The following is a 60,948-nucleotide window of genomic DNA, read 5'->3' as shown; positions in this document are numbered from 1 at the left end:
TCACTGTTAAATAGGGAAATATGACTTATATTCAACTACATTATCACATTGCAGTTATGTATTAGAACCTCTTGACGGTAGGTTGAGCAATGTACTCCGCGTCTACAGAAAACCACAGTAAATAAAGTTCAACACAGCCACACCTGTGGTGTCCGCTGTAGCCTAGCCTTGCGCTGATATCACAGGAAAACTACAAGGACCACAATGCATTGCAGCGAAACGGTCATAATCATGACACATCTTCAACATAGGAAAAAGCTTCCCCTTGGAAGCGTTTTACTTGCTAACTTCGGGCAGACCCTGGCCCCTTCCCGCGGTTAGCGCTTGGAGAAGTATTTATAAAGCCGCTGGTCTCAGCCAGCAGATTGTCAGGCGGCGCGCGTGTGCCAAAAGAGACCTAACGTTTAGCTAGCGGTCTCGCTCAGGAGCTCGCTTAAAGAGAGCCTCGCAGGCTAGCGCGCGCTAACGCCAGCTAGCCGAGGAGACGTGACGTTTAGCGTTGGAGAGGTAACCTACATTCATCGAAGACACGGGCTTTGAGGGACATTACCAAGTAGATACACGGGGTAAGTAGCGCACCACTGTATTTAACATGGGATTGTGTTGCGGTGTTTGTGTCACTGATGAAACTGCAGTTGACGTTAGCCAAACTTGACAGCAAAGTTAGCCACAGGATTCGAACGACTTGAAAACGGGTAACGTTAGTTGGCTGTTGGCTAATGTGTCAAGTGTTTAAAATCATTGACACTTGACCACCTGTGTGTTTTTATCCGTACTGGTGTCACGGTGTTATCCAGACGTGGTGTCGTTTGGGCTCTTCGGTGTGTGCTGGCGTAGGAAACGTTTATCACGTGAGTCGCCACAGCACGGAGGACATAACGCGCGTCGCCCCCAGACGGAAACGAGCCCTACTCAACTGTGTATTGTTTGTCGTAGAAAACATTTCGACACCGTCGTCCTCTTGCTTAATAGACATTACGGTGATGTCACGTTTGAAATAATAAGTCATGTGCCTTGCCCCGAAACCGAAAGATTTCGCAGCTGAGACCGCAGTGTGCGAGTATGGCTTTGAGACGTAATGTGTGTTTTTAAAATGTTGGTCCCATTGTCAGGATACAGCACTTAACGTTAAGTCATGATTGGACCTATAACCGTATTGAGAAATCTCTTCCTGCGAAAATGTTTAGTGGACGAGCATTGTAAAACAAAGGTGTAAGGAGTAGACTGCTACTTGGTGCTGAATCACGTGGCTCCCTGGCACCTGCTCTGCACCCTTTTTATAAAGGCCGTTTAGTGTCTATTGGACAGACGGAGGTCTGTCAAAAGCCCAATCAAAACTTCTCAAATTGTAATCTAATTTAGCTATGGCACTCATACAATTGCTTCTTTTATATAGACATGACGTTATTTTCCAGTTGGGCAGTGGAGAGAAGCTGCTAGAACTTCTTGCCTTTTCAAGGTTTATACGACACAGGACTACAGCATCACCTTGCTTATTTCTTCTAGCTTCCTGAAAGGCCTCCCTACTATTTACCTGGCTGTTTTAAACCTGGTGGTTACTCCAATTCCTATACATGCTAATCCAGTTGAAACTGACCACATTAGAGAGGCAGTGAAGGAGCCCTTGATGATAACCAGCTGACACAAGTAGTACGAGTTTTACGGGTCATTCAGTCTTTAACAATGATCAAGTGACCGATGACGCCCATTTCCACTGTCTGTGTGCCGAATATGTTAAATGCTTATTTGCAGCGAGTTGTTTTACCATACTGCCAGCTTGTTTTCTTACAATGGTCCCATTGTGAGACAAATTCCATGCTGTTTTTGACTTTTCCAGAAAATCTTTCGGAACTCTTGATGCTCTGTATGCACACTATAATTCAATGGAAACAATTTGCAAACCATTTATTTCCTCCTCCCACATGCTGTCTGTTGAATCAATATCCATGTTTGTAAAATGTTCTAGGCTTGATGTGTACTGAACTAATACGTTCTGTTTTATGTCTCATCGTTGCCCTCTCTTCAGTACAGCAAGCCTGCAGAGACACTGAAGAGAATTTCCAGGATACAGACAAGGAACATGTCCTTCCTGTGGCTTCCCATGAATCTCACCTGGAGTGGAAGGGTGTTTTGAGAAGGGAGACTGCAAAAGGAACACAAGGAGACCCTTAAGAATCATGAATCTCCATCAGGTCCTCACAGGAGCTGTCAATCCTGGAGACAATTGTTTTTCTGTAGGGAGTGTCAACAATGTGCCATTCACGGTAAGATATTTCAGGCTCCCTGCAGTGCTGGTTAGCCAGGCGACTATTTCCTAATTCACAATGAGACTAAATAGATTAAACAATTATGTCACTGGAAAAGATTTTTCTGGATGGAAATGTCAATTCCCTGTTCTGACAGGTTATTCCCACGATTTAGATGTTGATTCTGGATTAAACCTACGCTAAGTAGATGACAACGTTTACAGTAGCCACACTTGGTAAACAAGACATTTGCTTTGTGAAATATAAGTTCTACTTTTTTCTCTCGGGTGAGGTAGCACACGTCCATTGTAAAGCCCTGCAGGAGGAAAATGCCATTAGTTTTGTCAACATCTCTCAGTTCTAAATTAACACAAAGGAGGGAAGGTACTAAACCAGTTGGGCTGGTGGCCTCATTTTTAAGTGTTGCATAGTCTAAACCCTCTTCTCACAAAAAACACCAAAAACTCTGAGCCTGTATATTATGCACAGTATGGAGACGGAAATTGGACAACACAAATTTGGTGAATTGATGCCAGTTTTTCTAAATTAAATACAGACACATTATTTTGTACAAATTGAAGATAACGGATAACCTGCCGTCGGGGGTTGTAGTGACCACTTAGGAAGCAGTCTGTGTGATCAAAGTACAAACATGAATATATAATTATAATGGGACCAATGTCATTGTTTATGTTTAGCTGCTGAATCATGTTTTAAGATCCTGCTCAAAAGTGCAAAAGCACTCTACTGCAGGACGTCCTGAAGGTCTTAGGACTGTGTGGCTGAAATACAAATGCATACCTGACAGATTTTGCCCTTTGTGGAATCAACGGCAACGCTGTGTGACACGACCGCGATTCTATTCAGAGAGTGGATCAATAGGAGAACTATTTATGTCTGCCTGTCCTCTCTTGAGGGAGATAGTCACGGTGAATCACGGCTCATGTGGCGATCTCCCTCAGAGAGAGCGACTGGAATGGAGCATTCAATTCTAATCTGATCTGCTTGTGCCCCAGAGCTGTCATACATTTGTGGTTTGATGCAATGACACTGGCTCCAGGACAAGTGAAGTTCACATGACCCCCCCCCCCCCCCCTCCTCCCCCTGTCGCCTCATGAGTGTAATCTTCAATCCCCCCGCTCTGTCTCTCGGTAGGCCTATGCATCGGGTTGTGACGTGGTGATTTTGGGCAGCGACTTTGAGCGACTGCAGATCATCCCCGGGGCCAAACATGGCAACATCCAGGTCTGCTGTGTCGACTGCTCGCTGCAGGGTGGAAAGGTAAGCGTAATGGACATGTACATGTACATTGCAGTTCAAAATGAATGTTTTAGTGGATTTATTCATGGCGTATCTGATATCAGTGGGAAGGTATATTCAAATGGAAACGGGATGGGGATTTTTATTTCTTGAGTTACATTTTGTTTTTTGATTGGAGGTCAATATTGTAGATCATTGGGTGGGTAAATAATTTGCTGCAAAAAGTGTTGCCATACACAAACTAGGAAGGACCTACAAATACTACAAAATAGTTCATACACAACTTTCAATGCCACCTAGTGATTTGAAAGAGCTCAAAAAGAGCCGTTTTTCACATCACAATGACCCTGAATGACCACACAGTCAGAGTTGAATGTGTAGTGGTCAGTGCAGTGTCTGCTGAATCATGTCTATCTGATGAATCCTGCCCAAACGTAGCTAAAAGACACCGTTACCCAATTTGGATTTAGACTGAATGCTTTTTTGCAGGGCACATCATTGTCAAGGTCTTTCATTTAGTGTTCACAGGTATTGACAACATCAATGTTTGTTTTAATTACCTTCTACTTCCTGTCATCCCATTGATGTGATGAAGAAATTCACAAAGTAGGGCACAGCAGGCACATTTGCTTATGTAATGACACTCGCCATTCATTTAATCACCCCAAAGTGGGTTGCTACAAACAAGATTTATGGTGATGTTTTTGTAATTTATATTAGATCTTGTACTTTTTCGGAGATGAGCTGCAGCGCAGGGAGACAGAATAGTTTGTGTATAGACTTGCTGCAAGATTAGTAAGATTACTACTAAATGTAGAACTGGTTCATTTTGGACTGGTTTTGGTGGGATTTTTCAGGTAGATCAAGTTGGAGGATGGGTAACTTTATATACTTCATTGTCGGGCTGCTAACATGCCTTTTTTTGATGTCCCTAGCAATGATTATGAGGACAAAGTAACCACTCTATCACATACTTGTTCAAGCTTTATATAGTGCAGTTTTCTACTTAAATGGTATTCAAAGTCTTTCTTTTTTTACTACGCTTAGTGTTTGCGATTCCTCTTGGTTAGGGAGGGAATTAGTGAGGACAAAGCTGTGAATCAGTAGACTAAAACCTTTTCTGATTGTATCCCGCCTGTGACATTCTGAAGCACAAATAAACACATCCACTAACTTACCTCGAAGGGGGCTGGATGATCAATGGCTGCGGCCAGAGGGAGTGTGCTGTGTCCTGCTTTGTCACTGCCGCAGGCCAATGCAGAGCCAAGCAGCAGAGACACGTAAACACAGAAGAGCACTCTGCGACGTAACCGCCCGCTCTCCTCGCACTGCGTGGTTCTACCTGGGAGTCGGAATGGGCTGCACCTCTGCTAATTAGCTGGGGGTTTGATCCCCACATTGGAAAATAAAGGCAGAAGGCGGGTTCTGTGCAGATCCAGACACCGCCACTCACTTCTAGTGGGTCGTCAAAATGATTATTCTTTCTTTTAAAGGCAGAAGACATAATTAACGGGCCATCAATGTAACTTGGGTTTCTGTTTTAGATTGGGGGTGCTGGTAGCCTTTTTGAAACAGCTGGGAGCAGCAACCTATTGAATTAAAAATGACACAGAAAATGTGCAGGCAAAATCCTTTGCCATCCTCCTCATGATGATTAATCCAATTCAGTCGGGTCAGAAGTAACCCTGCATAACCCCTGGAGCTGTGTGGATTGTGTTGTGAGCATGCTCTGTTGGAATGCTTGCCGGTTCCACCTCACTGCCCCTGTTCATGCAGTAATATTTACTAAGCTATTAGTTTGCTTGGCATTATGAGCACACTGCCCCTTTGCTCACGTTGTGTGTTAGCACATGGTACATTCTACCGCTCCCCCGTCCGTACACGCATCCCTGCCTCCCCATTTTTCTCTCCATTGGAATTTGTTTGAACGTCAACTGTGTCCTTAAAAAGCATATTATTTCCTTATGTGTCATTATGCCATGAGCCACTGTCTCAAAAGTGTATGTGCGCATGTGACTCAGTGTATTCATTCTTTGACAGTCTGCATATTATTTTCCCCAATGGAGGGAGAGCTTGTATTTAAGACCTTGACCTTGTTTATTTTATTAGTTGGGTTCACTGCCACGGAAATTCTATCCATTCAGTGTTTGACCTTTTGAATGTGCTCTTGTTTGCTTTTAGCTGTAAGCAGTGAAAGAAGCATACCTGTCTATGTCACTATGTCTTGATATTTAACATGTTGCCTTTTTACCTTCTGACAGATTGCAGCTTCCTATGGAAGCATTGTGTGCATCTTTGAGCCTGTTCACAATCCACACCAGAAAGACACTGCTCTGACTGTGAGTTTTCCGCATTTATCTTTAAGTCACATTCATGTTGATTCCCTTTCAACAAAGCTTGGTTGTTATTTGAATTGGACTCCTATTGTTGGAAAAGTTCATGAGTAGTCATAAGGGATCGAAAGTTTAAATAAACCCAGTACTTTCAATGCAGAAGTATTACCGCCGCTGAGCACATGTGGCTCACATGGTATCTACTGATACAAGGGACACAATGAACGGATTTATGTTTTGTCATTTTTTTTTTCTCTACAGAAGTTGAACTGCCAATGGCAAAAGACTGGTCAATTTCTTTTGAAGTCCATGGTACACAACCTGGCCTGGCACCCCACAGGTATTTTAAACGCATGTGCTCTCCCAAATGTAAAAAAATGTATATTTACTAATTCTAAGATGAAAGCCATCTCTGAATGGGTTTTTGTGTATCCAGGCAGTACGCTCTTAACAGGCTCTAGTAGCCTCCAGTTATGGTCTAATGTTGCTGGAGTGAAAGATGAAGCTGAAGTGGGAGCGCAGACAGAAATGACCATGGGGGAGTCTCATTCTGCCTGGAGGTGCATCTGGCAGAGCAAGTAAGTGCTGATTACTACAGAATCTGCAAAGGACGCTTCCTACAAACCTCTCTGAGATGGTCATCGTGTTTCCTTTTCTTTTTACTTGTATGTTTTACATATTTTTGTTTTGTGTGAAGGATCGCATCTCAAGTCAGTTTAATGAAGTTCTCTCCCGATGGGGAATTCTTTGCTACTGCTGGTCAAGTAAGTTGTGTGTGTGTTAGAGTGAAATTACGTGGATACAAGTCTGTATTTACAGTTCATGTTTTACGTGCTTACACTTCTCAGGATGACTGCCTAGTAAAGATCTGGTACAACACCAGTAAGTGGAAGTTGGGTGTTTCCAGACTCTTCACCCCTCTAGAACCATGTGACGAGGGAGAGCTGGCCTTTTCCTTCGTCTACCTGGCCCATCCCCGTTCGGTTACTGGCTTCTCATGGAGGAAGACCAGCAAGTACATGCCACGGTGCGGACACTATCATATACTTTCTCAATTGGTTCATTTTGAACCAAGCGGACACAAGTGAACAGCCTGTCAATAATAGGTTACAGCTATAAATCATTGTCTCTTAGTCCACCTCTGGCAACTTGTTTTTGTATGTATATTCTAAACGTTTTCTTTTTCACTACAGTTAACAAAATCAGTGACTTCATCATGAACCTTTTTGTCATCTCCTTTCCTTCCACTCTCATAACAGAGGCACGGTGTGTAACGTTCTGCTCACCTGCTGTAAGGACAGTGTGTGTCGACTTTGGGCAGAGACTCTTCTGCCGGGTGACGGCCTTCTGTCTGGTTACCATAACAACCACGCTTCTGCCCAACACGGTGACACTCCCGGATGTGCTGGCAACACCTGCAATGGGAAGCTTCACAGAACAGCACAAGAAGTTAGCTACTCTAATGTAAGCTTTTATTTGATTTATTTTGGTACACTTACCTTAAATGAATGTGCTCTCTCAAACATAATGTATTATTTCCACAACGCTTTGGAGCGCTTTAGCTGACAAAATGGCCACAAAATTGAATCAACAGCTGACGAACTAAACATTGTAGTCTTGGAAGAAATAAAGTGTAGTTCTGGACTGTAGTAATAAATGAGTTGGTGTGTATACCTGTAAACAAACTGATAAAGATAAGAACTAGATACATTCATCTAAAAAAGACGAAAAAGGTTGATCATAACATCCAAATGGCATCATAGAATTTATCATCAAAATATTTTTGTTTTCAATTTCACAAATATTAGTTTGTAGATTTACATGCACATTGTTAGGTTAAAACTAGCAACAATTTGGATCAAAGTCGTCGCAACCTTTTTTCTCTCAGAATTAAAAGCATTATTTTAAAAACTCATCTTTCAGTTAATTAAATGCAAAAAGCAATTGACCTCATTTTGCTAATAGTTGAAGAATAAATGAAACAAATGACGATGAGGTCTATGATTTGTCTTGTTTGGCCCTGAAGTCAAAGCCGGCATACTGTATTTTTACCACTGCTAACGAAGGACATCCGGATGCTTCAGAGATGAGGGAACAAGAGCCAAGGGAGACTGAGGAAAAAGTTAAAGGAGAAAATTAATTGGCTATCAGACATTTTTGAAGCTTATGAGGCTTAAGACAAGCATCAGTGAAGCTTATTGCCCTCCTTTCTTCAATCTGGAACACCACAAATGTATGACTTTTGAGCCTTGTCTTTTAATTTAGCTGCTGCAATTTAAATCTGTTATGATGGTCTCTTCTGCTTCAAGTGACTTGCACGCTCGATGACTGCATAGCTAAGGCTCAAACACAATACCAAATATTCATTTAAATATGGACATTTTAATTTTTCCGGGTCTCACTGGTACTTAAAGAACTCCGGGCTCATGTGATTACAGGAAATATTAGTTTGCTAATTTCACCAGTGGGGCTTGAGGGGAGTCTGTAACCATATGCATATGGAATTTTTGCTTAACATAGCACAGTCTGTGCTGGCTCTCCCCCCAAAACTGGATGGGTGGGCAAAACTGAAAGCGCCCCATTTTAAACTCTTCTGCCTCAGGGTGGAATGAACAGTGGAAGTTCTCTCATAAAATCAAGAAGATGAATGTAAATACTGGGTTCAATCTGTAATGAGAAATTGTTAGCATTAGCATCCAAGATGTTGTGCCAGTAGTTATTTTTATTTTTTGTGGAGTAGTTATTAAATAGCTAAAATGGGATTGTTCCAATACTTTCTCACATCCTTGCAGCATTTTGCGGTTTCTTGTTAATTAAATCTGCTTCTTTTTTTTTGTGCGTCAACACTTTCTGCTCTGCAGGGCAGATATTTTTTATCTCTGGTGAATGGATTGCACTTCTGTACATTTGTCAGTGGTTTGAGAGTTAAAATACTTATGTAATACATATTTGATGATGGACATCTTTGCTGTAATGAGCACATGAACCTCAATGATTGGAGAAGGACGCTATAATGTTTCTCATTCTACTCCAAAGAAGCTACATAAAAGCTGTGCAAATAAAAACTGTCGTTATGTTAAATGACTTCCATGTTAAATGATTTCCACGAACATTTAAGATACTTTGTCTTGACAGCTGATACAGTTAAAAGCCTTGTCGTTGGTGTTAACTAGTGTAGAAATATACAGTTGAATTATTACAGAAAATTAGTACCAAATAGTTTAATTTTGATTTCACTCAGTTTGCTCCCTCTCTTCTCTACATAAAAAAGCCCCAAACCCTATCCAGCGTGAATTACTTATCTAATTGCTCATTCATCTTTGTTTTTTTGACAATCTAATGTGGATGAATGTTTTCCCTTCCAGTTGAACGTTCAAGAAGCATTGCATGGCTCCTTTTACCGGGACATCCTTCAGCCCTCTATGACTGGTTGTCTGCCTCACAATCAGAGCGGGCACTACAGCCACAAGAGGAGCCGCAACAACGCACCCCATGCCAACGCTCTCTGCCACTTCCACATTGCTGCCAGCATCAACCCCGCCACAGGTAAAATCAAGCTCAGTACTGGTGAAAAATACTTCTTGAAGAGAAAGAACATCAGCAACATACAGTACTGCAATATGTTAGTTATTCCTAAAACATAAAGAATGTATATAGTTAAATAATGCTGAGAAGTCTTGTAGAATGGTATGTGAATGCTTGAATTATACTTTAGCATACTTCAAATCATTCAAATATTGATGAGGGTTAGGTGTAATGCAACTTAAATGTATTTATGTTCTTTATCACAGACATTCCACTGCTGCCCTCCATCTCCTCTCTGAGTTCTGTGGATGACGAAGAACCTGGAGGTCCGTTTACTGTCCACTGGCTCAACAACAAGGAGCTTCACTTCACCTTAGCTATGGATGTCTTCATGCAGCAGCTCAGAGGCAGCCTGGAGCAACAGGACGAATGCTCCCATGAAGGTACAGGAAAGTCTTTGGACCGGTTCTTTCTCAAAGGGCTCTGTATGCTAATCTGGACACCAATCTAAGAGCTAGACTGTTCACATTTGTCTTCAATACTGCTTTTAATAATTGACACGTGGGCACTATAATTTGTGTTCTCTTACAGTGCCCGATGATGAGGACAACTTTGAAGAAGATAACAATTGCAGGCCAAGTGACTCACAGGCACCTGAGGCTGCGGAGCTTCCCCTGGCAGCAGTGAAGCACCAGGTGGACGTGCTGTTAGAAGAGTGGAATAAAGGGGCAGACATGTTGTTCAGTATCCATCCCATGGACGGCTCTCTTTTGGTCTGGCACGTCGACTGGTTGGATGAGTACCAGCCAGGCATGTTCAGACAAGCTCAGGTATGTTTACATTTTTTTTTACAATTCATTTCGCTGGCGCTTTTATCCAAAGCAACTTACCATTAAAGCTGCGAGTAGCGTTGGACGGGTCCTTGCACGTCGGGGCACTTGCCGAACGGGAACCCTGCGGCCGTCGGACGAAGCGTTCGCAAGTCAGTGGTCGTTAACCATGGGAAGCAACACCAGGAATGCCGCTTTGCAAACATTATCTTTAACATTATCATGGCCTTAGACCTTTTCTATCAACATATAACCAGGACATTCTGATCTACCATTCCAAAATTAAAGCCTCTCAAAATACCATTCATGAGCTGTATGGTTTCCTTCAAAATCTTTCACGAGACTACTTTTGGTCATTTTCAGGTTATAAATAGAAGGGAACTAAAAATAATTACACAGTAATTCCACTTCAGGCAGAGAGTACACATCACCATGTGGTAACCAGGACATTCTGTTCAACCAGTCCAAAATAAAAGCCTCTCAAAATACCATACATGAGCCAATTTCCTTCCAAATATCACATTTGGTAATTTTTAGATTAGGTTTAGAAGGAAACAATCAATACTTTCATGACCATTCCACTTCAGGTTGATAGTACACATCCCCAAGGTGTCACTTGGGGATAACCAGGGCATTCTGATCTGATATACCATCCCAAAATAAAAGCCTCTCAAAATCCCATACATGACCCAACTTCCTTCGAAATCATTCAAAAGGTGTTCTTTGTAAATTGCTCCCTACGCACATAGTATTTCTTCCGGCAAAATGCAACTTTTAGAGCCTAAGGTCTCGAGCACACTGCGTCGATTTGAAAATAATCTGGTTTAATCGGGTTAATGTGGGTCGTGTCCCCTTTAGTAGCACTTTCTGAGAGATCAGTAACTGCACTGCTGCTGCTTATTGGTCAAACCCCCACATTGCTTAAACTATATACTTACACTGCTTCATTTAATAAAAAAGAGAGTACAAACATTCCAGACTCCTTTTAAAATACTGGCCAAGGTGAAACTGAGGGAGTAGAAATAACCGCTCCAGGAATGAGAAAACGATGGATAAACAATTTATTTTGGCGCCCAAGTGTCTATATCTCCTTTGGGGGGGCCCCCCCCTTTTTTCCTTTTTCATACTTGAGCATATTTGCCTGAATGTGCACACATCTTGTCCCTCTTAAATGTATGTGGGTGTGAACAGACTTAATCCCTCAAGATTGATTATAAAATATTGTTCTACTCTATAATTGAAATAACTTTGTAAAGTAAGCAACCTCTTGTTGGCTTTCACAATTTCGAGAGGCAAAAAAAATGAATTTATCTTCCAAGGTTGTGAATCAGTTTGGCTGCTGTGACGGTCTGGCTGTTTTAATGAATTCTCATCCATGCATTTACACAATTATATTCCAGTTATGCATGACTTCATATCAAATTCAAAAGTCTCTTGATGCAGTTTGTTAGCGGTGAAATAATGAGAGCCTTGTGACATGGCAGTTGGTCACTGAGCCAAGGCTGCTAAAGAATCCAGTTTAATTTACATTCAGGTGGACCTCTTTTATAAGATTAAGGACAGGATTCCGGTATTTATATTTGCAGAATTATTTTTGCAATTTCTTAGACAATTTCAGAGTTTTCTGTTTTGCTCTTAACCCTTTTGTAGAATGAGTTTTTGATCTTGACTGCCATCTGTGTCCTTACCATTTTCACATAGAACTCAAACTGTTCCGTAATGTGTGTGGTGTTTAATGCTAAGTTGTATCACTTGATTGACAAAGTCTTAAATCAGAGCTGCTCTAGATTTCTTTGCTTTGATGTGTTCCTTTTGCTTTCTCAGGTGTCGTTTGTGTCCCGTATACCGGTAGCGTTCCCTACAGGCGATGCCATCTCCTTGAGCCACAGTGTGGTTATGTATGCCTGCAACAAGAACGTTGATCTGGCCATCCAGCACGGCCGACAGCGGCCACCCGGGAGCGCATTGCCTCAAACCAAATCTGCTCTTATAAGCTACAGCGGTCATGGGAAAGCCGCACCCAGCAGTAGTCTTCGACTAAGCATTTTCACCCCAAACGTCCTCATGATTTCCAAACACGCCGATGGCTCCCTCAACCAGTGGGCGGTTGGCTTTGCAGAGGACTCCGCTTTCTCCACTGTGCTCAGCGTCTCCCACAAGTCACGGTACTGTGGCCACCGCTTCCACCTGAATGACCTGGCCTGTCACTCATTGCTGCCTCTGCTCCTGACCACCTCGCACCACAACGCCTTGAGGACGCCGGAGGCAGACAGCATCCTGGCTCCTCCGGACGCTTACTCCTGTGGTTTCGCCCATCCAGCATTTCTTCCCCGGGGGTCTCGACCCGGCCGGGGGACCCTGGGTGCGGTGTCCCAGGATCCCAATGCAATCTACAGTGAACTGATTTTATGGAGAGTGGACCCTGTCGGCCCTCTGTCTCTGTCTGGCGGGGTCTCCGAGTTAGCTCGCATCAATTCCCTCCATGCATCAGCATTTGCTCAAGTAGCCTGGCTGCCCACATTCATTCCCAGCAGCTGTTTAGGTGAGAAACTGTAGATTTTTTTTTGTTGAGGTAAATGGGGATAAAGTACTCTGAAATGAATCTATTTAAGTTTTTCTTTTTTTGTTTGTTTGCCAAACAGCTATTTTCAGTACTACGAAGGCAATTCTCTTTTACTGAATGAATGCAATCAAATGAGACTAGCTTTGGGACATTAGACCAAATCCCCAGAGATATTTATATTTGAATGGTTCCATGAAGAATTAAATCCAAATGGTACAACGTTTATGACTTTATGAATGTGATTCAGCACTAGATGTCAGTCTTATTTTGGCCCTTTTTTTTTTAGAAAAACAAGTGCAATAGCAGACTCTGTTTTACTGTTTTTCTTTCTTTCTTTAGGTGTTTATTGTAACTCTCCCAGTGCCTGTTTTGTGGCGAGTGACGGCCACTCACTCAGGCTGTATCAGGCTGTTATTGAAGCGAAGAAACTACTGAGTGAGCTCTCCAATCCGGAGATATCAGTAAGTCATTAAATAGGAGTCTCAAACTCTCCATGATATGGTCAACCTCGCAGTAACATTGCAGCATTTTCTTAACGACACCAAAGATCAGTGTTCCCGATTGGGCCTTGAAAGAATCAGGCAATAATATGTTGGTAATTTCCAGTCTTGTCTTCAATTAGCTCACTAATTGTATGTTTTGATGTAAATTTATGAATAATGTACCTGTATTATGTTTGTTTCCCTTTAGAAATATGTTGGGGAGGTCTTTAACATCATCAGTCAGCAATCCACAGCAAAACCAGGGTGTATTATTGAGCTGGATACCATTACTGACTTTGTAAGTAAACACAAATTTAAACTAATTTACAATAACTATCTGATCATCATCTGTCTGACAGTGAACAAACCGTGTTAAAATTTTGGATTAAAAGGATATTAACATGAAAGTCTCCTGTGAAATAATGCACTTGCATACTGTAACTTTTTAAAAGCCATAGTTTAATTATGGACGTTTGGTATTTGGAAGCATAAAGTCTGCAGTAGACGTCAAGGAAAGGTCAACAATGATAAAACCCTTTTTCTTCCCCCCTGGGCGAAGTAAGTGTGCTACTCGCACATGTCCATGTTTATGGAGTGTTAACACGTGTCGTTTCGGCTGCGCAGTGGAGGAAGCATGTTGCTAAGTGTCTGCCTCTGAATGTAGTTTCATTATGGCCGCCTTTGTCTTCTACAGCAGGGTAAGGAGACGCAGCTCTTGCATGTTTTTGAGGAGGATCTGATCCTCGGCAGTGAGCGAACGGAGAGCCCTCAGCCAACTTCTGATCCACTTCACACTGGTAGAGACAAAATCATTATTGTATAAGAATGTTTATACTCTTATGGTTTGATACCAAACATTTGCACCTGCACTGTTCATTAATTTTCTGTCTGTTTATTCCTGCAGCCTCAAGTCAGGCGACGTTCTCGGTGCGTTTTTTTCTCGTCGTGGTCGAATTGACCCCAACGGGTCGCTCGCTCCTCCACATGTGGCATCTCCATCTTGCCGCGAGACCTATCACCATGGGTGAGTTCTTTTGTACAAATAAAAATTTAAATTCAGCGTGAAAACAGAATTATGTTGACCATTACTTCTGAGTTTATGTAGGATTTGCAATTGTTTTTGAGCAGAATATATTCATCATCCTCAAATACAGATGACTCTAATTTAGTGTATTTATTGTTTTGAAATCCTTTGGGAGTGACTTGAGCTTTTCTAAACATTGTCTCCTGCTTTCCTTCACCACAGAAGAGACAACTAAGGAGATGGATGCAACCTCAACTTCTATGAACAGCTCTACCTTTAGTTTTGACACGTTCAGTTCTCCAGCAGCTCAGAAGAGTAAACCCTGCACTTCCAATCTGCAAAGTGCCTGCCGCCTCAGCCTCACAACACACAGGCTGTACAGCCATGAGATGACTCTGCCTGAAGGGGTGGAAGCCATTAGTGTTACACCCTCAGCAGGTGAGGTACAAGAGAGAACACTCTCATACAAATTACAAAAGTCTTTGAGTGTCCTTTGGAAGTGAAACGCAGCTCGGAGCACACAGTCCCTGAGCACAACACATTCCGACTGGGAATGTAGGCGGCAAGCCTAATAGCAGAACACGGATAAAGAAATTTAGCAGCCCCTGAGGTATTTAGCGACACCAGTATCAACAAAGCTGCACATCTTGATGTTGCCATGGAAATATTTCTGTAGCAGTGGTTCTTCATTTGGAAAACTATTGAAATAATCTATTCCGGAACATAGTGACATTTGTTTTTGAACTAAGAAAGTAGAATTAAAATAGAAGAAGCTAACAAACATGGATATCTTTCACTTCGGCCGTGGAAAATATATATATTGCTCATTGTGCTTGGATGGAATAGTGATGAGATTTAACTCTTTAAAGCCTACAAAATATCTAGAAGAAAATATTTGATTTATTGTTTTGCCTCAATTCTAGACGGTTTATAAATTGTCCTTATTGCCATCTGAAGAGCCTATATATATTTCTGAAAAAAAACTAACAAATCTTTTTAATCAAAGCAGACGTTCTCCTTTCTTGTCTAATGGCGCCTTGTCTACTCTCTCCTCAGGTCACCTGAGCGCGTCGTGTTCTCTGCCAGTTGATCGTGTGCCCTACCTCCTCGCCACTTCCTGTTCTGATGGAAAGGTGCGGTTCTGGAGGTGTAACGTTATTGCAACAGATCCCTCTAGTATGGACAGCTTGGTTTACCATTGGGAGGAGTGGCCTTTACTGGTGGAGGAGAACCTTCCTAACAGTAGCGCGGTAACCGTGCAAGGTCGTCCCATACAGGTCAGCTGCTGCCATTCTGGACGGATTGCAGTTGCCTACAAGGAGACGGCCAGCCCGCTTCTTAACGCTACGCCTTATCTGACCTCTCACCAACTATTGAGTTCTCCTCCTACCCTGGCCTCCTCGCCTTATGTGCACAACAACACAAACGCCCATCTGCCCCCGACGCTGACTGTACAGCGTAGCCCAAATCTCCCTCCAAGCCCCAAAGCAGCAAACACTAGGGAGCCATTGGTCCACATCGGCATCTTCCAGTGCGAGTCCACAGGTGGTTCCCAGTGGCATCTAGAACAAACCATAGTCCTGGACAGCGCAGACCCCACAATCGGTAGCGCCAATATTCCAGGTAACATGGACGTCCCTGGGCCTAACGAGGACTGCCTTGGTTCAACCAGTAAGAGCCTGGTTCATTTGGACTGGGTCTCCCAAGAAGACGGGTCACATGTTCTGACTGTTGGTATTGGGACAAAGATATATATGTACGCCCGTCTCTCCGGGAAGCCTCCAGAACTCGGGTTGATATCTGATGCCAGCAGAGAACAGATCTCTTCACGCATGGTCTTAATTCGTTCAGTCAATCTGGTCTCCTCTGTCGAAGGCTCGTTACCTATTCCTGTCTCCCTCTCCTGGGTAAGAGACGGCATCTTGGTTGTCGGCATGGATTGTGAAATGCACGTCTACTCCCAGTGGCAGCCCCCAGCGCCATCCAGACCCAATGCCCCGATTGCTCAGGACACAGACATCAGCAGCAGTCTCTCCTCTATTATCTCGGCCATCAGGCACAGCCAGGAGGATCCCAGCTCCGGGGCCGCCATGTCTTCTCTCGCCCCCCCCAAAAGGGCCTTGACGAGATCAATGATGAGCCTAGCTCAGAAACTTAGTGGGAAGAGAACAGCTTATGACCTGCCCGTCGAGATGGAGGATTCTGGGCTTTTTGAAGCAGCTCACCAACTCTTTCCCACTCTGCCTCAGTACCACCCTGTACAGTTACTGGAGCTCATGGATCTAGGGAAAGTGAGTTAAGGAAATTACTTGATTATGATCCTTACTTTTTTTCCCTTTTTCAAATATAAATGCAACATAATGTCTCCATGTTAAGGTTCACCGTGCCAAAGCCATCCTGTCCCACCTGGTGAAATGCATTGCTGGAGAAATTGTGGCGCTGAAAGACAGTACCACAAATCATGAGAAACGTGTGCGCTCTCGAACAATCAGTGCTGGAGGAAGCACAGCCAGGGATCGAAAGATGTTCACTAAAGCCGAGAACTCCATTCCTGACTACACTGAGATAAGCTCCATCCCCCCCCTGCCCCTGTATGCCCTGCTGGCAGCCGATGAGGATACATCACCAAAACCTGGTTGGTATACCACTTGTGGTTTTAGCATAATATTGTTCAGTAGTGAGTAGAAAATAATGAAGTTTATTACCGTGGTACTCAAAGCGGAGTTAGGAAGTTAACCTTTTCACAGTATTATAATTCAAATGGTCTAGGACAACTTCTGCACCTCCTCTTGGTCATTTTCAGCAGAGGTATATGCTGTAGAGGACTGCCAATAGCTTGCAGCAGCCTGTGTGTGTGTGGCTTGCTGAAATTAGAATCACAGTATGTCCTTCCAGAAGGCTTTACTGGCCCACATGTTGCATGCCCACATATAACTGCCTACTGCGGCTTTATCCTTGTCCAAATACTAGAAGTATGACAAGTTGGTAGTTGGTCAGTTGATGGTAGTTGGTAGTTGAATCACTCAAGCAAGAGGTGATGGGGATGCCAGATGTGTAACTTTGTTTTCGTCAGGCTTTAGATAATAAAAAAAAACAGTGAGGAAGGAAAAGCATCCATGATCAGCCCCCCTCAAGGTGTAACGGACTGGGAATAATACCATACTCTTTGGTGGACTTGTTGTTCCTCAAGAACGAGAGCAGAAACTTTTGAAGTGAAACAATCTCCTGCTATCTGCCGTCTCCTCAGCTGGAGGGGATTTCTCTGCACGTGTCTTTTGACAATTCACGTCTTGGCATTTTGCTCTGTTTCATCTCCTCCTACAGATAATGTGAGCAGTGTCGGGGGAGATAGTGGACATAGTTCCAGTCACACTGATGTTTATGACGAGCTCTTTCATACACCTACCATCGGGGACCTGGACCCCCTGGACGACGATCAAGAGGAAACCGGGAACAAGGTCTGTTTCTGTTGACTATGTTTTTCTCTAAAATTGGACCGCATCTTTTTCTATTACAGTGTGAAGCTTAAGCCCGGCAACATTCATTTTAGAGAACTGAAACAAAAATTAAAGTCTGTGATGGCCCTAGTTAACAAACTAATGGTTAATATATAAATACAATATTATATTCCATTAGGAGTATGACTTCAACCATAGCGCATTCCCTTTTACAAACTTTCCTCTGATTCCCTGTCTCTAGGTTATTGACCTGTCCCAGTACAGTCCCACATTCTTTGGTCCAGAACATGCTCAGGTTCTGTCCAGTCACCTGCTTGATTCCAGTTTGCCGGGCTTAACCCGTATGGAGCAGATGTCTCTCATGGCTCTGGCGGACACCATCGCTACCACAAGCACTGATCTCAAGGACAGCCAGGGCAAAAGCAAAGGTACTGGAAGGAAACAAAGATTTAAAGCAAGGCTGCTTGTAATGACTCAATATTCAGTAGACATTTAATCATGTCCAGCAGTCAGAGCTTTCTGTCATTCATTTACTAGGTGGAGAAACTCTGGACGAGTGTGGTCTGAAGTTCCTGCTGGCCGTTAGACTCCACACTTTCCTCTCTACCTCTGTCCCTCCAGCACACCGAGCACAGCTGCTGAGGCAAGGTAGAGTGGTCTTCAAACTTTTTTCATATACTACTGAATGTCGTACTGTTAAATGTCCCTCCAAATTGGCGCACTATATTTTCACCCTACAAGTCTCCAGCCTCCTACCTAAAAGGTTGTGTCCCTACACTCAGTTCAGATATTGTTCCAGTGGCCGTCTAGTTTTCAGACCTGTATCTCTGAAGCTGCAAAGATGGAGGTTACGCACAGTCTCAATTGTACATTTTAGGCAGCAATGATCTCAGTGAGAGCACTTAACAAGCCGCAGTGTATTCATCATCCTCAACTATACTGGTAAAGTTACCCTTGAGCAAAGCACTTACTCTGTGAATATAGCTAGAACTCCTCAGTAGTCAGCAATATAACACTGTAGCTGCAAGAGGCATGGCCCTTTTTTGCTGTCGTAGCCTAAATGGATATTAAGTAAACGTAAAACTAGTTACTACATTATTTTAAACTAAATTATTTTATACTTAATTGAGAACAAAACTCATAGCTGACCAACATGCGTACCAAATTTGAACTCTGATGATAAAACTAGAGGTTGAAGCTGTCACAAGATGATTTTACTATACTTGTGGGCTATTTGACCAAATATATTGAAATATTCTGATGTTTGAAGAAATGATGCCGCAAAACAAGTAACGGTTCATTAAAGACTTGAACACTGTCTCGCCAACTCATTCTCTCTCCGAAAATGAAATTTATTAAGGAGTGCTTTTCTGTAATAAAGGTACACCCACATAAAGATGCCTATGAACTGTGCTTTTGCATTAACTCACCTGTGAGTTGACATCCTGTGAAATACAGAGCATCTTTTAACACGGGTCTGTTTCTTCTCCCTTGAGGTCTGTCAACATGTCACTACGCCTGGGCTTTCCACTCTGAGGCCGAGGAGGAGCTGCTGAACATGCTGCCCGCACTACAGAAGGGAGAGCCAACCTGGCCTGAGGTGCGCTCCATGGGCGTGGGCTGGTGGCTCCGCAGCACCAACAAGTTACGCAGGTGTATCGAGAAGGTGAGGCGTCTATGACATTAGCAAGTTTTCATTATCAATATAGTTGTCTTTGCTCGGGTCTTAAACCGTGACCACTGTTAAACCAGTTTTACTACTCTGCAAAATGACTCATGGAGTGACTGTAAAGGCTAAGGAGGTGCAATCTCATGTATTTTTTTTTCCTTATTTGTCAGGTTGCCAAGACGTCTTTACAAAAAAACAATGATCCTCTGGATGCAGCTATATTTTACCTCGCAATGAAGAAGAAAGCAGTGGTCTGGGGGTTGTACAGGTACGGCTAAACTGACTGTGAAATGAGTCTGAGTCGTCTCAATATTTGCCCCCTATCCTCTACCAACCACATTGATGAAAGCTGTGACACAAGTCTTGTTTTGACTTCAAAATGCCTTTCCCCTTAGGTCTCAGAAGAATGCCAAAATGACAGAATTTTTCCGCAACAACTTCAGTGAGGACCGGTGGCGGAAAGCGGCATTGAAAAATGCGTTTTCTCTGTTGGGAAAGCAGCGGTTCCAGCATTCTGCAGCCTTCTTCCTTCTAGCCGGCTCCCTTAAGGATGCAGTGGAGGCAAGTGGAAAATAGAAATGACACACTGTTTGTCAGGAGCACTTGTTCTTTCAGCAGCAAGTGCCACTTGTCAGCCTTCTGAACCTTGCTAAAAGTTAGAAACATTGCTTTCAGCATGAGTAATGTCAAGTGCAGCTCATTTTTATTTATAACATATCTGTAGCATTGTAAGGTGCGTCCCAACAATTCATGATCAAGGGCCTTGCTGCTGATAGAGTAAAAGCAGTGAAGCCACTACCACAAAAAACGGATCTCGCCACCAACATTCCTCTAGTGTGCTGCATCCTTTTTATTATTGAAACCGTTCAGTAGATTCCCAGTGGTGGCGTCTTTATCATGAGCTTTTAGCACAATGCACTACGGACTTGAATGTTTGGAACTAAACTCTTGGGTTTTGCTGTCTGTCTTTCCTCCTCTTTGTAAGAAGTTTCAATAGCATGTTGTTAGATTTATGAAGCTGCTGCACATCATTCCCGCTGAGGCTTCGTAAATGGGGACACTACCGACTACCACCATTTCTTTGATGTTGATATGTGAACTTGTATATTTATTCTTGATTCTTGGAATGTCTGATCGAGTTTGAAAGATGTCTGTATTCACATTAATGTTTCTATAAAAAAATAGCAGGCAGCGCTCAATCAATTTTGCTCGGATATAAAGAGGGCTGCTTCTGGTCTTGTTTGCATAACCTTTTAGTCCTCAAGGTTATCTGTTTCCAAAGTCCCTGAAGCAATGAGTCACATTATTTCATCTCTGAGTAACTTCAGCTTTTTTTTATTTTTTTTTAAGCATTTAATAGAAATGAGCGTAACCCAGGCAAAGGGCTATCATTTGTTTTGTCTCAAGCTGGGAGAGTTGAAATGCACATCACGCCTTACAAGTTGGAAGCAAAGATGTACAAACTTTTAGCCATTTACAAACTTTTCTTATTACTTTTGCTCCCTGTCAACAGATAGACAAACTAGATAGCTGTAACTTCAGGGGATCATTTTGTCCAACTGCAAGACACAACTGTGTCTTGCAGTTGGACAAATGCATCTGCTGATGTCTTATCTCAACCCATTCAGTCCTAGGGCAACAACTCGGAACCATTTTAAAATGATAACAGATTGTGATATCTTGTTTTATTTCCTCCTCCAGGTGTGTATAGAGAAAATGCAGGACCTACAGCTTGCGCTGGTGATCTCCAGATTGTACGAGTCAGAGTTTGAGATGACATCCACCTACAAAAAGATCCTTCAGAGACATGTTCTGGGACAGGACAAACAGGTTGGGAATGTGTGAACAGACTCCACATGCGGCTGTTTGTGCAATTTGTCATCAAGCTACCCGCTGTTGTTTGACTCTTTTGGAAATTAGCAATTTAATAAACTGCAGAAATCTGAAGGAGACGATGTGATTCTCTGTATTTTTCAGATTCAAGCCCACCAGGACCCGTTCCTGCGCAGCATGGCTCACTGGGTCCTGGAGGACTACAGCAAAGCCCTAGACACTCTATTGGAGCACCCAGCAAAGGGCACCAGATCCGGCTCCAATGGGACCCAATGTGATGCAGGTAGGTCTACGCGTGAAGGTAGAATTACAGTTGAACAATCATTATTTGCCACTCTGTCACACCGACTACACACTATCCATCGTGTGTAGTATCCATTGATACTACACACAAGAAAACTTCACAAACAACAAAAACACAATTACATTCCTGTGGTGCATTTTTTAGATTCACATCAAGACAGCAGCAGCAAAACAGTTCTTTGGGCGGATAATGTGGGTGGACCTTTGAACTTGGAATATGTTTGCGCACCAAGCATCATTAATGTAAGCAGACAGTTAGCTTCCCCTCGTCACATTAGAGTCCTGCGCTGTGTCCTGTTGTTCGTCACTTCAGCTTTAATCCGGGAGTCCACAGTGGAGCCAGGTGCTAGCTGCTCCCTCCATCCTCCTAGGGCACATGAGTCCACTGCCAATTTTCTTCATCATACAGCTTGCTACGCTTTTAATGTTTCCAAAATCATTTTTATTTCCAGTCATTTTAAATTTGCGGAGGAAAATATTCATTTCAGGCACATCAAATGCGGCATTGCAAGTCATGCAGACCGGGGAGACACATTTTTACAGAAGGACGTAGCGTTGCAGCTATTTTTGGTCCTTTTTTTAAGTTTTGGAAAATGCAGCATATAATGGAAACACAAGACCATGAAGAACTGAATAGAGTTCACAGAGTCATTTTGACTCAGGAGAAAGAACTGTCCCAGATTGTCATCCCCTGGTTACGTGTGTGTCATAAATAATGTTTTCAACATACATTCACAATGCTCTCCTCTCTGTCTGTGACAGGTTATTCTGCTGTAACTACATGTAACCCAGAGGTTTTCAACTTTTATACCTACCTTCGGACCCACCCACTCCTCCTCCGTCGCCATTTCGGCTCCTCGGACAAGGCTATGGTTGGACTGACGGCCGAGGGGCGCAGGGCCGACTCCATTAGCCTGGAAGAGAGGACGCTGTTTTTCACAGCCGCGTATGCACATCTGCACTCCGGCTGCCCCATGCTAGCCCTGGAAGTCCTTTCCAAGATGCCCAAAGTCCGGAAGCATTCTGAGCTGCCCAACCAGGGCGACGCAGGCGCGGCGGCTGAGCTGAGTGCTGGGAGCAAAAACGGAGAAACCTCGAACCAGGGATGGTCCCAGCAGACTCTGAACGGCTACGAGTCCGACGAGCACGGCTTATCCAACAGCCGGTCAGATTCAGTGTTGAGTTTCGACTGGAGCCAGCAGTCAATGACGCACGCGGATGAGCCACTGGAGCTGAAGTGGGACAGTGACAAAGATGGAGAAGAAGACGATGTAGATGAAGAAGAAACAAAAAATGTGGACAGCAGTAATATGTTCCAGAACACTGAGGATGCCACGTCGCCGCTGGGGGAGGCGGTGATGGGGGAGGTCAGGGAGGACTCCAATGACTTCCTTCCTCCATCTAATGACATCTTAGCGGCTCAGCTGAAGTTTACAGCCTGCTTGAAGATTATGACCAATGAGCTACGAACGCTTTCAACCGGTTATGAACTGGATGGCGGCAAGCTGCGTTGCCAGCTCTACCAGTGGTTGGAGAGAGAGGTAATTGCAGCTCAGGCATGTTTAAAACCCACTTACAGATTCAATGTTCACATCCATGTCTCACCCTTGAGCTCACTTGATAAAACGTGTACATCTTGCATAACTCCCAAAAATCTCTTGTCTTCAGGGATTGTAATTTTCTATGTGCACTGCGTCAGTGTACAAAAACATCATGTTGGTAGGAAAGCCAGTCTAGTTTTCTCTTGCAAAGTAGTTTGCCTATTCCTGTTTTACAATTTGGTGAAATGTTTTCACTCCTACAGATAAACTCCTTCATGATAAATCAATCATAATCATGCTTTTTTTTTCTTTCGTTTTAACCCAGGTGGTGGCTCTCCAGCGTTGCTGCAGCTACAAGCCGTGCTTGCCAGAGCTGTCTTTCCAGGGTGAAGCCCCCGTATCTGGGTTGGTGGAGGAGGAACAGGTGGGTGTAGATGGCTGGCAGCTTCTGCATTTGTCAGATGTTCATGATGAAAAATCGATGCAACCCAACAGCACAGTTTATGTTCATGTAGTATACACAATTGTTATTTGAAAAGATGTTTCTCCCTTGAATATATCATCTCCTAACATCCCCTTGTAGAATTTTTCATTTAGTGTATACTTATGCATTGTTTTAAAATGTGGTTGTTTTAACACAATGAGCCATTAGTATAAATACGAGCAACATGGATAATGATGGCATATTTACAGGCTTCTTAATTTGTTTGTCTTTTCATAACATAATAAAGTTCAAATGTTTTTTGTTTTAAGCCCGGGAGTTCTCATGGTGACAGCCAGCGGAGCAGGAGACACTGGCTGCAGAGTAACCAGCCCCTACTGAGGATGTTCCTTAGCTACTGCAGCCTGCATGGCTCCCACGGTGGAGGACTTGCCTCTGTACGCATGGAGCTCATTTTACTGCTTCAAGAGTCTCACCAGGTAGCTACAGCATACTTTGATGCACCCTTCTTGGATGCAAATGCATTGAAGAATTTAGTCGATTATGCTGCTTCTGTCCTCAGGCAGGTTCTCTCCACACACACACAGAGGAAGGGAATGCATGAACTCAGTGTTATGAAGTGTTGAATGAACATCTACAGCCGAGCCAGTTAGGATAAACAACTCAAACTGGATTTGGTTTTGAAGCCGAAATCTCCAGTGTGTGTGAACACTTTGGCTTGGCCTAGGGGCCAAGCACCACTTCTGTTCCCGACACTCGCAGGCGGAGTTGCCGTGAATGCCGTCTCCCTAGACACAAACACACACTTATAGTGAACTTGCATTCCCACTTCTGGCACTGAGCAGGCAGGTGGTGCTTATTCTCCATGATCCTAAGGGAATTCTTGCCTTAAGCACAGTATTCAAAGGTTGAGTCAATTTGAGGAGGTAAACAACTTGATAAGCCAGCATGAAAATATTGTTTTTGAATGTTAGCAGTCGACCAGAACGAGGTGTTCAGTCTACTCCTTCATTTTGAAATCAAAGTGTTTTTTTGTTGTTGTTTTTTTTTCTCCCATGTGTTCCCACATGGTTGTCAAATGTCTTGTTATTGAAGAGATTACAGTATTGTTCCCTTTGTAACCTCAGTCGGCCTGTAGAGCTTCTGTTGGAGAGTTTAGGGACAACTGAATGTGATTCATCAAGCGTAAGAACCTTAAGCCTGTGGTATTCTTACACATCCAGTCATGTTCAGGGATCTGGTAAACAATACCATCCACTCCTTTTGTTGTCTTCTCTTTAAATGTCATTCACACATTCATGGGCTAAACCTCATGCACTCTCTAAGTATGGGCTCATGTATGACACATCCGGGCTCTGAAGGAGTGCCTTGTTCCACAGATCAAAGCATTGTTTCGCATTTCTCAGCTCCCTTTTGTGAGCGGTTTCTGTTACACTCCAAAAACATGAATGAGCAAGTTTAATACATCTGCTCTTATATGCTCATGTTCTAAGTGACGTGTAGTTACACATATTTTCCCTTAATATTTACAGTATTATGCATGATCAGCATTATCCAAACGGTATGGTGGGCCTGCTTGTTGGTTTACCCGGTGTCACGACGGAACACGCATTTCAGAGTTTCTCTCTGATTTCTCCTAACAGGATGACTCTACCCAGCCGGCGGTGATTCCGTGTGGTCAGCCAACTTCTATCCCTCTCCTGATGGCGTGCACCTCCAACGTAAAGACGGTGGTCGCCAATCCCATTGTCTACCTGACCAACCTGGCTCACGACATTTTGAAGACCATCAATTCGCTCGACTCTCCTCCACATCCGGATGTGGTCAACAATGAGGTACGGAAGTTTCTGGTCTAATGCGGGACTCCCTGTGAAAAGTGTGGTGTGTGGGGTTTTGCATCTAAGACATTACATGTCATTTAGCTGACGCTTTAATCCAAAGCGACGTACATTGCATTATAACCCGTGCATTACATTTTGCCTGGGGAGCAATTGGGGGTTGGGTGTTTTGCTCAGGCACACCTCAGGGCAGCTGGGATTTGGACCAACCTTGCGGCTCCCAGCGCACCACGCTGAAAGAGCAATCAATACATGAAATCGAAATGACACCTTTCAAAGTGGTGTATCAATAATTAACAAATGCGTGGACATTTTTTATGTCTTGTGTCCTGTGTTCATGCACCTGAAACATATCTTAATTCTGTTATTTCAGATCTACGTGATGCACACATTGGCTGCCTCCTTGTCAGCCTGTATATATCAGTGTCTGTGTGATGGACACACCCACAGGTAAGTTTCCCTACCGGGGATATTTGAGGTGACATGTGTAGGATATTCCTGCATCCATCGGTGAGCGTGTTGTTTGAAACCATCTCAAGCCCAGCTCTCTTTCCAACCATGAAGGAGAAGACAGTGGTTGTGTCTAAAGGCTGTTTTTTATTGGTCCCTTCTGGGCTACTGTAGAAAAATGTATCCGTATAAATGACGAGACATTTTCAGTTAATTTGATTTTGACATGTTTTCTATTACATTTACTTTTTTGCCATTTATATCCTTTTAAAAGCTACACAATTTTATGACCCTTTTGGGGTGTCAGCTTTGCCAGGACTGTTTCACAAAGTGACAGTGATTGGCAGTGTCACAGTAACCTTAAATAGATAAGAACCCTGGGCTATTGTCAAGCCAGTCATTTCTTTACAATCATTTTGGGATCTAGGAATAATAATCTTTCAATATCTCTAACCCTGCTTTGGTAAAAGACTTTCATTCACTCTGACTGAACATAATTTGAGGTCATAGTGGCCATGTACATTGCAACATCTCTCTGAGCAAGACCTAATTCTTTAGGTGACTAGCAATGGCCATCTTTGATACAACTTACACCACAAATCTTTCACCACATTCACCTTGACACAACTGGATTATTCATCTATCTAGTGATTTTACTTTGTTTTCATGTTTTTAACATGAAAAAACCCCGGCTTGTTTTTATTCTTTTTTTTTAGACTTATTGGAGCAGAATAATAAGTATGAAGGGACATGACTGCTGGTGGTAACCAAGCAAGGGGTGGGGGGGGGGATCTAGTCAAACACTGTAAATGTATTACTGAAGTAAAACATGCTTTTAAAGATGCCTTTAGAAGTTGACGTAGAGTGGCATTCTCTCCAGTGTACAGCAGGGGGTGACTCCTCTGGTTGTGTTGCTAGCACGGCTCTTTCCGGTCTGGGAGTCTATGTTTTTCTGTCAGAAAGTAAACCCCTTTACAGGGTTTTTAGTTCATAAAAGGTTTATTGTAACATTTTTCGGCTGCTCAATTGTCTGGTTGTATTTAGCTCCACACTCTGGTGCCCCTTGTTGCAAAACTAAACAAAGATGGTGAAAAGGCCCCCAATCCAATGGGAGACTTCACGGTGACTTAGTTCACTTCTCATTTACAGTCTATGGCTTCAGGCTGCTTTTAGAAAGCGCTGTATTGATATGCCTTAAGAGATTTGAAGAGACAAATATGTTGAAAGTTTGCAAAAAGAATGTCTGTTTTAATCTTATTGAAAATGATGAAAGCGCTATGGCTTCGGTTTGTCATTCTTATTGTAAATACTTAATCAGATTTTTCAATTCGACAAATGGGTTGGAACATTGCTTATTCATGATGTGGTTAGTTGTGTCTGTCTATGTGTATCTGGCCTGCAGCTGTGGGACTTCCTGTCATGGTTATGCCAGATTAATTGTACAAAAAAATAGTTTATGCTTGACCAAACTAGGGACGTTGAAGCCACAGAGCTGTGACCCCAGGAAAAGATTTGCTTGCAACAATTAATGTGTCAGAAAGAGATTAGCCTTTAAGTTGAAAGACTTAATTGTTGCTTCAGAGCAAGAGTTTTGGCCTTGGTATTTTAAACCTCACCCAACTCCAAGTAAGTTGATGCAATGAACACTTTTGTTTACTTGTGTGCGCACACAGTGATCTATCCCATACTGTTGGGAGTTGATCAACTAGACTAGCAAGACTATTTCTAATTTAACACCGTCTTTGCTATGCTAATTCTGGTATAAACTCTCCTGGTGTGTTGCTACAGAGGTTTGATGGAATGTGCTTCTGTTTCTTCTTGATTGTCGGAGCAAGCGAGAGGGTGCAAGTGAATTTTTTAAAGGGTATTTCAGGATGTAGGTTGTGGGGGTTGAATCTTGCCGTCTAACTCAGTGTTTTGATGCATGTTCTGCTCCTTTCTCTGTCGTGTCAACTTTCATTTAGTTAACCTTTTAAGAAAACAGCGTGCCGGTTCTTCCATAAGATTACATTTGTGCATTAAGACCACATTGACCTCCAATCTTAATGATCTAGCCAAATTTCTAATTCTAATTTCACAATGTATGTTATGTAGACTTTTTTTTTTTTAATCTATATTTGCAGAAGCTTCTCTGGAAAAATATCCTCTGCTAAAATCCAATTAATTCTTTTTATGCGCAAATCCACTTGACACAATAACTCTGCTACTGATGCTTTCATTGGCTTCAGGCAACAGAAGTTGCAATCTCAAAGATCTATATTTCGGCATCTTTGACTTCACTCACGTAAATGATGGATAATTGCTGAGGTGCGGTTGGATGTCACTTCCCAGAGATCCAGACGATGTCGAGAATTGTCGCCAAAGACATCCAGCTTGTAATTAAGCAGCGGCTTTCATTCTTGAAGATCATTACTTTAATAAACACTTGGGTAACTAAAAAGGCAGTACAAAGGTATTTTTATATCTTGGCAGTGGTGCCTCTGATTTAGAAACATTATCCCAGAATTCAGAACAAACTTAAAATAGATATATTGCACAACACCTTGCTAAAATTTGAATTTTTTTCTACTTCTTTTTGTGTCCTCCAGCCATGTGAACCAATTCACAGGAATCGTGTATCAGAGTGTGTTGCTGTCTCTGAAGCAGCCGCTCAGAACTTTCAGTATGGATGAGTCCGTTCAGCCCAACACCTCCCCTGCACAGTGGCCAGGTAAAAACACAAAGCATTTAACAAAGCTGTCCTCTCAATGAGGATGTGAATTGTTCTGCACATCCATACATATATAATGCACATTTGAAATGGTTCTTCCAATCCTGTTGTCCTCTCTGGTCCGTTGCTGTTCCCTCTTCACGTCCCTCTCTCCAGGCATCGCCTCTCTGATTCGTCTGTTGAGCTCAGCAGGCGAGGAGAGCCAACCGGGGTTAACCGTGCTGCTCTGCGAGATCCTGACTGCTGTCTTCCTCAGTCTGTTTGTTCACGGCATGGCCACTCACTCCAGCAACGAGCTGTTCCACATTGGGGCCCACCCGCTCAATGGCAAGCTCTGGGTGGTGGTGTTCGGAGGGGGCGCCCGGACCCCCGTCATCGGGAAACCCAACAGCCCAATGAAAACCCCCCCACCAGGTGGGAACGAATTAGTGTGTAGTTCTGTTCTTGCCGGTCTGCCTGAGTGGCCGTCTTCTCTGCCGGGTTTGCTTTTGGAGGTGACCCAGTAGCTAAATCGAATCAGCTCTGCTAAATTTATTGGTTTTTAGTCGGTAGGTCTGAGTAAAATCCATCAATTTATTAGAGCCGAAGCTGTTTACCTCACGATCTGCGCTATTCCCTCGAGGTTGGCAGAGGGTAGCTGATGTAATGCGACTGTAACACCTGTGTATTTCATGATAGTTTGGCACCACAACTACAGTTTAAAAAAATACGTTTTAAGAAATAAGTAGCAATATTTAAAGTTTTTTTTTTTCCAAACTGCATCAATTCATCCAACACTTTCTCTCAACCTGCAGCCTCACCAAGCAGCACAGACAGGAAGTCCAGACGGTTCAGGTTCCTGTCGTCCCGCAGTGGATCCAGGGAAGAGTCTGGGATCGAGCACCCATCCAGCCCTAAGCACGGCCCTGTCGTGGAACAAGAAGCTGCCTCCATCTTTAAAGAACGATTCGTCCCTCCGGAGCTCAGCATTTGGGATTACTTTATCGCCAAGGTAATCCACATTATCAGGAACAACCCTAAAAACAAATTTAGGAAAACGTAGCTTATAACAACTAACTTGATCGTGAGTGTATTGACTTCATTTGAATAATGTTTCACATATAGAACACCCAAATTATATTTTATATATATTTTTTTGGTTGATGGAATCACTTCTTATATATACAACATGTGCGGAAGTTGAACGGTGAAAGAAGGAAAAACAACACTGAATATTTTTGTTCAGCACAGCAGTGTGTGTCTAATCCGTTGTGTCTTTTAGCCCTTGCTGCCACCATCAGAAGACAGAATTGAATATGACTCGGAGGAGAGCCAAGGTAGTCAAGATGAAGAGGAAGATGACGATGAATATGAAGATGTGTTGGACCCCAACTCTCCGCAAAGAGAGCATTCGAATCACAATTCCTACAGGTAACGACACACTGACTCACTTGAATTCATGCTGCCAAAACCTTTACAGCTGTTTGTCTTTCCATTGATCTTATTTTCAGTTGCACTGTCTGCAAACTGTGCTCCACATATTCTGAACACACCGTTTTGCTCTGTTTCAAAGAACCCATTAAAAGTATTTTTCCTCAGAATCGTAATCTTACTTTTTTTCCCCCCCGTCCTCTCAGTTGGTGTTTGATGCGACTCGCTATGGTTCAGCTTGTGTTGGTCAACCTCAAGTCTTTCTACCCAATGGCAGGATACGATCTATTAGGTAGACTATGAAGTACTCCACACAGTGTTAAATATTAACATCTAGGATGTGGCCAAGTGCCGCCCCATTTCTCACCGCCTGTCTTCGCTAATCTAATTGTCTTGTTTGTTCATGGAAACAGATCTGCCTGTGGGCTCTCCTCTTTGTCACGCTGTGCTGAAGACGCTGCAGCGATGGGAGCAGGTGCTGCAGAAAAGGCTGGAGATCTTCGGGGGCCCCCCTTCCAAGTACATCTCCACCCCCCTCCAGGATGAGACAGCCACCCCGGGCCCCGTGCTGCTCAGACACAAGGCCTTGTTTGAACCATCCAACACCCCGTTCAGGTACCATGATCTGGGAATTGGTAGAACAAGGGTACAAGAATTTAGAAATGAGTGCAATTGACTTATCCTTTATCGTACAGAATCAAGCCAACCGAAGTACCCTTCAGCTTTCAAACATCATGAATAAGTGATGCTGGTTTATTGATTACAGTTTAGCCTTCAGCACCAGATACATCTGTGAGACACATTCACACCAGTGAATTGTGTTTAGAATATTTGTTTCCCAAGATCTCCATAGATACGAGTATTTTTTTTTCAGCTGATGTAACCCCTAATGATTTCCACACGGCTGTGCTGTACGCACTGTAAGGATTTACTGTATGTGCATTTGATTTGTTTCGCCTCTAGCACCAAATATGTTGAGCTTTCAGTTTAGGTGAAATCAAAAACGATGGCTTCCAGCACATTAGGTTGGGCTTCAGTGAACAGATGCGACTGATTTAATGAAATGCTTTGTATTATTTTCAGAACTAGCCACCATTCTGCGCTGCCAGTGAAGCGTCTTTGGCAGTTTCTGGTCAAGCAGGAAGAAGTGCAGGAGACTTTCATTCGTAACATTTTTACCAAGAAACGGGGCCTGAATGAGGTACGCCATGTTTAAATGCCATCCTTGTGCATGAACTGTCTTTGTGTTGTACAGCTAGCACATGGTAGTAATTATCACAGAATAACAAATTAACCATTGTGTCATGTATGTACTCCACGGCAAACACACCTGTGCTCTTTTTGTTCAGCATGCTAACCACATGTATTATTACCTCCTCTAGTTCCGTGTTGGTAGTTTTTAATTGTATTCCAATAATTACAACCTGTTTGATTAACAGCACAATAATTCAGTTTCTGTGTGTGTTTGACTGCATGGTTCATTGCTGGTTGTTGTCGTGTGTCTCTGCTGCTTCTCCAATCATTTAAGTCGGGTGAGGACCAGACTGACAATATGAAATGGTCAGGGATGGAGGAGACAGGAAACAATCAGGTACTGCTGCTTCAGAATAATTGGGACTTTTGGAATTGGGGTTGGAGGGCCACCAAATCTCAGCTGTAACTGAATTGTTTGTGGCACAAAGGACTGAAAACGGTCAGACTGAAATTGGCATCAAGTAATTTGGTTATAGCCTTGTTTTCGGTTACTTATTTTTTGATCCGATGCCGTTTTTAGAAGTGAATATACTGTGTTGACACTGATGTTTGGTAAAAATAATGCCCCGCCATAGAGGTTGGATAGGACTTTTTGCAATAATGTTATAAAGCTATTAAATGTAAATCAATTTGAAAACTTTCTAGTGTGTCATTAACTTGACTCGTATATTAAATATCTCTGTAGTGCTGCATGATTGCATCGTGCAGACTGCATAAAAAATACTTTGAATTTTGCAGAAGGAAAAAGTATATAAATGTATGATTGGGCATGTGATGGACAAAAGCATTGCGCTAAAGTGTCATTATCTGTACAAACTACAGTTAGGTAGAACATGCACATCATGTGCATCTATTTGCCTCCCACAATAGAATACTAAATGTGGCCTGTCACATGTAATAATAGGAAACGTACAAATTTTGCACTTGACAGATTTACACTACGCACATTTTCTGGGCCATGAACTGTTTGACATTAATCTTACACTCGGCTGTCTAAATAGCCGTGTGAATGGGAGCCTTAAATGTCAAATTGCACTGTACATCGAATCGTCAAGTTTTTCTAATCTTCTGTCTCTCGCTGTGCAAGCTGCCATGTTGCAGCTACTCCATTTGGCTCAGTGTTAATTAACCTCGTCTCTCAGAGGACAAACTATGAAGCTGAATAGCTTCTGATTAATGGGCCTCACAGTGTCGCAGTGAATCTGCGCCCCACAGGGATTAGGTGCTCGGCAAAAATGGCAAACTACCATATTTAGATCTCTGCAAGTCAAGTGTTCCTTTATTCCATCTGACAGCGAGACATGGTCTTTTCCCCTTGAATAGATGCCGTAAGGACTTTAATACAATCTCATGTTCAAAGGATGCTAGTCTTATTTTGAGTTACATCAAAATGTTACATGTTTTTACAATATGCATAGCTACAGTGTAACTTTTTCTGTCACTCAACGGTCCCATCGGACCTCTGTGGCACAGTGTGTGCTTGATTGTTGCGCTTGTGTTATCCAATGGCAATAACCCAGTTAGCAAGACAAACGGACACAGTGAAAATATTAGAGTGTAGAAGCCGACGAGTCTGCTTGAGGCCTGACTCCCTTAAATCATCAGCTCTGTCTTCTACAGTAAAAATTTGGGGCCTCGTTCATCAAGCTCTCTAATGGATAGGACCGTAATTCTTTGTCATTCCACTGGTTCTGTAGCATGAAGGGAAATGTACTGCGTGTGATGTCTATTTGTCTGTAGGAAATGTTTTATGAACGTATTTTTAACGATGATGATTAACGTTTGTGTGGTCCTTCCTCTGTGCAGACAGAATCAAATCTGGGCTCCCCTGGAGGAAAAGCACGCATCATCCACAAGGAATCTGACATCATCACAGCCTTTGCCATCAACAAGGTACAACTCCTGTCACTGAACATCAATACTATCAATCATTTTCATATTAAAGTGTGGGACCACAACCTTTTGGTTCATCGCTCATTAAGCATGTTTGCAGCTGTTTCTAGCAAATAAGCTGGCAGAAAAAGTCTGACGAGCTGAACTTAGTGGAGCATTTAGCATCTAAACAGACTATGTGGAGACGGAGAGTGAATGTTGGAGTGAACGCGTGCCAGAAACGCACAATGCGCATTCGCTGTGCCTCATTGATGTGTAGAACAACATGGACAATTCAATGACAGATAATTGCGAGTTTTGTGTGTCCCCCAAGTTAAAAACAAAAAATCAGATAATACTACAGATGTGCCACTAGCCAAATATAACTAAATGTAGTCTGAATCCCAAATATTGTGAACTGTGCTCCACTAAAAAATAAAATTTTATGAATATTAATGTCAAGTTTTCACTTTAACCAGAAGTTTACAAGCACACACTTTAAATTCATAAATTTTTTTGGGTAATGGCACGACTCTAAAACAATATTGTCACTCCTTTTGATGTTGCAATTTGAGTTTTCTTTGTTGGATAAAGCGAGAGGTTCACACTGCTTAGGCCCCACTTGAGGAGCTATCTATTCAAAAGGAAGCTGTGGGGCTGGTGATCAAAGGAAGGTGCACCTCAGGTCGCGATTAATATTGAATTCTTTTGTGGCCACAAGCGGAATAGAGTAGGAATAAGTCACTTTATTTTGCTCAGCCTTACTCTCTGTGCCAGCCGCCTCACGGTTTACCCACTTCCTGTCTCTTTGTCTCCCAGGCAAACCGTAATTGTTTAGTCATGGCCTCCACCCATGACATTCAGGAGTTGGATGTGTCATCCATCTTGGCCACACAGATTTTGACATGGATCGATGACGATGATACAGAAGTCAAAGGGTAAGAGGCGTCTGTGTCGACTACTTCTTTAGGCCATGAGAGTTCGCCCAGAGTAACATCAGCCCTCATACCAGCTGAGCGAGTGTGGGCGTGGGGCAATGTGATCGGTTCAGTAATGATTGTGTAGACGCTGTATATGCATCTACATTGTGTGAGGGTGTGAATCATTATTAATATACATTTTTGTATTGCCTCCTTTGTGAGCTAATATGATCATCCCACAAATTGGTCGATTTCTCTCTGTATGCGTTGTTAACATCCTTCATACTCCATACTTATACATGTTCTCTATGAACCAACACAAACCAGTGCTCACATCATTGTTTTTTCTTCTATTTGTGTATTAATCTTACCTTTTTAGTTAAATGTAGTCATTTTATTTTTTTCATTGAAAGGATCATTCATTTAATTTTTTTAATATTCTTTTTGAAATATTTTTATTATGCATTTCTTGTTGAATTAAGTTAAGATTGTTTTAATCTTAATGTCCTCATTTAACATCCAGTATATACATTGTTTTTTCTGATACCTGTTCAGAAAACAATTTGTCTTTTATCAGGGAGCATCATAAACCGTCTATGTTCAGTAGTAAAGGTCCCAGTTAGAGTGAGGTGGAATATACTGTGCAGGGGACTTTTTGTTTGGGGAGCTAGGCTGGCACCAATGCTTTGCATGCTTTTTTTCTATCCATTAATCTGGTAGGTTATGCACTTTTAATGTCTTTTCTCCGCTGTGCAGGCAGCAGTATTAAGTACCTCCCAATGCTAAAAAAAAATGCTGTCAATGGAATTCTAGTTTTAAGATTTGAAGATGTATGAAATGGCTAATTACTATTCCGTCTCTGCGTTTAGTGTTAGTGGTGATGACTTCCTGGTGGTCCATGCACGTGATGACTTTGCCTCCCTGCACGGCACCACGCCGTACACCCACAGCAGCCCCGGTACACCCATCAACATGCCGTGGCTGGGAGGAGTGCAGACAGGCCGCGGTGCAGCTGTGGTGAGCTCCCTTTTATATATTTTTATATATATATATATATATACACTCACCGGCCACTTTATTAGGTACCCCATGCTAGTAACGGGTTGGACCCCCTTTTGCCTTCAGAACTGCCTCAATTCTTTGTGGCATAGATTCAACAAGGTGCTGGAAGCATTCCTCAGGGAGTTTGGTCCATATTGACATGATGGCATCACACAGTTGCCGCAGATTTGTCGGCTGCACATCCATGATGCGAATCTCCTGTTCCACCACATCCCAAAGATGCTCTATTGGATTGAGATCTGGTGATTGTGGAGGCCATTTGAGTACAGCGAACTCATTGTCATGTTCAAGAAACCAGTCTGAGATGATTCCAGCTTTATGACATGGCGCATTATCCTGCTGAAAGTAGCCATCAGAAGTTGGGTACATTGTGGTCATAAAGGGATGGACATGGTCAGCAACAATACTCAGGTAGGCTGTGGCGTTGCAACGATGCTCAATTGGTACCAAGGGGCCCAAAGAGTGCCAAGAAAATATTCCCCACACCATGACACCACCACCACCAGCCTGAACCGTTGATACAAGGCAGGATGGATCCATGCTTTCATGTTGTAGACGCCAAATTCTGACCCTACCATCCGAATGTCGCAGCAGAAATCGAGACTCATCAGACCAGGCAACGTTTTTCCAATCTTCTATTGTCCAATTTCGATGAGCTTGTGCAAATTGTAGCCTCAGTTTCCTGTTCTTAGCTGAAAGGAGTGGCACCCGGTGTGGTCTTCTGCTGCTGTAGCCCATCTGCCTCAAAGTTCGACGTACTGTGCGTTCAGAGATGCTCTTATGCCCACCTTGGTTGTAACGGGTGGTTATTTGAGTCACTGTTGCCCTTCTATCAGCTCGAACCAGTCTGGCCATTCTCCTCTGACCTCTGGCATCAACAAGGCATTTCCGCCCACAGAACTGCCGCTCACTGGATGTTTTTTCTTTTTCGGACCATTCTCCGTAAACCCTAGAGATGGTTGTGCGTGAAAATCCCAGTAGATTAGCAGTTTCTGAAATACTCAGACCAGCCCTTCTGGCACCAACAATCATGCCACGTTCAAAGTCACTCAAATCACCTTTCTTCCCCATACTGATGCTCGGTTTGAACTGCAGGAGATTGTCTTGACAATGTCTACATGCCTAAATGCACTGAGTTGCCGCCATGTGATTGGCTGCTTAGAAATTAAGTGTTAACGAGCAGTTGGACAGGTGTACCTAATAAAGTGGCCGGTGAGTGTATATAAATTAAACCACAGGTTTAATTTTGCTCTTCCCTGCTTTGATTAATGTCTGTTGCCCTGCACCTTCCCTTCTTTGCAATCAAAGCCAAATCTCAAAGCAGTTTAAATGACTTTAATTAATCATTAATCTTGATCTTGACTCACTTTGCCAAAAGCAACATGGCTGCAAACAGTAGCTCGGCTCCTTGACTTACAAGGGAACAAAGATGTTGCTGTAAATGCTGTTCTACTGGGCTGAGAAACTTTGCACTAGCAGTAGGGAATGTTTATTTTATTCCCATGGTAGCAGTGACTTCGATACAAGTCTGAGTCATGTTATTAACCAGCTCGCTCGTTGCTCTTGATATGCATACTGGACAGTAAGATACACTGCATTTTATTCTTCCAACTAGTCAGACATGGTGCACTCGGTTGGAGCAGAATACATTTAGAGACGATGATAAATAAGATCTCCGGGCCACTAATCCTAAAACGGGAATTGTTACTTAGCTACAATATAAAGACGCTTTGTTGTTTATCCTGATAGAGCAACCATCCATTGAGGCTGTAGGTGAAATGCAGCATTACATTTTGTACGTTGGCATTGTGATCAAGTATTTTTCTTTTTAAGTGGATTCGTACTACAGATGAGCCCCTTTCAAGCAGGCTCCCTGATATACGGAAATGTTATGGTGCTTTTATACAAGTTAATGACAACCCATTAGTAACGAGCCATTAGTTTAACAGAGAGGATGTCAGCAATGGATGTGTTCTATGAGGGGGGAGGCTTTACTTTGCTGTTTACATAGTTCCCTGTTGTAAAGCATTTAGCATAATATATGCATTCTTTCCAAATGATGATTCCATTATCTTCTCTTCACTTTTCTTCTCCCAGATGATCAAGAGAAACATCAACAATGTTCGAAGAATGACCTCCCATCCCACACTGCCTTACTGTAAGTAAGACTGTCTGTCAGTAGATTAAAGGTACTATCCAGACATCATATTCCTCATATTAAAAAGGGCCTACAGGGGATGATTACATCACTCCAAAACTTTCTCATAAGTAGAAACTGGCAGAGTTGGGGGTTTTTTTCCGGCACCAGTGCTGCAACAAATGTAGAAAACAGAGCCCTACCTTGTATTTTCCAGTCAAACTGCAGAGTGGGGAATCAAAGTTTTTGTGGGTGCAGTGATCCCCAGCCGGTTGAAAGAACGTGTGTTGAGCATTTGTGAAACAACCTGTTTTCCTTCATCCGTTCTTAAACGTCAGGAACAAAGAAATGCAAAAACCTCCCGTTGGGACCTGAGCGACACGAGCTGATGACACATTCTGTTCCTTGCAGACCTGACGGGGGCCCAGGACGGCAGCGTGAGGATGTTCGAGTGGGGCCACTCCCAGCAGATCATCTGCTTCAGAAGTCCAGGCAACTCCCGAGTCACCAGGATACGATTCAACCACCAGGGAAACAAGGTGACAAAGTTCACCTTGTGAACCGTCGAATGGACCCGTTTTAAACACTCAAACTTCCACCGTCCAGATGTCCCACTGTTCGCTGCATCGTGACGTGAGCCTGTCTGATTCAGTGAGGTTTTCACACCTCGCCATTCAGGCACGGATCGCAGTGGGGAGTTGGGCTTCGGGCCCATTTTCTTTTTTGAGTGATTCAGCGGCTCTGAACTCAGGCACTCGCCTCAAGCTAATAACTTCCTCAGATGGAGCCTGGCTTGTGCCAGAACCGTCTTATCTGGCCAAACGAGTGAAATCTGCTTTTAAAAAAAACTAAATTTGGACGCGAGGACGAGCAGAGGGCTCTGTGTTTGTGGTTACATAAGCGCTCGGACTCGTGAACCTGTCGATGCGTATTGGAAGATAATTCGAGAGGAATCCAAATCACCCGGAAGGCAGAGACTGTTGTCAGGGGGGTGGGCGGCAATATGTTCGTCTGATTGGATCCTTTCGGCTCGATCTTTTCTCAAAGTCTGACGGTCTCCCTGAATGTTTTGTCCAGTTTGGCATTGTCGACGCCGATGGAGGTTTGAGCCTGTGGCAGACCAACACCAGTGGGAACGCGCCTAAACCATACCTGGTGAGGAAGTCACTCTCACGTGCTACCGTTTCCTTTTCCTGTCTGTCCAGAGGTTCTCCGTGTCCTCGCGCTGTCTCCCCGTCATGCCTAATTTAGTGTGCTCTTGTCCCGCTTCGCTTAGTGTCACTGTTACTATTCGTCTTCTTTTGTCTCACTGTGCCAGACGCTGCAGTGCCACAACAAGACGGCTCACGACTTTGTCTTTGTGGGCTCCTCCTCCCTCATTGCCTCTGCAGGTCTTTCCACAGACAACAGGTATGACCGTCGAAAGGACAGTTTTGGCTCCATTCCTCTTCAGAGGGTGTCCTCCCAATTATGTTTCATGACCTTTTAATTAACTGCAGAATTATTTCTGTTCAGCTCCACTGTGCTGTGGCCAACAGGGATAATGACCTGTCATTTGACTAACACGTGGAAATGAATAATAAATCTTGTTTTTTTTCCTCACTCCACAGGAACGTCTGTCTGTGGGACACACTGGTGACGCCTGCAAACTGCCTTGTACATGGTAAGATGCACATTTTACATTAGGAATCGGCCAAGCAATTTGTTCCAACAATTCAAACCCAAAATATATTTTATTTTGAGTGCCAATTGCAGTTCTGAATTATTTTTTCATAAAATATCAGATCATTAATAAAAGACAAGCTCCTTTTCCGCACCCCTGCCTGTGAAATGCAACATTCAGTATATAAAATACTGGACCATTGGTCTGTAACTTAAAGCCCACATCGACCCCAGATAAATAAAATATAAAAAATAATTGAAAAACACTTTTTTTATTCAATAATTTCCTATCACTGCATCTGTAAGAATGTATGTTATATGACAATACATTTTTATATTTTACTACCAAGTTGTGCTAGTGATCAGTAGTTTGTCCCTACGTGAACATGATCAGATCAGAAATCTCCAATTGGGCACTAATGTGGTTCAACACACACTTGAGGGTTTTTTTTTTCTCGGATTGTCAGTTTTAAGAAGCTGTTTACTGACCCTAAATGGGCAAGATCGAAATTCATTCATAACTTGAGAAATAGTTGTATTTAGTGAACTAATCATTCAAAACCAAAGCACTAAATGTTTTTCTCTTCTCCTCTCGGTCCCTCTTTTCTTGCCTCCATTCGCGTCTCTCCATGTTCACGCCTCAACGTTCCGCTCCTTCGCTCACTTTATTCCACTGCGTATCCCTCCCTCCTTCTCGAAGCTTTCTGCTGCCACGAGTCCGGAGCCACGGTGCTCGCGATGGCGTCCAGGCAGCAGCTGCTGATCACCGGGGGGAGGAAAGGCTGGATCAGTGTCCTGGAGCTGGCCCACAAGCACCAGCGTCAGAGCTTCCAGGCCCACGACTCGCCCGTCAAGGCGCTGGCCGTCGACCCGACTGAGGACTGCTTCATCAGTGGATCGGCCGAGGGTAACATCAAGGTATTTCCACTGCTCTATTTAAGCATTTCAGTACATTTTTCTTACATATGACATTTTGCAAGACGTGCGGTTAGTTTCTTTTTGATTAAGCGTTATTAGCATTCGCTGATTGCTTTTTAAGGTCCAATTTCAGTGGAATGTCCCAAAAAGGATGATTTTATTTTGCCTCACTCATTTGATAAGAGAGCCTCACTGTGAACGGTTCTAAAAGCTTGGATTATGAAACCCCTTTTAATCATTTCCTCGAAACAGCAGACCTTGAACTAACAGAACAGTACTGCAGGATGTTTTTGCACGAGCCCCATCAAACTCGCTCAAAGCCAATGTCACACTTCCGATGAAGCACTCACTCAGGAGAGCAGTGTGGCAAATGGAGACTAAAGTGTGAGGTGAAAGCAGGTTGATGCGAGGAGCGCAAAGCGTTTGGACCGAGCAGGCAGCAGAGGTTGCTGCCTTAAGCTAATATATTTGCTGGTCTTTTATCTTTTTTTACTTAAATAACGATTCCCACTGCTGTCACTCAAAGGGTGAAGCCACTGACACGTAGACGTGCAAGAAATGGTGCACTGCACATCAGCTTGAAAAGTCAAATGACTTCTTCTCGCCCAGAAAAACCCTGCGATGCTTTGAGCTATGACTCATTGAGGCCATTAAATGTAAATTAAATGTATACAGGCTGATGTGAAAAACATCGTGGCTGAGCTGCGAAATCTATCAACGTGTTTGAGGAGTCATGGAAAGGAGCCTTTGTTCTATGAAATATTTTCAGGATTGGATTGAATTTTTATCTTTATGTGATATTCCACCATGTGTAACATGTGGCAATAAAGGGCTTCTGAATCGAACCATGCAAGTCACTTCGAGCTCGTCAGGGATCAGTGCCGAAAATGTGGCAACTTGCCACAAATGAATGTTTTAATTGGAATCTAAGTTAATACTATATTTTATTAATATTCTTGAATAAAGGTTCACCAAAGAGATTCTACCTTTTTTTTTTTTTACACTGCTTTGGACCGGCTCTCCCTCAAAGCCTTCCAACAAAAACGCTGGTAATCTGACTGCGGATATTGTGAAAGTAGCATAAAGACTCAACACACCATGTTGCGCTCAGTCTGATGTTGAAAAAATGTCCAATAATAACTCTTCGCTTCTTTGAACTTTCGCTGGGAGTGAAGGGAGATGCCCAGACGGCCCTTTCCCTGCTCACCGCCCCTCTACGTTAGTCATCGTAGTGCAAATCTCTTGAGTGTTGCAGTAACATGTTTTGGCTTTTCCACACATTGTGGGAACCACCACAGTTTTCTTTACAGCCGATTTATCGCTAGATGTGCTGCACTGTTTGAAAGGGTCTCTCCTCTTCTTCCCTGGACCGGTCAGATCTGGAGTCTGGCCACGCAGTGCGCCCTTTACACCTTCCCCAACGAGCACGCCCGCCAGTCGCTGTTCAGGAACCTGGGCACGGGCGTCATGCAGATCGAGGTGGGCCCAACCAATCACATCTTCTCCTGCGGCGCCGACGGCACCATGAAGATGAGGGTCCTGCCCAACCGCTTCAGCATCATCAACAACAACAACAACAACAACCACGGCAACCTCAAGAACAACGTCAAGTTGGTCATCCAGAAGGACGGGCCGGTCAACGCCATTAATCAGGACCATGTGAAGTAGCCACTGCGGGGGAACCCTGACGTGGAGACGACCGCTAGTGTTATTGACCGCAGTGAAGAGCGCGTCACGGGATTCAGACGTTCACAAAGGGAGGCGCGGTGTGGGACATGAAGCCACCCAGCAGGAGCCTCTACAAGTTGAGGGAGGGGTAATGGCCGAGGGTACAAGGAGACACAAGTGAGGGCCGGGCACCACACGCAAAGCCTTTTCTTCTTCTCCGGTTTCTTTTCTTTCTTTGTGCACAGGTAGTGAAGCTGAGGAGGAAGTGTCGGGAGGCCGCGAAGAGTCTCGAGCTGCAGGTATCCCCATCATCTATTAGTTTATAGCAGAGAATCAGGGTGCTAAGTCATTCCTTCGGGGCGGTTGGAACCCGTCTAAACCCACTCAGCACAATTTTCCTCCCCCCAATGAGCCAGCCCAGTTTGGGAAGTGTAGTGTAGGCCGAGGATTTACCGAGGGTCAACTGCCCATCGTTTCACATTTTAAATTGACACCGGTCTTCGGCCTGACTTGAAAGGAGCACAGGAAACTGATTTTTAAGTACAAAGAATAAACGCTTGTCTCTGAATAATAAAACTATGCAAAGACGCTTTCTCTGGGAGCGATGACGCCAATGGATTCATCGATCTGCTCATCGGGCGTCAACTCTCCACCAGAAAGTGAAGCATATTTCCTTCTTTTTTTTTACTTAAATGCAACATTTTTTTGACTTTGCACATTCACACAAAGCTAAATGGTGTGTATTGGTATGTAAATAGCTGTACATGGCTGGATATCAGTAAAGCAGTCTAGTATGATGTTTGTTTATCCCGGCCTAGAGTGAACCTGTGCTATATTTATTATTACAAGTGTCCTTTGACTTCTACCACGATGGCACAGTGCGATACTACTGCTGGTCCTGATAATAGTATAAAGTTAAATTAAAGCACCAATAAGGCTTCCATTGGTATGGGACAGTTTAATTTTCAGTATTCAGCTCTATACTTTATCATTTCTCACAAGGAGCAGGTTTGAAAACTGCCTTGTAGGACTCTTCATTGTATAAGAAGTCTCCCTTTGTCTCAACCATAGAAATGGCTTCACATTTTCTTTTTTTAAATGACATTTCTTTCAATTTCATGCAGATGCTCTCCTTACTTGCTTGGTATTTGCCATCTAGGTAATCGGACGTCTTTGCCAACAATTAGGAAGAGGTTCATGCAGATCGTCCCATAGATATTTAGCCAGAGGGAATATAATCCAACCCATTTCGCTCTCTCCCCGTAGATCCTTGTGCTGCTGTAGAGAAACAAATGTTCAATAGCTTTGATTTCAAGGAGGATAAACTGAGGAAAACCTTTAAGATGAAGTAGATTTATTGCCGTTATGTAAATGAATAGATCCATAAGCTAGGCTTCTCCGAATGAGCACATTATCATTACGCTGAGACGTATATATATATATATATATATATATATATATTACAAAAGCCACTTTATGATGAATATCTTTCTGTAAAAATACAGGTGTACATATATGAAATGTGTTCATATTTAGGGTTATAGACTGTGACCAAAAACAGGCAGACGTAATGTTATTTCCTACTTTCTCTCTCAATGGGTCACCATCTTCTTTTATTTCCTGGTTTTGAGCAACGTTGCAATGTTGTTTCCCCCCCAAATCAAAGTGGTTGTTAAATGATTTACTGCCATGGGAACCGTAGATGAAGTACTTTTTATCAAAGTGAAACTACATGTACTCTTACCAAAACTGTAGAATAAAAATATTTTTTAATCAAGTAGGTGCTTTTTTCTTTCCTAACTGAAATGCCGCTTAAGTTCATTTAGACTCGTCACCCACAGGCCAGTCCTTCATGGGGGAGGAGGGCAGTATTAGAGTAGATTAAAGTAACTCACTCCGCTAAATGAAATACCTTTTAAAAATCTGCTCTTTTCTTCTACCCTCAACACTCCTAATGTAAATTTCATAATGTGAATTGTATTGATATGCACCGTGTCATAAAAAAACAGCAATGTTTTTTGGGGGGTAATTTTGGTAATGGAAGTGACTGTTTATCACAAGATGCTGTAATATAATCAAACGTCTCAAACTAATTTTGTAACAATTACTGACCAAATAATCAGGTATTGAAGTAACCTCTTCCAAATTTTGCTATTCTGAATAAATTGACTTACGTTGAAGCAAACAAAGCAATTAACAGTCATCATAATTACTGATATGAAAATGAAACGTGAAGTTCATTATTTTCCTAACTCGTGTCCTCTGGGGAAGGGCAACAAACATTCGAGTAGTCAAATCAGAGCAGGTTGAGCAATTTAAAAATAATTGCATAGTATATCTTGGTGATTAAACAACTCCATTGCTGCATCAGACAGGACGAGAGGCTCTCTGTGTGCAGGGAGTTTATTTAAAGTGTCCATTTGTTGATTTCTTGAATTTAATCTGGAATCTATCAATGGTAGAGGAAGCCATAACAATTTGACAAATGATGTATTTAATAGCATAACTCTAAACAGATTATAGTAACCCAACAAAAAAACTATTATAGTATGTCTAGTAACTATTTCCCTAAAATACATTTCAAGGAATGTCCGATTTTTTAAAAAGCCATGAAGAAATTTCTATTTAGAAAAGTCAAAGAAATCTAATCTTAAATTCAACATCGTGCTTTAAGAGGAAAGACTAGCTTAGAGGTAAGAAATGGAGAGCGGGGTCACTTTCTCGAACTGGTTACAGCGAGTTCCAGCTTTTTGTAGATCAGTGTAAAGCCAGAGATCTACAAACATGAGCCTGTGGATGGAATCACTTTATTTTCAAAGAGCAATCATTGAATTGACAATTAAAAAAGTGAATTATTTTTCATAACTAGCAGATTCAGTTTATACAAGAAGCAGTGATGTGTGTATATATTTATATCTGAAATAACTAATGTAGTTAGCCTGAGCTTTATCACACGTTTAGGATGCAATTGTTTAGACTTCAGTATATTCAACCAATGTTTGTTAACTGTAGTAGAAACTAGTTCTTATTGATTACAAATCAAACATCTCTGTATATTTAAAGGCAGATGTGTTAAGTACATATTAAGCAGCGATGGAATAAAAGGACCCATGTTGCCTCTAGTAGTCGTCTGTACATCTTCATTGAAAGTTAATTTTTACTAGAGTTCATCTGTATGAAATCGTACTCGTTTCTCTTTTGAATTCATAAGCATGTGAGGACACACTCATGACTCTGGAGAACAGATGACAACACACGGAGAGCCGGTGTGAAGGTTGGTTAGTTTGTGCAGATATCCGATCTGCTCAGAGCTTGGCGTGGTCCTTCAGGATTACCTCCAGCTTCTGACTCAGCATGATGTTCCCTCTCACCTTCAGCTTGCCAGAGAAGAATGCCTAATGACAAATGACACAAATGAAAAGCTACATCTTCCTCCATCGGTAGAAGCCAGGGAATCGTCCCACCTCGGGGACCTCCATCACCACGGCCTGTTGACGCTCTCGGCGAGTAGCGCCCATGCGCTGACCTCAGATCAATATCAGCCGCGCCGCCAAGCATACCAATTCAGCGGAGCGATGATCGCTCCCTCTGACGGACGGGATGACGCCGACGCAGCCGGTGGCACCGATTGATTACACACACACACACACACGCACCGAGTGCTTTCTAAACTCGCTTTGAAGGATAATTGTGTTTCCTTCTTCTCTGACATGATGAGCTCGAACAGAGAAGTCGTTACAGACTGATCGGCCTCACTTCGAATGTACAAGATGGGATTCAAAATGAGAGGCTGCGTTTTTCGCCAGGAAAAATCTATTCACCCACTTTTGAGCGTCACTGTACAGCAGGAGGGAGTGAGAGTCATCGGGACTACTTGTTTGTTACCTTCTGAGGGTTGAGTCTCCCCTGCACCACCTCCATGAAGTCCTCATCCGACACGGTGATGGTCACATCCGCCTTCCCACCACAAGGGCCTTTGTGCAGGGAGCCGCTGCCGTTCTTCAGGTCCATGGCTGGAGGAGGTAAAGACGCTGGATTAGGGATGAGCCGGTGGACTTTTTGTCTTCAATGCGGGTCAGCTTGGCAGCTCGTGCAAGCCTTTGTTGACAGACGGCTGCGTTTCGCAGGCCTTCGGTACACTCACTCCACTCGGCGGCGCTCTGGCTGTCTTTGGTGATCTCCCAGGCGAACACGGCATTCACCTTCTTGACCAACTCCGAGCCCGAGTCTTTAATGCGGCGGCCGATCTCTGCAAACACCAGCTCGCTCTGCAGCGCGCCGTGCTGCACAACGCCAAGAGGAGCGGAACGTGCATCAACGGACACACAATGATCACATCTGCAGAACTACAAGGAAAAGGGCTTCAATGGGAAATGCTGTCATGCTGACTAACTTGAGTGAGAGTTTCCAGGGACGCCTCTGAGACGCCATGTAAATCCACGTAGGCGCCAGCGAGGACGACGGCGTCTGTCTCCTTCACCTGGACCAAAGAAGAGCCATTCAGAGAGACGCAGGCCGAACACCCCCGGAGCAGAAGATATGGCAGTGAAATGACCGGGTGCGGCTCATTTATCCATCGGCCATGACTACCGTTACACTGGAGTACTGACTTTACACTGGAGGTGAATCCTGTTGCCATCCTTCCACATCTCCGTCTGCAGCGACTGACCCGGCATCACAGGCTTTGCAAAGCGAACCTGAGAGAAAACGCAGCCGCGGGGGGGTCAAGGGGCGATCGATGTGTAATTCAACTATTGAACGTATACGTAAGAATGTTACATCATCGCTCAAACGTGCCGATGGAGCATGAAGCCCAATGACTCACAACCTCCAAGAGGGGGTCTCAATCCAAATGGATGCTCACTTTGATAGCCTTGAACCTGGAGGGGTCGTTACCAGCAAACTGCTTGAGGACGTGTCTCGCAGCGAAGCCAAAGGAGCACAAGCCATGCAGGATGGGGGCCTTGAAGCCTGTTTATGTAAACACGACATCACAATATAGAACTGGGAGTTTTGTGTCTCGACCCAATAGAAATTCATAGATGTTCAGACTCACCTCCCATGGCAGCAAAGCTGGGGTCTATGTGGAGAGGGTTCCAGTCCCCACTCAAACGGTACAAGGCCGCCTGGAGCCGCGGGGGGGGAAACGTACTGTTTAGAGCTAGATCTTATTCATGAACCCCTGAACTTTTCCTACACAGATGTGGGATGGAAATAAGTTATGAACGCAAAGGAAGATACCTAAAATAAGAATGTCTTTGAAGTGATACAGTTGCAGTCATTTAAATTGCTCAAGGGACGTGGTTTTTAGCCTCCACCTTTTTTTTTTATTTTCTGCTGCATCATACAGAAGTGGGGTTTTTTTTTGTCCCATGCATGATAATGTTGCCCAACCTTTCTTCAAATGTGTCAAACAGGTTATTTCAGAGGAACAAAAGGTCCTATTTCACAAACTCCTGGTTAATGCAGCGGGTTTTATCTGCAGCTCTCAGACCCACTCACTTGGTCTCTGGTGGTGGAATCAATCACCACGGCGTCTGGTGCCCGTTTGGGTGGAGGCACGGCAGCCTGGAGGAAATAAAAAACACAAAACCAATCAAATAGGAGGCGGGGACAGCCTCCCGATGTCTCTTTCTGGATTGCGTACTCTGGCGCTCTTGGAGGTTCTCCTCCCTCCGAACCCTCCGGCTCCGACCACAAACACAGAGAACTGGTTGAAGCAGATCAGCTCGTCGCCGCTGTAGGTTTTTACTGGAAAGAAGCACAAACGTGAGGCGTTACATTAAAATCCTTTATACTTATTAATGGCATCATACGTTTTATCTATTTCATTTTATTTAATTAACTAATATGCAATTGTTGCCCACTAATTGTGCAATGAAGTCATTTTTATCCTCAATTGAATCTACAATAAATATTGTAATTTATTTACAATGTTTAAATTAACAATGATATATTAACAATAGCATGATGACGCAAAACGCCAGTAGTAATTAACTTACTTCCTAAGAACATTCAAACACTGAAATATCAAGATTAAAATTAAAGTAGAAACAAGATAAAACAATACAAAGTGGACTCTCTGGCTCTGTTAAACATTGAGTTGTTAAAATGAATGATTCATGTATTTGTTGGCTGCCAATGGTTTTAAATGACACTTCACTTCTCAACACATTACGAATAACAATGCAAATCTCTCTCATTACAGCACATTAGAGCAGGAGGAGACATGAAAGGAGCCACGTGGCAGCTGACTAAGAAGCAACAAGCAGCAGCCGTCAGGAAGACTCTCAGCCGACCAGGTGGTTCATTTCATTAAGTTGAACTCAAACATGGCTGCTTCTCCGAGACGGAACTGTAATGTGTCGGCTTACCCAGAAATAACCTCCACTCGGGGAGGATAACAGACCCTGATTGGTTCGGTTTGTAGTAGGACATCGCGGAACCTCGGGTCCCACGGGATTTGTTTTAAGTCGGATTCATTATAGATCAGAGCGGTTCTAGTATCGTGCAGCTCTATGGGAACATGAGCCGTTGCCTGGCCATTATTTCAATCCCTGCAGACGCACGCTGAAAGTTTACTTTCAATAATTCAGCCTAAGAGGCGGCTTTCAGGAAAAGACAAATTAAAGTGAGGAGAACAAACGCGTGTGGAATGAAATGGAGTTCATGCTGGAAAAGAAAAACTCACCATCCAACAGGATGACGGCCCCGGATCCTTTGTCCAACACGTCTGCTATCGTGGCCTCTGAGGTAAGTGTCCCTAGGAGAAGGTATTTGAACGTTTACATTCTACTTCAATAAAACGTCCTACGTGAGTCATGTACGTGCTTAGTATTACCAAACTAGCTCTGTACTTCATAACAACAAAAATGGCAAACCTTTGATGGCTCCACCGTCTTTTCCCCTTTCTTACTTTAACCCACCCCAAAATATAAAATCAACTTTTTTTTTTTACCTGAGGTCGGTAAAGGTTTGTAAAGTTCCAGATACTGCTCCCCGTGCAGAACCTGACGCAGAACATTAGAACAGCTGTGATTTATAGTCACAACTATTTCATGAGCCTCATTAGAGTAATGTGTCCATCGCTGTGGGAAATATGCCACATGGAGACAAGTGTACATGCATGAACACATGGGAAGCACACACAAAATGAGGCTTTTCTGACCTGTGTGAAATCTATGTTGAGTCCAGGGATTGTGCTCAGGCCGCCATCCATCATGGCGGCCTGAGAGGGAATGACCCCGAAGGTTGGCAGGCAGCTGAAGTCTTCATGGCCTTCATACAGGAACCTGCATGAGAATGTTAAGAGTAACTGAGACGCAGCGAGAGTCGTTAGGAAGGAAGGACGGACACACACACACACACGCACCTGAGGTGGTCTGGGTCCTTGGTGGACATGCCGACCCCCAGCGCGTAGAGGATGCACTGGGCGGGAGTGAAGACGAAAGTGGACGGTGGTAGTTTTTGTCCCACGGCCTCGGCCTGAAGACAGAAGACACTTTGTCAGCTTGTGATCAGCTAAAAAGGTGTTGAGGACATTCATGGAGACAACAAAGATGACTATGCAAACATACCAGAGTATGAACATGGTGGGAGATGAATCCGTCTTACTTGCGAGTGGAGCACGGGTGACTAATGAGCACTTTGAAGCTACGCTAGCTGCGTAGCTCTAGGACGGTAATATCAGTCGCATCGTCAATTGATAACCTCTTTGGCCCAGAGTGAAATATCCCCAAATGATGAATTCTCACGACTTTGGTGATCTCTTGATTTATTAAAATGCAAAGCTGTAGATCAAAAACACACTGAGGTACAGTAGAAATATTTGTGTTTCAAAAGGGGTTTAAAATTGAATTCTGAAGTGAGTGTAATAGAAAAGGTCGACGTAAGGGAATCACATGAAAACCAAACAAGTCCAAGATGCACCAGATGCCTGGTACATTCAATCCAGGCTCAGCGGAATTTATGTTGAGGACCTGCAGGGTCGGACCAGGAGGCGCTTTGGGAGTTTAAAAAAAAAAAGCGCATCCTGGAACGTTCTAACTAATCCAGAGGCTCAAAACTAAAGAACGATATTCGTCCACCGTGAGAGGGAATTTGTTGTGGGAACAATTAATGAACGTCGATCACAAGAACAGCCACAAGGAACCCAGGGCAGGTTTATGTTGGTGATAATGATTATTATTATTATAATCATACTTTAAGCTCTCAGACATTTCAACTGGCTCATCGAATGTGTGGTAATTATCCCTCAGAAAAAGGACATTTAAAATGATCGGTTATCAAAATGAACTGAAACTGAATATTTTTCTCTGTATTATTGACATCCTGCAGTTATTTTGGATACTTGACATCCATTAAGCTCTTTTAATCTTGCGGGAGGAAGGACAAATGTGCAGCATGAGTAAATTTACTAATCTACGAGTTTAAAACCTGCGATACTTTGCGTAATAGGAAATAAATATGAGCAAAGCAAATGCCCGGCTTGGGGTAATTTAAGCAACACTTGCACAGTACCATGACAAGGACACACAAGCAACCAACACACCCGTGTGTGTGTGTGTGTGTGTAGTGCTACACAGACACACACAGAATGTCAACTGAGGACGCAATGGTGATGTGCATCTTGAGGCTACTATGTGTCCCTGTTCCACACACACACACACACACACACACACACACACACGCACACGCAAATCATTTCACATTTCAGGGAGTGAATCGTGACATTACTGGAGCAGGCGAGTGAGTAATATTACGAATAAGTAGGATGTTAGTAAGTATAATTCTAACGATGAAGAAGTGAGTGAGGTTACTACCGTACGTAGATAACGTGTGGTACAGCACAGTTCATCATGTAGTATTTAGTGTGGATGCTTTTAGAACTGAAGAACTAAACATTTCTTTTAAGCAGAATGACTCATTGACCCACTGTTCACATTCCTAGAAAATTGTAAACACCGTCCTGCTCATATAATCACGTGTTTAGGAGCCATCTGTTGTACAGGGCAGTATGTTATGATGGTCATTTTGTTCATGCAGAATGTCCTGTTGGTTTGTGTCTTTTTTTGTGTACGAGCGGGTTACATGTGGGTTGTGGTCAGGAAAGGGGGGGCGGGGGGGGGCGGGCCGGATAAAGTAGCGAGCGGCGGCATCAAAGAGTCACGTGTAGTTATAATCGAGTCGGATGTCAGCAAATTGTACTTCGGTCACAACAATGTTTACTGGAACTGCTACTTTTTATCAGTACAATAATTCCTAATGATAGAACTTTTCACCCCAGATAAGCAGCGGAAAATGAAGGAAAAAGATGAATTCAATGACATTTAAAGACGTGCAGATAAGCTTTAACTTCACTGTCACCCAGTGTAAGTCGCCTTGGATAAAAGCATCAGCTAAATGGAAAATGTTAATGTGAAACTGGCAAAGAAAAGGAAAAAAAAAAAAAAGCAGGAAAAGTCATCTCCACTTACAGGATTGACCCCTGAAGCCAAAGCTGCAGCAGCTGTTGGAGTCGCCCCCACTGCTCCATCCGAGTCCAATCCGGACAGCACACTCACAACCGACAGCAGAGACTCTGTGCGAAGGGGGAGAGATGACAAATGATTGCAGTGAAGTGACCGGCAGGAGAACGCATCTTCAGTGCCACCCACTACCAACATGCTTCTGTGATGCCCCGGACGTGGTACAAAAACATACTTGTGCACGTGGATCTAAAGTTAAGGACGAGAGACACTTATTTACATCTCATTGTATTCTACTACAACTGTATTGTAAATACCATACTATTCTCAAATTACAATTTAACCCAAAAGATCTTGCCGATTAATCAATAATTCAGATGTGGATGATTACTTGTAAAAATCCAGATGATATCAACATGTTTCTACTGGTGCCTCTGATAGAAATCGGATGGGAGGAAGCCTACATTTGTTCGTATACGCGGTTCATCTTCTTCAAATGTCAACGTCCCCCAGAAAATCATTAAAGTGCAGGAATGAACGCACAGATATACGTATATGGTTTTTGCGGATTTCTGATCTCAAGTTAAATTGATCGCCGTAAAGTTAAAGACTTCCAGGGAGATGCTGACGCGAGATAAGAACTTGGATCAGATGCACCAGGAGGAGCTTCAGAATGCACGGATGGGTTCTCGGGTCCTCTCGCGTTGGGCAAACATAAAACATGTCTTGAGTGTGTAAATGAGTCATCAGTTTGCGTCTAAACAAATGAACATATCCACCCAGGTGACACAAGCTACGAATCCCCACGGCTGGCTCAGTCCACGCAAAGAGAGGGCGACATCAGAGACAACCCCCGGGAACAGGAACAGAGACGGCTAATGGCGGGCAGTTAAGAACCAGAGGCAGCAACAAGTCTCTGTAATCAGCCACAAATGAGGAGGCACTACAACGCCGTGCTGATGAGGCCCAGCTAGCGCCCCGCGGGACCGCCACCCTCGCTCAGTTGACGTGAACACCGCCGCCGCCCGTTCCTCCAATGCACACCGGAGAGAGCGGCTGGAGGAGGCGGAGGGGAATGATGATCAACATTTGGTTCCACGTCGGGTTCCACTCAACGTTATTCTCTCCACCGCATTCCCTTGATCTCTGAAACCATCTTGGGTTAAAAATAAATACAGAAGGGCAAAAAGAGGCTCACTTGCAGGCAACTGAGATTCTCACCACCCCATTAAAACTACTTATGCCTTAAATGACACGAAAGTCCCAAATAAGTACAAACATTTGTAAAAGTTGGCACGCTAGAGAAGATGGGGTACAGTATAGTAACACAGGGGCTCTTGTAGGCTGTATGTGAGCGTGTGATCGGCCATTGCTGACCTTGTATGCTCTTCGGCTTCGTGGCATCAGTGAAATCACAGATTTTGTCCCACTGGTCACGGACGGCCTCTGGAGTCATGGGTTGGTTTTTCTGTCTCACAATGCTGCCCTGAGAGCGCTCCCAGCGCACTGCGTGCACACACACACACACACACACACACACACACACACACACACAAATAAAAGAGGTCAGTGCATAGGGAAAAGAATATAAATCACACAGATACAGTAGTAGAGAACTAGAATACTAAATATAGATGCATAAAGACATTGTCTGGGGACAAATTCACACAATACTCACATTTACCAATCCAGCCCGCACCGGCCTGAAAGGAGATGGAACATTAAAAGTGATATATGTATACATCTCCAGTCTTTTCATGGAGAAGGAACTAGTTAATGTGACATTAGTGGGCTCAGCGATAGAATAGACACAAAGCTAAGTTAAATGACAGTGGGAGTGAGATCGTACTCACTGTATTCAAGAGAATGAAAAGGTTTCTGCATACCTCAAATAGTGCACCATTTTCTTGGCATTGTTCGTGACAGAGCCAGAGGACCATGGGAGCAATGTACTCAGGCTTCAGAGACGCCACAAGTTCTGAATTTTAAAAAAACAAAAAGCAGCTTCTTTTTATTGTTTATTTGTTACGCAATCGTCCAAAGCGATGGGTTGATGCTTGAGTGTCTTTATTTGGTACTGCGTGGATTGTTTAAATGACCCTGCAGTCCCTCAATGGGTTTACTTTGGGAATACCAAAGTTTATGGCCTGAGTTAATGGACAAACCCCAGCCTTTTGTCCTCTTTCTGCAGAGCATGCATTATACCCTTATTGCTATATGATCATGGTCTTCATTGATAAAAAGCCAAGTAATTTATTATCGCTGGCTTGTCATAACACAGTATAGATTGTATACAACAACTCATCTGTGTATTTGGCATGATTTACAAATCATGCAGAGACGAGCAGGAAAGACGACGTGGGAATACTTTCTAGGTCCAGAGACAATGATCCGTTTAAAGGGATCTCTATTTTAGTCATTAAAATGTGTCCTCAAAGTGAGGTCATGCAACCGTTAAAAGCTCTAATACAAGGCACCATATGTGCGCTGAAAATATCCACACCCTTCAACAGCCAAAGCACGATGGCATTCTGTTCTCTCCTCTGTTCTCTGCGCCCCGCAATGTTTACCGAGATTGTGGTTTTTTTTTAAGAAAAGGCCTGAGTCAGTGAAAGCAGACATATGGAAGCACGTCATTTACAAAGGTGAGGCCATCCCGTGACAGTTGGCACAGTGCAGTGTGACAGATGCTACTGTAGACCAGCGCAGCAGGGCAGCAAAGCCATTCCTCTAATTTGTCACTTAATCCTCCCGTCAACAGAGCTGCAGGCGCAGAGCAGTCACAATATGCTGGTGATGTGGAACCATTTACACACACACTGGCTTTGGTTGGTTAGAAAAACATTCCCCTTCTTTACAGGCTCGCTCCATCCTTTGAAAAACACAGCTTAGTGGGCTAAAAACCATGGCCGCCTTTTAAATTCACTTGACATTTTGAGGGCTGTTCTTTTTTTGCTTGAAACGGTGTTCACAGGGATCATGCGGCATTCCACATTTACCAGGGATATTCGGCTGGGTTCCCTGTGGACATGCAATGCTGCATCACCTTTTGTCTTAAGAATCACCGGAACGTGACAAATAGAAATGTTTCATTTGCTCACTTACTCATACGTGTGCGAGTATTTGGAAGCCGAGCCGACTCCTACAGTAAAATAATGAGGTCACAGCTGCCGTTTTGGATCCAGGGCTGACGCATTAAAACTTTTAAAGCACTTGATTTCATCATGGTCGCTGGAACAGTTCAAATCCACAGTTCTTTAATATTGGATGACAAATTTGCATGTCAAACGGGAGTGCTGTTGCCTCAAATCTTTGTAAATCAACACTGCACAGGAAATTATACATTATACAGCTGTTCCCTTAAAATAAAAAATAAACGCTGTGGTCCATTTGCTTATTCTGGCGTAGAGGGCGAGCACCCGCAGCATGCATTATACATCATGCACCGACGTATGCGGTTTAATCTCTCTGCTCACCTGGGGTCATGACGGTCTCTGTGAGGCGTGACCCGGCCACGGGGGCGATGGTGTTGCAGCGGATGTTGTAGCGGAGTCCCTCGATGGCCAAGGTGTTTGCCAGCCCCAGCAGGCCCAGCTTGGCAGCGCTGTAGTTGGCCTGCCCGAAGTTACCGTAGATGCCGGCGGCTGAAGTCGTCATGATGATTCTGTCCGCAGGAAACATGCTAAGTAGTACGTGCTTTTCCTGCATGCATGCACGCGCACGCTCAGGAGTGTAGGCATTTGTTCATGTCATGTTGGCAGAATTCATACACACAAAACACTCTGGATTGAAGCTGTGAGTGGAGACTAAACTAAATGCAGAGCAGACCACAGGCCTCAGACTTCACATCAGAAAAAAAAAATGTATTTTGCATCCAAGTCAAATTGTTTGCACGATGTTTCATCTGGGTTTCTTAATATTTTTGTATTTCCTAAAGACCATCCGATTGTCGATGAATATGAGGTACGAGCTGGGAGATAACTACGACCCCTCCTCCTCTTTGTGGAGTTTGGTTTATGGCATTTTGCCGCTTCCACCTACAGTCTATGGACACAGCTCAGGGTTACTCTCTCCGTCCGTCTTTTCCTTTGCTTCGTCTGGCGCGTTGGAGAATAACTAATAATAAGCCAACAGCGCAGAGCCTTCTACTGGCCAACCTGGTGAACCTTTCAGACAAGTACACATGTGATAAGTTTTACAGAAAAGAAGAGCAACAGCAAACACACAAAGTACACTGTGGGCCTCTTCGTGTTGGTTCTCAGCCACGGCCTCCATTGTGTTTGACTTATATGCCACCGACCTCCCTGCTTTCCCCTTCATTCTGTTTTGGTCTTACCTTTAAATACACAACTAGCCTTCTCTTAGGTTGACTGCACACACTGATTGCATTTCTAACCCATAGGACATTAGGAGAAAAATTGACAAAATTCTGACATCAACACAATTATTGGAGAGAAACAAAAATCAAAAGCTTGATACAAAAACCAACTGCCCGACTTGCAAGCGTTTTCTACTCCACTTGATAACAAGCTGCTCCTGGGCTCAATGCAGGGAAGCTTTCTGCGAAATATCACTTCAATGTTCAATCCCCGTTCAATGTGAAGGGCATCTGCTACCTGGAGTTAAATGGGACCACAGCTGGTTATGGGACTCTGTGTGTTCATTTTAATCCAAAACTCGCAAACCTCAGTCGGCCTTCAGCAGAGCACATCTTCATCTGTCGTAGCAGGTAAAGCCGGGGAGCCTCGGTTTATGCCGCTGGGCAGGTCAAAATGTCTTCACCATCTACCATAAGCTACTGATATGTATACACGATCAATACATATCTGAATGTTTCATTGAATTCAAGAGGAGACTCCGAAGGTGAACAAACACATCGAACTCTAACACTTCAGACTAGTAGATGCTTCTTTTTAACTACTACTACTTGGAAGAATGAGATGAGCCTGCACAGACATTATTGCAGCTTGGTAAGGAGTCATTATTTAAATTGTACTCTGATTGATCAGAGATTATCCTGCATTATATATATATATATATATCCTGATTATGCTGCCCTACCATCAAGTAATTCCCTTGCTTCTTCGGTGATTTACATATTCATCTCAGATTTCTTGGGCTTTCATAACTATGCCGATTATTTCCCTGCACACCTTGAAACTAATGGAGCTAGACATATTAACGGGTATCAAGGGACTAAAATCGGAGGCAGAATATGTCTATAAGAATATGACGATAGACGTGCTTTATAATCCTTATTACCTCAGGAGCATGAGCTCAAGAGCCCACTTAAAATGGTGCACATAAAAAACGTTTGGGGTACTTTGGCTGACGTCTGAATCAGTTGTTACCAAACAGTCTTTTGTGTCATGCTGACATCCTCTTGATTAATGGCCAGCGAAGGTCTCTCAGCTGAGCAATACTGTGCTTTTTAGGGGAAAATTAATCCTACCTAGGTCACTGGTTTCATAGACATTAAGTAATCGGGGCTACTTACCTGCCAAATGTTTGGTTCTTCATGTGATTCCAGGCAGCTCGAGTCACAGAAAAGGATCCTCTCAAGTGAACTCTATGAATCAGGTCTGATATTGAGTGTGAGAGGAATGACAGAGTAAGAAAGGTAGCACATAACATTATGCTCTACTATTATTTCTGATTGGAACATTGTGGAACAGATCCAGGATACAGTTGATGTTAAAACTCCAACATATAATCTTTGTATAGACATAGAAAACAAGCCTAAGTTCAAACAAACGTTTGCTTTTTGATTATGAAACAAGCTAAACAAATGCATGTAATGCGCTATTAATTATTTAGATTGAAGTTAATGTAAAGCTGTAAGTACATGTACATGAAAATAAGATTATGAATAATATATTCACCCCAGTCCAAATCACTCGTCCTGGCAAATGAACGGTCACGAAGAATCCTTGGCAAAGAAAAGCAAGAGAAGCCTTTACTTAAGGTTCTCATTAACATGCTTATTGTAGCTTACAATGCAAATGCCACTCCAAAAAGCAGATGGGATATGACCTCGCACATAGTGGGAAAATTGCAGACTTACCCGGCATTGTTTACAACAATATCTGGAAGTAAAGATATTTTAGTTTTAAACTCAAATTGCAGTAATAACATCACAAGCAATATTTTAATGTAACATATCGATGAGCGACTTTGGGTAAAAATCCACACAAAGACATTTCTTACCTATTCTTCCAAAGGCATCTAGAGCTGATTGGATCACCTTTTCTCCATCTTCTACAGAATCTGTATGTGCACGACAACAAAAGGTCATTAATTTGGGTTTACAGCTGTGTGCAGAGTGTCATCACAATGTAAGTTATGTATGTTGAGAAATGATACGTGGCGAGTCATTGTTTTTCGAGAAGAACACTGTTATTTATTTCTGGGGAATCATATAAATGAATAAAGGCTGTGCCGACCTTTGTATTACATTCACGTATAAATCTGCCATTTACCAAGCTGCCTATAAAGTGCATTAATCAAAGTGTTGTGTTGTTCTGTTCTGTTCTGGGTTCTTGTAGTCTGATATCTGTGAGAGGGGTGATAGACTCTTCAACAGCCAACAGCTTAGTCAGTGGGCGATTCAATCAATACTGTTTTTGAGTCTACCATTGGATGAGACAAAATACTCCCGGGTACATGGAGAAAATGATGTGTTGTAAAAGAAAGAGGGGAAAAGAAGATTTAAGACAAGAGTCCAAACCTCTCACCATAGTTGGCCACGGCCTTTCCTCCCTTTGCTCTTATCTCCTCCACGACCTTATCAGCAGCTGCAGAACTCTTTCCACCCCCTTTAGTGTCTGCCCCAAGGTCATTCACTTTATTCCAGCAAGAAAAACACAGGCAATAATAAGTTATGCAATTGTCCATGAGTGATTAGGTTAGGAGCAGAGGTTAGCTAAGCAGATTCCTTGTCAGAGTTCAAGGGGGATTCAGTACAGGCATCTGGGAAAGCCATTATTTTAACACCTGCAACTCTGACTGGGTTGTCTAAAAAGTAACATCACTATTGTGATGTTTATTGTAGTGAATATTTCTTTATGATGTGCGCTGTTTTAAGGTATAGTTTATCACCCAAATGCATTGGATTGGAACAACCCCAGCGAAATCTAATGCAGATTAAAAATCACTGCAGCAGCTATTCTGTAGTCTGTATGTAGTCAGCAGCAAATGTTATAGGAACTTGTGATTTTAAAAAGTAGCTTGAAAATAATATAATATTTTATTAATGAAGGATGAATATGATGTATTCAGTCCTTTAAAAATCCTAGAAATCATCTGAAATATTGCTGGGAAAAATGTCAACACGCACGCCGAAAGGCTCTCTGTTGTCAACCAATGGCAAAGCAAACATCAAACGAGGTCACGAGGGCTTCCTTTTGGAAAGGCTTTTCCTCCAAATATGTACAATTAAAGCCCAAATTCCTTATCCAAAAAAGAAATGCAGGGTCGGGAGTAGGGCAGGAATAACTAACGTCGGGCTCTGCCTTGGCAACCTGAGGGTTTCTCATTTAAGTCCCCAAAGGGGACAAGGCCAGAGTGTGAGGTGGTAGCTGGAGATGTGCCCATTAGTCTTCTGAGCAAGGCACCAGGGCCTGTCTAACAACTGGACACTGGTCCTCGTGCCAGAAGGGGTTAAGCCTAGAGACTAAAGGTCCCTGTGTGTGTGTTCTGCTTTATACCTGTATATAAAATTAATTTCAATTCCGCATTTCGACCACAATAATAAGCTTGAAATAAAGCGTTTTGGTTTACCTACGACTGAGGCGCCTCGTTCAGCAAAAGCCAGAGCATATTCCCTGCCAAGGCCTGTGAAAAGAGAGTCAGCTGGGTTAAACTCATCGTCATCAAAGCCCCCCCCTAAACAAAAACCACTGCTGCGGTGCTGGTCCACGTAACCTTTCACACACTTTGCACTAGGCTGATGGCATGATTTCTATTAGCGATTCGTGCCCTTTGCTCCGAAGATCGAACGATTCTAATCAAAACATTAAGGTCAGGTCACGCGTTAAAAATATGCGTGAATTGTGACACTTTGGTCTAAAACATTGTTTTATTTGAGATGTTTGCGCTTCCTTCGCCAGTGACAGCAGCTCACGTTAGCGAGTTGACGCAACGAATTTAACTTCTGGGCAGCTAACACAGACGAAAGAAAGAAAGGGTCGCGTGCGGACTCTTAATAATTTGACACACCATCACGTTACTTAATCTATGCAACTCGCAGGTTAGCATTCGGAGCTACAGTTAGCTGCAGCCTAGCGAACGTTTAGTTACGTGTGAACGGGACATTCACCTCCTCCGGACCCGGTGACCAGCGCGACTCTTCCCTCGAAAGACAAAGCCATCTCTGTGAATATTTGTCCCCGTTTAATAACACTTGGAGAGCAGCGGTTACAAGAGCAACGCTGACTGTCAGAGACAGCAGGGTGAACTTTAACAACTTCCACTTCCGCAATTACAAGGGGGCGGACTTAGCGCGGACCAATCAGAAACCAGCAGGTTGTCGTCTCGTTTTCACCACGATTGATGTAACACATGCGATCTACTTTGATTCTTTGATTGAATACTCGAGAAAAGAGTACATTTATGCAAACTTTGTGAATGTTATTCATGCAATTATTCTAGGAGATTTCACCATCAACATATTCTGTACATTATCATTTTGTTACAGATGTTTTATTAGCACTTTTCAACATCCCTCCTAATTAGATCAATGGTGACGATGACCACGATGACAAGTATGTTGGAATGGTTAGTGGTGTTGTTGATGATGTCATATGTACCTCTACAATGAAACCAAAAAAACAATGTTGGTTTTAAAAGTTGTGAAACCTCTCAAGCTCTCAAGCCTCTTTTTAATATTCGTCATTAGTCTACTAGTTGAAAATCATTTGGAAGAATACTAACTGCAGTTGGTATCATCGGTGTAAGACAGCATGTTTATCACTAATAGAAAGCAGACAATCATTTAATCACTGGCAGTGATTATCTAATGTAATTCCCACAAAAGACATTATATGTTTTATAGGAATATAGCGATAAGAAAGGAAACACATATTTACATTATCTTTGTAAATATGTAAAGAAAAGTTCAACTTGAGACAATTTTGTACACAACAATTTTGACTCATAATGACAGGAAAAGCAGCTTTATATTTGAAAGACTATTTGTTGGGACTTTGCTTTTCGTTCGTGCTTATGATGTTGTATTAACTTTAATCAGATACTTGCTCTAAAAAGCCTGTCCTTTTTATCCTGTATTTTTGTTGTATACTATTGTTGTGGCATCTGCATTCAAGATGCATCCTTCATGCATTTGATTTAATAAAGTACGCTCTGTCTAGTGGGCACACACACACACACACACACACGCGCCTTCGGATGAGTGGCACATGTTGCAGTGGCAGTCGTCAGTGTTTGTGTTGTCAAAGTAGTCGTCGGCGGTGCCTCGGCGTGGCGTGGATTGGATGGAGACCTCCAATTCGCCACAGCAGCCGCCGCCAATAGAGAGCGCGTGGGAGAGAGAGCGTGCGGCGGAGGGACTGCTGGAGAGACACTCTCCGCGGAGCCTGCGATGGAGACCGCACGCGACCGCCGGGCTGTTTTCCGGGGGACCAAAGTGCCTCCGCCGCGGTGTTTTCACCTGCCGGGCTGACGCTTTGGACTGCGACAGCCGCGTCAACTAAGTCTCTCCTCCCGCGGTCCATCTCTCCGCAACCTGCCACGCGTTCGCGCTGGACGTCTTCTCGCGGGGTGCGAAATGCGGCGCGCTCTCTCTCTCCGTGGAGGAGATTTCGCCGGCGCGTCGTCGCGCCGTTCGGACGTGGAGATGCGCGGCGGGAGACCTGTGGACACTGCCATGCAACATTTTGACACAAGCGTTGTGTTCTAGTGTTGTGAGACGCTCTACTGCGCATGCCCAGTGGTGGATACAGAACGCTGCCCGACGCCACTCGGCTCCGTCCTGGCCGTGATGTAGGAGCGAAAAGTGAGCAGGGAGCGGGAGGACTGAATTAAAAAAAAAAAAAAAATGCGTCGGCAAAGTGG

The 60,948-nt window shown here is 43.3% G+C and overlaps 2 protein-coding genes across 4 annotated transcripts; one reads left to right on the top strand and one right to left on the bottom strand.

The window, feature by feature from the left end:
* Nucleotides 1-221: 221 nt before the first annotated feature.
* Nucleotides 222-43,188, top strand: LOC119225551 (dmX-like protein 1). 3 transcript variants are annotated; one of them, XM_037483485.2, is made up of 51 exons: nucleotides 222-566; nucleotides 2,032-2,264; nucleotides 3,402-3,527; nucleotides 5,768-5,845; nucleotides 6,101-6,179; nucleotides 6,276-6,417; nucleotides 6,537-6,603; nucleotides 6,688-6,866; nucleotides 7,099-7,303; nucleotides 9,205-9,385; nucleotides 9,631-9,807; nucleotides 9,956-10,194; nucleotides 12,019-12,736; nucleotides 13,097-13,218; nucleotides 13,448-13,537; nucleotides 13,934-14,036; nucleotides 14,144-14,263; nucleotides 14,486-14,701; nucleotides 15,320-16,554; nucleotides 16,640-16,898; nucleotides 17,588-17,721; nucleotides 17,963-18,149; nucleotides 18,259-18,369; nucleotides 19,218-19,387; nucleotides 19,561-19,658; nucleotides 19,786-19,951; nucleotides 21,092-21,220; nucleotides 21,368-21,506; nucleotides 22,289-23,067; nucleotides 23,393-23,491; nucleotides 23,821-23,988; nucleotides 25,153-25,344; nucleotides 25,721-25,797; nucleotides 28,386-28,507; nucleotides 28,664-28,921; nucleotides 29,302-29,498; nucleotides 29,769-29,917; nucleotides 30,124-30,209; nucleotides 30,331-30,532; nucleotides 31,001-31,118; nucleotides 31,446-31,508; nucleotides 32,978-33,064; nucleotides 33,863-33,981; nucleotides 34,833-34,980; nucleotides 37,123-37,183; nucleotides 37,574-37,701; nucleotides 38,240-38,317; nucleotides 38,481-38,572; nucleotides 38,773-38,825; nucleotides 39,525-39,742; nucleotides 41,120-43,188. In XM_037483485.2, exons 2-51 carry the CDS (start codon nucleotides 2,178-2,180, stop codon nucleotides 41,408-41,410), a joined length of 9,342 nt encoding a protein of 3,113 aa, XP_037339382.2. In that variant the 5' UTR covers nucleotides 222-566; nucleotides 2,032-2,177; the 3' UTR covers nucleotides 41,411-43,188. The 3 variants fall into 3 exon arrangements, with proteins under 3 accessions (XP_037339382.2, XP_037339381.2, XP_037339383.2); XM_037483484.2 differs by having other exon boundaries at nucleotides 2,027-2,264; XM_037483486.2 differs by lacking the exon at nucleotides 31,446-31,508 and having other exon boundaries at nucleotides 2,027-2,264.
* Nucleotides 43,189-44,172: 984 nt separating this feature from the next.
* On the bottom strand, nucleotides 44,173-59,372 carry hsd17b4 (hydroxysteroid (17-beta) dehydrogenase 4). The gene is made up of 25 exons (XM_037483487.2): nucleotides 59,195-59,372; nucleotides 58,657-58,710; nucleotides 57,612-57,719; nucleotides 57,085-57,144; nucleotides 56,942-56,963; nucleotides 56,760-56,806; nucleotides 56,375-56,459; nucleotides 54,354-54,541; nucleotides 52,764-52,855; nucleotides 52,556-52,580; nucleotides 52,255-52,383; nucleotides 50,887-50,990; nucleotides 48,783-48,895; nucleotides 48,579-48,702; nucleotides 48,369-48,420; nucleotides 48,102-48,173; nucleotides 47,058-47,161; nucleotides 46,913-46,978; nucleotides 46,467-46,536; nucleotides 46,275-46,381; nucleotides 46,021-46,107; nucleotides 45,804-45,890; nucleotides 45,555-45,693; nucleotides 45,296-45,423; nucleotides 44,173-44,805 (listed from the first exon to the last, which is right to left on the bottom strand). The coding sequence occupies exons 1-25, from the start codon at nucleotides 59,244-59,246 to the stop codon at nucleotides 44,716-44,718; spliced, it is 2,205 nt and encodes a 734-aa protein (XP_037339384.2). The 5' UTR covers nucleotides 59,247-59,372; the 3' UTR covers nucleotides 44,173-44,715.
* Between the last annotated feature and the right edge of the window lie 1,576 nt (nucleotides 59,373-60,948).

Source organism: Pungitius pungitius, chromosome 5 (assembly GCF_949316345.1).
Source record: "Pungitius pungitius chromosome 5, fPunPun2.1, whole genome shotgun sequence".
Classification (NCBI taxonomy): domain Eukaryota; kingdom Metazoa; phylum Chordata; class Actinopteri; order Perciformes; family Gasterosteidae; genus Pungitius; species Pungitius pungitius.
The sequence above is the reverse complement of the archived record's forward strand: the minus strand, read 5'-3'. Positions and strand labels throughout refer to the sequence as shown.

What these genes read in the sequence shown, in the direction of transcription:
- LOC119225551 (XM_037483485.2), top strand. Translation starts at nt 2,178, where the DNA reads ATGAATCTCCATCAGGTCCTCACAGGAGCTGTCAATCCTGGAGACAAT. An exon ending in TTCTGATCCACTTCACACTG is followed by an intron (nt 14,037 to 14,143) that starts GTAGAGACAAAA and finishes TTATTCCTGCAG; the next exon opens with CCTCAAGTCAGGCGACGTTC. An exon ending in TGCTTCAAGAGTCTCACCAG is followed by an intron (nt 23,989 to 25,152) that starts GTAGCTACAGCA and finishes TTCTCCTAACAG; the next exon opens with GATGACTCTACCCAGCCGGC.
- hsd17b4 (XM_037483487.2), bottom strand. Translation starts at nt 59,246, where the DNA reads ATGGCTTTGTCTTTCGAGGGAAGAGTCGCGCTGGTCACCGGGTCCGGA. An exon ending in ATTCCACCACCAGAGACCAA is followed by an intron (nt 46,537 to 46,912) that starts GTGAGTGGGTCT and finishes CCGCGGCTCCAG; the next exon opens with GCGGCCTTGTACCGTTTGAG. An exon ending in CCCTGGAAACTCTCACTCAA is followed by an intron (nt 45,694 to 45,803) that starts GTTAGTCAGCAT and finishes GGCGTTGTGCAG; the next exon opens with CACGGCGCGCTGCAGAGCGA.